Here is a 53,357-nt window from a genome sequence, read left to right as displayed (position 1 = left end):
AATACAGATTAGGAATCAATTAACATGGTAAAATGTAATTACTGATTCATACAAAGAAGAGCAGAATGTGAAATAAGATCAGACACAAACCTTGTCAGTAAGGGCTAATTTCCAAAATGATTCTCAAATTGTTACAGATTCCCACCTGAACCACTGAAGAACTCTGTTCAGCTCCAGTTTCTCTTCTATTCATCCCTATTCCCATTCAAAATACTGTCCTTGGACATTCCTCAATTGGGGCAGACAAGGAGGGTGAGGTAATATCTTTCATTGGATAAACTTCTGTTGGTGAGAGAGACAAACTTTTGAGCCACACAGAGACCTACAGGTGATTCCATTCTGTGTGGCTCAAAAGCTTATCTCTCTCACCAACTGAACTTGGCCCAAGAAAAGATATTAACTCACCCAGCTTGTTTCTCTAATTTCTTGGAACAGACATGCCTACAACTACTCTGGTATTCCCTCCCAGAGAGTCCGACATCCCAAAACCGCACTGTGACTCTTTCTACTTCAAAGGAGCCATATTCACCTCTGGATCCAGTGGGTGGGGAGTCACCCAACAGGAAGGAAAAGATTCGTTCTTGTACAAATGGGGACAGGGGAGCTGAGCACATTGAGCTTCCATGCTTTCCAGCAAACCAACACAGTGCCAGGAGATCCCACTGAGATAGCAGGATTCAGAGTCCTGACTGTTCACCGTGGGACCGGGTGGTGTAGCCCAGAGTGGAGACACCCTAGTACCTGTTCTAAGTGATCATGAAAAGTTTGGGGGTCAAACCTCCCAGGAATCCTGGACTGAGCCTTGTTGGGGTTACGAGGACTCTGCCACACACGAGAGTTAAAAGAGTCCTCGAGGTCAGGCAGGCCTCTGGGTAAGGGGGTGGGGACTCAGATCTGTTCACTAGCCAATTACCCTGGGGTCGGGTATAAGCCAGGGAAGTTTGCCACAATAGCCAGACCAGACCCCCCTTTACACTTGCACTCTGTACTCATTGTTTCTCTCTCTCCCACCCCCATATCTGGTGCTCTCCCTCTGGGCTTTCTCAACACCTGTCCCCACAGCACTTCCTGCCAGTCAGAGACTGTGCTTTCTAGGTCTGCTCCTGTGGATGTGGGCCTCTCTCCTGATTCCTAAGGACTAAGCAGGAGCAAGGGGCTTTTCCAGTAAATCACCACAGCTTCTAGGAATCCATGAGTGGCTCTGGACACCACCAGGAATTATTTGGCTCCTGGCACACAAGGCAACTTAAAAGCTAAGTGCCCGGACAGGGGCTCAAACCCTGGACCCTCAGATTAAGAGCCTGATGCTCTACCAACTGAGCTAGCCAGGCTTGGTGAGAGTATCTTCCCCTTTCACCACAAGAGCGAGCAGGCAGGCAAAAGAGAGGCAAAAAAAGTCCCAGGAACCCCTCCTCTATTTCTCCACAGCCACTGCCTTTCAGCAGGATTCCTCCTCCTCCTATCTCCTGTGCCTCAGTGCGACTAAGTCTCTGCACCTAGACAGCTGGCCCGCCTGATGCACCCCAATCCCCCAGGCCTAAGCCTCCCTGTCCATGTCCTGCACCTGGCTCCATAGAATTAAGTCTCACGTCATGCTGGGGACTCTACTTCTTTTGCCCAGAGAGTCTCTGCCCCCCTCAGTAGCTGACCCCAGAAACACAGTGTCCACCTTTTCCAAAGACGTGCTTGTAGCAGCTTTTCGCCTATGACCATGTGGCCTAATGGATAAGGCATCTGACTTTAATTCAGCTGATTGAGAGTTTGAGTCCCGTTGTGGTTGTGCAGTTTTCCCTTTGTGCTGAAAGTCCTGCTTTCTGCAGGGCTGGAAACTTTTCTTGGCTGCTCAGGAAGGAGTTGGGTTTGGGCATCACAAAGGCTAGGGTGTGAGCCCAGGTGCGTCCAGTCTAGCCTTTGCCATTCCTGACTTGCCAAAGTAAATGGGCAGCTGCCCGGGCTAGCGTGTAGAGCAGTTTCCCTCCTCCAAATGAGCGGCTGTCCCTGTGCTTGAGGGGGCTAAATAGCACCTTTGGAGCTGGGTGTTTCTCTGATTCTCGCCAGCTGGGGAAAAGCCTCTTGGGGTAAAATCTCCTGCCCCGCTGCAAAAGTGAGCACCTGGAGTGGGAATGGTCAGAGGCACGGGTGGTCCTGCTTTCCTACCATCTTCTGATGCTGGCCACTGAGCATTAGCAGCCACCACGCATGCTGGTTGACTGGTGGCCTTCAGTGGGTGTTTGGCATGGCAGGGAGCAGGCTGGCGGCCAGGTGTCATATGCCCGTCTGCTGGCCATGCATAGGCATGGTCCTCCCCTCCTCTTGCCCCACCATCAGTTGCTCTGTGGCTTATAAACCTTCCCTTGGAGCTGTCAGCACCAGCCGCCTCTGCTCTAGGTGCCCAGAGGAGGAGAGGTGTGCTGGGCTCCAGCCTGGGACTCTTCCTCCCTCCTGCCTAGCCCTGAATATTAAGCCTGGCCCTGCCACTCCTTTCTTCAAGGACCATGTGGGCAAGAGGAAGAGTGAGGCAGCTGCAGGAACCAAAGTTGTGGACATCAGGTGAAGCTGTGAGAAACACAACCATCAGGAATCTCTAGGCAGTCTGTTAAACTCTAGGACTCCAACCTATAGCAGCCATCCTATTGAACCAGCTGGACCAAAGACCTATCTCCAGTGGGCATCAGTCACCCAGCAGCAGGGAAAACACATCACTTTGGTTCCCCCAGAGACAAGATAGACAAGCACATTTTGCTCCAAGGGTTTACAGCAAACCAACATAGCCCCAGGAAGTCCCACTGACATTTGAACTCAGATAGCAGGACTCAGAGCCCTGAGTGCTGACCATTACACCATGGGACCTGCTGCTATTTCTTTTCCTGGACCCCTGTGACTCTCAGCTGGCTGGCTAGCACTCTGCACTTTTTGCTTCCCTCCACCGGCTTCCTCTTGCAGGACTCTCTTTCCTCCTCCATCGACTGAGGTCCTGCTCGGCTGGATCTGTGGGTCCTGCCCTGACTCCCCGCATCTCCCTGCTTTGTCTCTGTTCCCTGCAGGCTGCAAAAATGTTCGTGGAGGACACCCCTCCATTTGCTCGGAGGTCCTGCTCATATCGGCCCTCTGCAGACTTATCTCCTGGAACTCGGCCAGCTGAGACACAGGGGTAAGACTCTGTGGTGTCAGAGCTGGGAAGGAGGATACTAAAGAAGGAAACTGGAATCATGCTTTCTGGAAGTTCATCTCAATAAACATCGAATTGTTTGCACCTTTGGACTTCGGGTATTGTTGCTCTCTGTTCATGCGAGAAGGACCAGGGAAGGAAGTGGGTGAAGGAATAAGCCCCCTAACATCTTGGTGCCGGTGACTCACTCTGATGCATCGCATTGGATAGGTGAGTGGCAGCCTGTAAGTCCCCCTCCCCAACAGTCCGCCCAGCTGCTTGGAGGGGGTATCGTGAACTCTTGTGATGGTAGTTGCAGGTTCTGGCAAGCCAGGGTAAAGGATTTTTTTGATAAATGGATAAGGAAGAACCAGGGCCCGTACCAGGTGCAGGGGTCAACCTGGGATGAGATTAAAAAGGAAATGGAGGAAGTGTTAGGGGACCCAGAGGGATGGGGGGTGGCTGAGAAGCCCACCCTCCTTGGTATATGGGTAGTGGAAGAAGGTCCCTGCCCATGGGGACTGAATGCCTTCCAGGGAAAGGAGGCACTTCAGTCTGCTTGTGAGAGGTTTGAAGTAAGGGCAGCATTATGGGAAGTTGTCAGGAATCTTTCAAGTTTGGTGCTGCTTCAGCAAGGGCTGCTGAAGGGTTGTAAATTAGTTAGGGGTAGTGAAAGATGATTTGGCACAACAGGGTTTAAAGTCAAAAGCAGAGTTAACAGACTACCTTTAGAGACTGGAGCTGGGCCTTGGTCCTGGGGGAGTGGAGAGAAAGAAAAAAAAAAAAGTTTCAAAGTGCAACCTGCCTTTCCACACTCTTTTGTTTTTCTGAAGTTTTAATGGAGGGTACTTTGGATACTTATGTGAGATGTCAAGGAGGAAGTTTTTGTTTAATGATAAAACCCAGTTATATACATGTAACTGTATGTGCAACTCTGTGCAGCCACATTGGATGGAAACTTGGTAATTAAATTATCCAAGGGGGTCAGGTAGAGTGGCTACTACCACCACTATGCTTCTGTCCCCAGAAGCCTTTACAGCTATTCTGAGGGAAAATGGGCCCTTTTCCCACAGAAATGGTCTATAAGGGACTGCTGCAGGCAGCAGGCGGAGAGAGAATCGAGCAAAATTATTTGACTATTGGGTAATGTAATCAAAATCACTAAAGGATGTAAGGGGTTTCTATTGGAACTTAACTTGGCTGCTCCTGGTTGTGTCTAGTTGTACAAGATGGAAGTGTAATCGGGGTACAGTTGTGTAAAAGAGTAATCACAGTGCAAGGGATGTTAGGCAAAAGAGAATTTTGTGTGTGTGAATAGTGCTAAAATCTGAAGCTGTGTCTCAACTATTACCTGAGAATAAACTTAAAGCTTGGTACAGCAGAGAAACTATTGCAAACATGGTCTGTTGCACAAGAGGGGAAACTGAGGTACACCACCTCATGAATTTCATAAATGACCAGTGAGTGGGGTAATTCACTAGCCTGACTATAGAACAGCCTGACTATAGAACAAAATAAGTACAGCCTGGAGGTAATTTTTCTGTTTTTCCTGCAATTAGCAAGGAAATTTGTAAAAGAAAGTGGTATTATTATTAAGCAATAATCTGTCCCCACCAGGGGGGTGGAAATTGTTTCTTTTGTTTTTCAGACACTCTACAAGCAAGCTGGCGCCAGCAGAAGAATAACTCAGAATGCCATGGATCTATGTTTTGTGTTGTTTGTCTGTGGTGTTTGTCTTGTTGCTAACATTGTTGTGTTTTAATGAACAGAAAACCTGTTCATTAAAACACAACAATTCATGTTGTGTTGTTCATGTTGCAGTGGGGGAGGTTTAGGTTGGATATTAGGAAAATCTTTTCCACTAGGAGGGTGGTGAAACACTGGAATGCGTTGCCTAGGGAGGTGGTAGAATCTCCTTCCTTAGAAGTTTTTAAGGTCAGGCTTGACAAAGCCCTGGCTGGGATGATTTAATTGGGGATTGGTCCTGCTTTGAGCAGGGGGTTGGACTAGATGACCTCCTGAGATCCCTTCCAACCCTGATATTCTATGATTCTATGATGTGGGTGCAGGATGGCTTCAAAAGGCTGATCTTGCGGGGAAGATGTGTATGGGAATGCAAAATGCTCAACTAGGAGGCCAGCACCTGTGTAATAGCTACAGTGGTACCTGGAAATGGAATGGCAACTAAGGTGCCCTCCACAAGCCCTATGGAAATAATGAGAAGGGGAAGAGCTCACTGGGAATCAATGGAGGGGTGTGTAAAATAGTGTAAATCAACAGAAGATGTTTGGATGTGCCCTTATCCTATGACTATGGAGGAGCAGAATCAATGGCCTATGCAAGGGGTGGACAATTGGGTGTACTGTGTATAAGGTGTTTTGCTGGGAATGTACATATTACTGGGGGCACAATTACACCAGCCCATAACCAAACTACACACATCTACATGCTGCTATCTGGACTTTGGTGCACAAATGGATCTGTGAATCTTATTCCTGTGAATAATCAAACCAGGGCATACTGCCTGATTCCATACCAAGTGGTCAAGCTAATTTGGACAATATCCCATTTCTCTGTGAACATTCAATGACTTATGATATGGACAAAAACATGCAAAACTTGCAGGAGCAGCTTGTTGCAACTTCCAGCAACTGGACACATAAGATCGTGACCCCGTCGAAGGAGGAGAGGCAGCGTTTTGGGGGTGTCTCAGAAGTTGGACCATACTGTGGTGGTCAGGACTCGGTGTTGCTGTGGATTTTGTATTGTTAACTGTACTTGTGTTACGTTGCATATGGAGACAACCTATCAGTAATGTAATAAGCCCTCCAAATCCTACAGTATACTAGACAACCTGGACCCAACCTTCTCGGGCCCACTATAATGGGAAGTCTGAAACGCTAATTGGAATAGGTGTGGTATGCCCGTACGAGAGAAGGTGCAGGGCACTATACTACACAAGGGGCAGTGGGACAGATGGAGCATCGACACCTTCCACCTCGATGCCTGGCCCTATCAGGAAATGTGTCGCCATATGTCCTATGCTTTTCCAGGGATACCTCGGCAGGAGGATCCCAAAAGAAAAAGAAAAGAAAAAGGAGTGGAGTGTTAGGATATAGATATTCAGGCCTGTCTGTGAAGGCCTATACTCTAAGAATGTAGGTGTATTCTTATCACTTGGCTAGTTATAGAGGTATAAAAGAAAGAATCAAAATCACTGTCTGCCAGTGTAAGGGCCTTCTCTTACCATGACAGTTTGTGGCCCTGTTCTTAGGCTAAGGCCTTTGGCTAAGCAGCAGAGGCAGCCATAAGCTGGGAAGCGACCGGTCACCTCCTCACACCCAAAACTAGTCACATTGAAAGAAGGTGCTATTGGGCTGTTAGGATACAATCCTGTCCTGATAGTGCCTATCGCCTCCAGAGAAAGGGAAGTTCCTAGAAGATGTAAAAGGAAACTTTGTTTGATAGCATCCTGTCTGGCAAGAACTCACTTATCAATAGCTGGGATGTGAAATCCTCATATCTGTATTGTTTTGTCATTATAGTTCCCACTTTGCTATTGTTTGCCTTTATAATCTCTGTCTGGTTCTGTGATTGTTTCTGTCTGCTGTATAATTAATTTTGCTGGGTGTAAACTAATTAAGGTGGTGGGATAGAATTGGTTACATAATCATGTTACAATATGTTAGGATTGGTTAGTTAAATTTCAGGAAAATGATTGGTTAAGGTGTAGCTAAGCAGAACTCAAGTTTTACTATATAGTCTGCAGTCAATCAGGAAGTGGAGGTGTGTGTTTGTGGGGGAGATGGGAACAGGGAATGGGGGTGAGGAAATTGGAATCATGTTTTGCTAAGGGCAGGAATGGGAACAGGGACATAGGTGTAAGGCTCTGTGGTGTCAGAGCTGGGAAGGGGGACACTAAGGAAGGAAACTGGAATCATGCTTGCTGGAAGTTCACCCCAATAAACATCAAATTGTTTGCACCTTTGGACTTTGGGTATTGTTGCTCTCTGTTCATGCAAGAAGGACCAGGGAAGGAAGTGGGTGAAGGAATAAGCCCCCTAACAGTACAGTCACACGCTGACTGGCTCCCCTGCCTGGATGCTCTTGTGGAAATCCCACAGGACTTGGCACTGTTGGTTTCTTTAATGTTGTGGTGTTTACCTGATTGCCGGAACGAAGCTGCCAACTCCTCCCTCACCGACTCCCATCAATACCCCTGGTTGCCATAGAACCCTCTGATGCTTTCTGGTTCTGCCAACACCACCAGGCCTTGCTACCCCTCCCCTTTATCTTGCAAGCGCTGGATGTTCAGCTTCCAATATCCTCTGCCCTGGGTCAGGGAATTGCCCACATTGAGGCACATGGTGAGACATCTGTGATCCAAACAGTCCATTGGCACTACCCTGCATGGGGCTGTCGACGTGCTCTCTTTCACACAAATCTGGTCAATGCCACTCCTGGCCTGTCCCTACAGAAAGGTGTACCCCATCCGCATCTGGTGTGAGCTCAGATCAGAGGAATAGAAGGAATACCACCCGCCTTCCACTGGTTCCACTATGGAGAAACACATCTTCTAAGCCCAGCTTGCTACAGACCCTGCACCAGGTAGTGCTCATTGTAAAAATATTTCCGCTAAAGGTCAGAAAAATGGAATCAGCAGTCCTCAGGCCGGCTGACACAATTAAAATCCACCCCCAACATCAGAAACTGTGCAGTCCAGAGGAAGGGAGCCAGTTCCTTCCATTGATCTTTCCTTTCACACCTTCACTGGGGAACACAGTAATATAGTGGTAACCAGTGCCACGGAGCACAAAGTCCACCAGCAATACCCTACCTAGTCAGACCTCCACCACTTTCTGTACTCGCACCGCGAATGTGAAGAACAAGACTCCAACCCCATCATTCTTCCCTGGCCTGGAGGACCAGAGAGACAGGCCCTTCCTCCCATCACTCTCTGCCCATTGAGCTACCCTAAAGTCATTAATGTGCATTTCCTGAACGTCCACCATGTCCAAGTCCAGCTCCTCCAAGGCACTGAATATAAAGAGCCTCCTCTTGGGCCCCCAAATCCCTGCCACGTTCCAGGTAGCCACTTTCACAGATGCCTCTTCCCTGGTACTGCCCTCGCTCAGCTGCGTAGAGGAGCTTTCATCCCCAGTCCCTGCCCATCACTGCCCAGTCCCTGCCCCCTCTGGCACCATCTCCGAGGGCTGCTCTGCCTCACTCTCTTCCTCCCATATTGGGTTGACCAATAAGTCATGTGGGAAAAACAGCTCCCATCCCTCATTGTTAAAGGTCAGGTGGGCTAACTAGGGGCAGAAGCCCACACTCTGTTGTCCTGCTGGGGAGCTCAAAATCAGGGATTTGCCTTAGGTAAAGGTGTTGCTGCGCTCCCAGAAAACAAGCCTGCCCTGCACAAAGAGGGACGAAAGGATTTACTGAGGGATGTGGTGGAATCTCCGTCCTTAGAAGTTTTTAAGGTCAGGCTTGACAAAGCCCTGGCTGGGATGATTTAGTTGGGGATTGGTCCTGCTTTGAGCAGGGGGTTAGATTAGATGACCTCCTGAGGTCCCTTCCAACCTTGATATTCTATGATGTGCCGAAGCCCAGGGTTAAACCAAGGACCTTTAGATCTTCAGTTTAATGCTCTCTCAACTGAGCTACTGAGGGCTTTTTTTGGCTGCTGCTTCTCTGTCTGGGATGTTTTGTCAGCCTTGGCACACAAAAAAGGACATCATTGTGAGCTACCCATGAAGGCAAGATTCACTTTTGCCTGCCTTGCTCAGCTCCCTCACCCCGTTCCTGCCTTAGTTCCCGGGTTGACCTGGTGGTGGAAGGAGACTGGGGGCCAGTGGTGCGGTGAGGAAGTTGTGCTGGACCCTTAGCTACACTAGACCCTGGGGCAAGAGTCTGGCCACCACTTGCCACCCCACCCTGTTGTCCTGGCTTCCCCTACTGGACGTCATTTAGGGAGGGAAGTGGGGCTTCTGCCTCTTCTCCCCGATTTTCACACTGCAGAGGAGTGCGAACAGGAAAATGAACAGCTGCTCCACACCCCCACCAGAGGAACCCAACGCCCTTAGCTGTGGCTGAGTGAGAAGTGTCTGTTGGCTGGCAGGGCTGTCCCCAAGGAGCTGGAACAGCAGCTGCTGCCTCCCCCTCAGCTCCAGGCTGTGGGAAATGCTCATTGCCTGGCTGCATGGGCGGATGCTGCTCCGTGCTCTGGAGAGTGTCTGTATCAGTGTTTTCCCCAGGAATTGAAATGAGGGGGTGTGTTCGAACTTATGGGGTGGGGAATCAGGGCCGATGAGGGGTGAGATCATGAGAGTGAAGAGGGGCTGTATGGCACCATAGTAAACACTGAAAAATGTTTCATGACTATTTTATTAGACTTAACTCATCTTTTAAAATCATCACACAAATTAAAGTTGGCTACTCAAGCCTTCTGTGAAGCACTACGTCTACATCCTTCTTGGTTTTTTGTTATAATTTTGCACAACTCTGTTAATGAACTTCTTGAATGTAGTGCATTCATCTTTGGTGGCTTCTCCTGTGTCTGGTACTTCCATTCCTTCAGTTGATATGCTCATTAGTTCATTCCCATGATCAGGCAGAAGGCGACTTCTTTCAGAACACAAAATTCTATTCAATGATGAAAAAGAGTGCTCAACTATAGCTGTTGTGACTGGGAGTAGAAGGAGATGAATTCTTACTCCTTTCATCCCAGGAAACATCACACAAAGATTGGTTCGAGCCACCAGTGATGATAAAAAAAAGTTGAAGTCAAATCTTGATTCATTCGTCATGTGATATTCCACTCTGTTCAAATTCTCTATTCTGTCCTGAGCACATGGCAGCCCCGTTGCTGGCAGTGCCTCACTCCACTCAGCCGTTGGTGTTTTATAGGACAGGGATCTGTAAAAGCTACGTAGAGGTTGAGTAGAATCTAGAAGTCACTACTGTAGATTTTTAAGAATCAAGGCTCTTTACTTTTTCAGTTGTCTTAACAAACACTTCTTGTCCTTTACATTTAAGGATGCAATATAAATGCCTTCAGTAGTCAACTTCTGGACTGAAGTCTTTGCTTCTTTCAGTACTTTTTCAATGGATAGCTCTCTGATTGATCCAAATGTTGTTTCTATTGCTGGACAAAGATTTACTACTGTTGTAGCAGATGCCTGGATGACATTGTTTAATGACCCAAGTGGTTTCAGCAGTAGACTTACAAGAGAGAGAATGGAAACAGTCTTCTCTGAACATAGTAGCAAAAGTAATCCACCAGCCTCACTACTTAGATCCATCCCATCTTGGCAGATACTTTCCAAAGCCAGTAATAATGGCTGGAATAATTTTAAGACAACAGCTAAGGATCACTCATGAGAAAGCCAGAGGGTTTTCCCAGGTTGGACTAATTTGAACTTCAGTCCCAGTGTACCGTCTATATTTTCCAAGATATTCAGTCTTTTTGGACTCTTGCTGAAAAAAGAATATAATGAAGACGTTAAATGTACAGCTTTTTGAATGTCTTTTGACGAGTCGGCAGCTCGTACTAGCGCTAGTTGGCGTAGGTGGCCTCTGCAGTGTGTACAGGAGAGACTAGGGTTACACTTTTGTCTGAAGAAAGCTTGTACTCCACCATGTCTTCCAGAGAAGTTTGCAGCTCCATCAAATGCACAAGCAGCCATCTGTTTGGGCTCCAGTTGACAAGCATTTAACTCTTCTAAGACGTAGGTTGTCACAGATGCAGCCGATGAGTCTTCTGTAACTTGAACATCTAGAAATGCATCTCCTGGCCTACCCCTGACATCAAGATAATGTACACAGTGACTTACTGCTTGATGCCCATTTGCATCTGCGCATTCATCAGCCACGTCTGCAAATGTTTTGAATGTGGGGAGAGAGTTCTTCACTTTTCAACTGATGAGTCTTTCGCTGTTGCACCACACGCTTCGAGCCAGTCAGTGGAGTTTCTTGCAGAAACACAGTGAGTATTTGCTGGTCTTGTTCGGAGCCAGTGTCCAACTTCAGGATGAACAAGTGACAATGCACTTAACATTGGCCTCCAGTTTGTAGTCTGTGGTATCTCTTCTTAAATAGGAAGTACTGTATGATGCTTGTTTGTTCGCATGAACTGTGTTGTGTCTCCAGCATCCTTAACAGCCCCACTCACCGGTGTTGTCCTTGGTCAGTGGAGACTCGGGGTTCAGAGGTGCTTTCACGTGAGTTCACCTCCCAGGTGAGGGGCAAAAAGGCACCTTGCTCGTTCCTCCAGCTGCTCAGCGTTCACTCTGGCCACTGTTGTTCGTTGTGCCACCGTTCACTCCATCGCGCTGTAGCCCATGGCCCTGCGCCGTCACCTTCGGCTGCCACCTGCCACTGTGACCTCTGCGAGTGGGTCTCTTGAGGTTCCACCGGCTGTCAGTGATTTCAGCCAAGCTCTCAGTGCGGGAACCTCGCTGCTAGTGCAGACTGGGCCGTCTCTGCCACAGAAACACTGTCCCACAGCAGGTCTAAGCACTTAGACCTGATTCTCAGTGATTTCAGCTGTAGTGGTCACTTAACAGAACAAAGACTCTCTATGGAGCCTGATCAGCTCTGTCTTTAAACAGTGGAGGGGGCAGGTCAACTAGTACTTGTGACTCAGGCAGACCATCAAGCTAAACACCTGTCCCCAACCTCTCTCCTGATGCCCTCAGTCAGCACAGGCTAAGGACAGTTCTACTGCCCTTTACTCAGACAATAAGAACAACATTTCATTACCCCCCACAATCCCCCGCATCCAAGTGATTTGTAACCCAACCCCAGCCAAAATCTATCACTTGGGCAACGCAGCTCTGTTTGCTGGATACCTCGGTAGATTAGGTGTGAATGTAAATACAATCCGGTCCTGAAGCCTTTCCCCACAGCCCCCAGCTCATCACTAGCTGTCAGGGAGAGCTCATTTAGACTTTGCTTACAAATCATCATTTGAACTTATTAGGTTGGCCAACATCACCAACATGAATGCTCTGACATGGTCATAAAAAACAACAGCTCTATAAGGAAGCTAGCCTATGTTCATACTTTCCAAATCTATTATACTTTTTCAGATACACGTATTTTTTCATACACTTTATATGCTTTTAAAGTATGTAGTAATATTTCTATTTCAATTTCAATACAAACGTCCAAACAATCACTACATTGGCAATACTGTATGTAATGAGTTCACAAACCTGGATGGGGAGGGGTTGGGGAAATTCAGGAGAGATGTAGGGAAATCCTTGCCTGCACCCCTCTCCAACTGGGGAGCCTGAACCTCGCTATCCTCACCGCTTCCTTGAAGGGAAGCCAAGCTCTGGGTGAGCACCTAACGCTGACGGGGCAATTCTTTCTGGCTCTCCATGGAGCCCACATCACTCTGGTGTAGGAGGGAGCCCTCAATACAAGGCAAAAGCTCCAAATATTCCCCGCACCCTGTCTCAGACAGGCCAGCCATATCAGCACAGCCATGTGAAGGCTGAAACAAAGGCAAGGAGATAGAGCTTCCACCTCTACCATGTAAGATGGAACCAGCCATCTGGGAGGAACCTGCTATATGCCCAGAGGCCTTTATTCCTCCAGCCTGTGAAGACAGAGGGGATGTCAGGAAGTTTCCCCTTCAATCTCACACACAAAAGGCCCTTCTTAGGAAAGCAAAATTATGAAGAGAAAAAGAGAAAAAGACACCAAGAAGGACGCCAAAGAGAGAGACTTTTATGATCTTGGGGAATAGTTCAACAGCTGACCAGGGACTTGAACCCTCGACCCTCAGATTAAAAGTCTGAGGCTTTACCAACTGAGCTCGCCAGGCTTATGAAGAAAAAGAGCAAGTTCATACAGAGGAGAAACTAGTCAAGAAAAAGAGAGCAGGAAACAATAGAGGAAACCTGCTGCTCTCTCTCTATCTCTTCCCAGCCCTAGCCCTGGTCTCCTCCTCCCTCCAGCACCCTGAGGCATTTTGCCAGCACAATGCCCAAGTCAACTCCACCCTCCCCAAACTCTAGAAGGCCCAGCTCATCAACCTGGCCACTCTTACAGCCTCCTCTCCAGCCCTGACCAATAGGGAGGAGGATTGAGTCTCCCTCCCTCAGGCCCACCCTTCAGCATTCCTGGGTAAAGACCAACACCGCCAAAGTGACTTTGGGCCAGCAGGTCAACCAAGCGGGCTGCCTCCTAGGCCTTGCTGCAGCCCAGCTGCAGGACTCAGAGTAAATCCAGCTCACATCCCTCCCTCTCTCTTCTCCTCTCTCCCTCCCCTTGGCTTTCCCAACACCTGGCCCCACAGCAAAACAGAGACTGGTGCTTTCTGGGCCTGCTCCTGCAGACGTGGGCTTCTATCCTGCTTCTCAAGGACTCAGCAGGAGAAAGGGGTCTTTCCAGGAAATGGCCACAGCTTCTGGGAATCCCTGTCTGGCTCTGGACACCACAAGGAACCATTTGGCTCCTGGCACACAAGGCAACTTAAAAGCTGAGTGCCTGGACAGGGACTTGAATCCTGGACCCTCAGATTAAGAGCCTGATGCTCTACCACCTGAGCTATCCAGGCTTGCTGACAGGGTTGATCCCTTTCACCACAAGAAGTAAGCCAGCAGGCAAAAGAGAGGCAAAAAAAAGTCCCAGGAACCCCTCCTCTTTTTCTCCGCAGCCACTGCCTTTCAGCGGGATTCCTCCTCCTCCTCCCTCCTGTGCCTCAGTGCGACTAAATCTCTGCACCTAGACAGCCAGCCCATCCGCTGCATCCCAATCCCCCAGGCCTAAGCCTCCCTGTCCAAGTCCTGCACCTGGCTCCATAGAATTAAGTCTCACATCTCGCTGGGAACTTACTGACGGGAGTCTTGAAGTATCTGCACATGGCCCTGGTGCCTGTTAAGTACCGAGACCTGTGGTGCCGCATCGTTCATGGGAAACTGTCTGTCCATGCCAACGTGTACGGCCGGCATGTGCAGAGCAAAGGTTGCCCCCGGATGCTGTGTCAGTTTCTGGCACCACTTGAAACTATGGACCACTTTCTGGTGGCTTGTTTTTTTACCCAGGAGGTATGGGGACTTCTGGCTATGTGATGGCAGATGCCAGACTTGGTTGGACAGGATTATTTACAGTTCGCCTGAGGCTTGTTCCTGGATCAAGGAGGGCAAGCCACAGGGCACCAGCAGAACCAGTTGCAGCAAGAGCACCCTCAGCAGGGGCCGCCGTATAGTGGGCGGGTGTCATGGGACACACTGCACCTGATCGATGCCATAGCAATGTACCACCTTTGGCAGAGAAGCTGTCAGGAGCATCTTCAGCGATGAAGGCAGTTCCCTGCAGCAGTGGCTAACCAGGTTTATGTGGCTATTAACCGGCTGGCTGTGGGTGGAAAAAAAAGTGAGTGACTAGCAGAGTGGAGGCGGGTGTGGACTGGGCTCTGGGACCAGGACGAGCCTTGATTCTCTCCTGCTGGTCTTTCTCTCTAGGCAGGACGGGGCTTTCCAGCAGCAACTGGGAGCAGTTGAGTTTCATGTTCAGGCCCGGTATCAGTTCCTCCAGGTTTCTGCTAAGCACCCAGGGCCCTTAGTGGGTGCTCAGTGCACAGGACTGGCCCGGAAACCCTGCGTTACTCACGACTGCATTATTCCTTTTTTGGTATTTCCAATGGCTTTGTGTCGGTGATTCATTTTGCTTTGTATAACGGGGTTTTCTGCTGGATCCGATATTTTAATTAACAAAAAAGACAAAAGACACAGGCTCTCCTGTCACAGGAATTACAGCCGAGGCAACCTCCTTGCTAACGTATTTGCCTTTTCATCAGCTCCAGGCTGGTGATTTGATTCTTTCCAACTTTCCTCTGAAAAGAAGCCTTTTCCTTATCAAGTAATTTCTTGGATTGCTGACACAGGTCTCTTCCATTTCTTAGAAAGACATTGCAAACTCTGAGCAGAGGAGACAAAAGATATGCAGTAAGGCACCACTGGGAGTTGAACCCAGGATCTCCTGTTTACTAGACAGGTGCGTTAGCCAGCTTAGCCATGGTGCCTGCCACTGGAAGCAATAGGCAACTGCTCCACTTGATGCTCCAAGACAACACATCCAAATTCCAAATACTTTTCTGCAAGGCCTGCCGACATCAAGCTGCCTGGCTCTCTGCGCACAGAAAGCCACATCTGAGGGGAGAGAGGGTTTCTAAGGCACTCTTTTCCTGCTAGCAGCTGTGTTTGTATAGTGGTGAGTACACTGCATTGTGGTCGCAGCAACCTCGGCTTGACTCTGAGTGACAGTAACCTTTTCATCAGCTCCAGACTTGTCATTTGCTGCATTCCAAGACTTAGCCACAAGGAAGCCTCTCTCTGTCTTGAACAAGCATTTAAAGAATTGCCCAGGAAGGTCTTTTCTGGTTAGAAGAAAGAGATACCAAAAAGGGAGCCCGACAGATACAGTCGTCTCAGCAAGGAAAGTCTAACAGGTCAAGCCAGGAGTTCTTGGTTCCTAGAAAGGCTCTTCAGCGAGCTCTTCTGAAAGGTCACTCTCTGGAGGCCTTTCAAGAGCCACTGCCGATGCTCACTGAGAAAGAGATGCCAAACCAGAGTTCTCCACTGCCTCCAGACATGCAGCTAGTAGGAGCTCTGGGCACAGAGAAGCCCCTGCTAGCAGAAAAAGGCTTTGGCAGCATGTGATGCTCTGGACCTCAAAGTAGCACCCTGGACCCCCATATTCACAGCTGTGCTATGATTATGATATGCTTTGAACAAAGCATGCCTTGTTAGGTATGGTTTAAAAAGTCTTGGTCCATTGAACATCACTATCCTGTTGGATTATATGTGCTTCTACAGACACAATGTTCTGAAGATTCAGAGCAGGCTGCACAGCTGGGAAAGGAGGACAGTGAAGAAATTTGGCAGCATGTGACCTCCAGAAGAAGAAAGGAGAGCGTCCATGTACCAGCAACGCAGATACAGGTAAGTAGCCATTTTCATGTTCTCTCCACAGGTACTAATGCGGAGAGTGGACTAGATGATACATCTGAGGGAAGGGAGCAGAAGGAGACTGCGCTGATTGGAAGGCATGAGATGCACTGTCCTAGGGTTGGGGGTTCCACGACCACCACTCCCAAGAGAAGGAGGCGGGTGGTGGTGGTCGGAGACTCTCTCCTCAGGGGGACTGAGTCATCTATCTGCTGCCCCAACCGGGAAAACTGAGAAGTCTGCTTCTTGCCAAGAGCTAGGATTCATGATGTGACAGAGATACTGCCGAGACTCATCAAGCCCTCAGATTGCTACCCCTTCCTGCTTCTCCACTTGGGCACCAATGATACTGCCAAGAATGACCTTGAGCGGATCACTGCAGACTATGTGGCTCTGGGAAGAAGGATAAAGGAGTTTGAGGCGCAAGTGGTGTTTTCGTCCATCCTCCCCATGGAAAGAAAAGGCCTGGGTAGAGACCGTCGAATCGTGGAAGTCAACAAATGACTATGCAGGTGATGTCGGAGAGAAAGCTTTGGATTCCAGGGGTGTGTCTGTGCGGATTTGTTCTTGTGCTTTTTCAGGGAGTTTCTTGAGCAAATGGTGTTGTTTCTTTTGGTAACCCTCAGTGGAGTCAGAGGGTAATGGCTTGTAGAAAGTGGTGTTGGAGAGCTGCCTAGCAGCCTCTTGTTCATATTCCAACCTATTCATGATGACGACAGCACCTCCTTTGTCAGCCTTTTAGATTATGATGTCAGTGTTGTTTCTGAGGCTGTGGAAGGCATTGTGTTCTGCACGGCTGAGGTTATGGGGCAAGTGATGCTGCTTTTCCACAATTTCAGCCTGTGCACGTCGGCAGAAGTACTCTATGTAGAAGTCCAGTCTGTTGTTTCAACCTTCAGGAGGAGTCCACCCCGAATCCTTCTTTTTGTAGTGTTTGGTAGGAAGGTCTCTGTGAGTTAATATGTTGTTCAGTGGTGTGTTGGAAATATTCCTTGAGTCAGAGATGTCGAAAATAGGATTCTAGGTCACCACAGAACTGTATCATGTTCGTGGGGGTGAAGGGGCAGAAGGAGAGGCCCCGAGATAGGACAGATTTTTCTGCTGGGTTAAGAGTATAGTTGGATAGATTAAAAATATTGCTAGGTGGGTTGAGGGAACCATTGCTGTGGCCTCTTGTGGCATGTAGTAGTTTAGATAGTTTAGTGTCCTTTTTCTTTTGTAGAGAAGCAAAGTGTGCGTTGTAAATGGCTTGTCTAGTTTTAGTAAAATCCAGCCACGAGGAAGTTTGTGTGGAAGGTTGGTTTTTTATGAGAGTATCCAGTTTTGAGAGCTCATTCTTAATCTTTCCCTGTTTGCTGCAGAGGATGTTGATCAGGTGATTCCGCAGTTTCTTTGAGAGCGTGTGGCACAAGCTGTCAGCATAGTCTGTGTGGTATGTAGATTGTAATGGATTTTTTACCTTCAGTCCTTTTGGTACGATGTCCATCTGTTTGCATTTGGAAAGGAAGATGATGTCCGTCTATATCTGTATGAGTTTTTTCATGAAGTTGATAGATTTCCACTCTATACAGCTAAATTCAGTGCCTTGCATAATGACAGGTTTCAGAGTAACAGCTGTGTTAGTCTGTATTTGCAAAAAGAAAAGGAGGACTTGTGGCACCTTAGACGCTAACAAATTTATCACTCTCACAGATCTTGGGAGACAGGCCAGTCCTTGCTTACAGACAGCCCCCCAACCTGAAGCAAATACTCACCAGCAACCACACACCACACAACAGAACCACTAACCCAGGAACCTATCCTTGCAACAAAGCTTGTTGCCAATTGTGTCCACGTATCTATTCAGGGGACACCACCACAGGGCCTAATAACATCAGCCACACTCTCAGAGGCTCATTCACCTGCACATCTACCAATGTGATCTATGCCATCATGTGCCAGCAATGCCCCTCTGCCATGTACATTGGTCAAACTGGACAGTCTCTACGTAAAAGAATAAATGGACACAAATCAGACGTTAAGAATTATAACATTCAATAATCAGTTGGAGAACACTTCAATCTCTTTGGTCACTCAATTACAGACCTAAAAGTTGCAATTCTTCAACAAAAAAACTTCAAAAACAGACTGCAACGAGAGACTGCTGAATTGGAATTAATTTGCAAACTGGATACAATTTATTTAGGCTTGAATAGAGACTGGGAGTGGATGGGTCATTACACAAAGTAAAACTATTTCCCCATGTTTATTCCCCCCCCTCCACCCCCTCCACTGTTCCTCAGACGTTCTTGTCAACTACCGGAAATGGCCCACCTTGATTCTCACTACAAAAGGTTCCCCACCCCCCTGCAAGTAATAGCTCACCTTAAGGGATCACTCTCCTTACAGTGTGTATGGTAACACCCATTGTTTCATGTTCTCTATGTATATAAACCTCCCCACTGTATTTTCCACTGAATGCATCCGATGAAGTGAGCTGTAGCGCACGAAAGCTTATGCTCAAATAAATTGGTTAGTCTCTAAGGTGCCACACGTCCTCCTGTTCTTTTTGCAAATACAAAAGTTGCTACTCTGAAACCTGTATGAAGAGGTAATAGATACAGACGCACACCAGGCAGGGTTGTTTGGAGGCCGAAGACTTTACGCTTCCATCCCATGCCACTTCCAAGTTTTAGCAAATTAGGACAAGTCAGCAAATAAGAACAATGTCAGGAATCAGGTAGGGAATTCCTATAGGTAGCAGTTTCTGGCACTACTCCTGTGCAGCTCTGCTCCCCGGCTCTTCTTGGGCTCCTGCTCCCACCTTAGCTCGGCCCCACTCTGGCCCAGATAGTTCCAGCTCACATGGAGGATGGGACCCTCTGCCTGGTGACTCCCTCATTAGACTGCCTGGCCCGTCAGTCCCACTAACTTGGAGCTTTGGCCTCTCTGCATTGCCTCTGGTGACTGTCAGTCTCAGGGTCCTGATTTCCCATTGACCCTTCCCCCTTCTATTGGGACTGGGAACTAGCCAACCAAAAAAACATCACTAAGATTTAGTACGGGGCCAACAGCCCCCTTACACAAGCCAGCCCCATGAGGGTCACCGACCTCCAGCAAAAGCAGTATAAACTGGTCCCATGGTGTAATGGTCAGCACTCAGGACTCTGAATCCTAAAATCTGAGTTTAAATCTCAGTAGGACCTCATGTTGGCTTGGGGTAAAGCCCTGGAGCTCACAGTGCTCACCTTCTCTGTCTCCAGTTGTACAAGAGTGAGTTGTTTCCCTTCTGCTGGGTGACTCATGCCCACTTGGTCCAGGTCTTTGGTCAGGATGGCTGCAGTTGGTTGGGGATCTTGAAATGGCCACCAATTCCTGTGGTTTGATCTGGTAGTTGGGATTCTTGCTGCTTCAGCTGATGCCTACAAGTTTAGCCCTTGTGCTTGCTGCCACACATTTCCTCTTGCCCACATGGAGCTTGAAGAAAGGAGTGGCAGGGCCAGGCTTCATAGTCAGGGCTACGCAGGAAGGAGGAAAAGTCCCAGGCTGGAGCCCAGCACACCTTTCCTCCTCTGGGCACCTAGAGCAGAGGAGGCTGGTGCTGACAGCTCCAAGGGAAGGCTTAAAAGCCACAGAGGAACCGAAGGTGGGGCAAGAGGAGGGGAGGACCATGCCTATGTGTGGCCAGCAGACAGCCACAAAGACACTTGGCCGGTCTGCTCCCAGCCACCTGGCATGCCAAATACCCACTGAAGGCCACCCACAGACCAGCATGTGGGGCAGCTGCTGTCACTCGGCAGCCAGTATCAGAAGATGGTAGGAAAGCAGGGCCAGCCCCCATGGTGGGGCCTCTGACTGTTCCCACTCGAGGTGCTCAGTTTTGCAGTGGAGCAGGAGATTTTTCCCCAAGAGGCTTTTCCCCAGCTGGTGGTGTGGAGGAAAAACATGGTAGACCTAAGTAGGCCCAAAACTTTGGTCAAGCTAACTGTGTATATGAAGCCTAAGAAGACAGTAAGAAAAATTCCATTGTTGGACAATTGCAGCAGCACAGCTTAAGAAATGTAACCCTAACAGCTAGAAATTAGGAAAGACCGTTAATCGCAAAAGAACAACCTGTCAATAACAGGAAAAGCTTGTTTTGTTATATTCCAAATAAGGGAAAACTACTGTTAAGGCTTGCATTATATGCCAAATAAGCGAAAGCTCCATTGGTGGAAGTGCGCTTGACCAATTGTGGTTTTCAGCTATATAAACTCCTGTATTTTCTGTTTACGCCAGAGCAGCTCTGGCTGACTCTCCCTGTATGCACATGCTTGAATAAAGCTGGCCTCAGTCTTGTTCTGAACCAAACACAACGAGTGGTTAATTTTCCACCACAGTGAACAGAGAAAGCAGAGAAACACCCAGCTCCCCAAGCGCTATTTAGCCCCCTCAAGCACAGGGACAGCCGCACATTTGGAGGAGGGAAACTGCTCTACACGCTAGCCTGGGCAGCTGCCCATTTACTTTGGCAAGTCAGGAATGGCAAAGGCTAGACTGGACGCACCTGGGCTCACGCCCTAGCCTTTGTGATGCCCAAACCCAACTCCTTCCTGGGGGTATAGCTGAAGCCAGAGCTTGGCCTGAGCAGCCAAGAAGAGGTTCCATTCCTGAAGAAAGCAGGACTTTCAACCAAAGCAAGCACAGCCACGAGTGGACTAAAATCCTGAATCATCTGATGCACAGGGAGATGCCTTATCCATCTGATCACATGATGAGGGAGTCTAAGCACTTCTTTAGAAAAGGCGGACACTGTGTTTCTCGGGTCATCTAGGGAGGGGGCAGAGACTCTCTGGGCACAAGAAATGGAGTTCCCAGCCAGATGTGAGACTTAATTCTATGGAGGCAGGTGCAGGACTTGGACAGGGAGGCTTAGGCCTGGGGGATTGGGATGCAGCGGATGGGCTGGCTGTCTAGGTGCAGAGATTTAGTCGCACTGAGGCACAGGAGGGAGGAGGAGGAGGAATCCCGCTGAAAGGCAGTGGCTTCGGAGAAAAAGAGGAGGGGTTCCTGGGACTTTTTTTTGCCTCTCTTTTGCCTGCTGGCTTACTTCTTGTGGTGAAAGGGATCAACCCTGTCAGCAAGCCTGGATAGCTCAGGTGGTAGAGCATCAGGCTCTTAATCTGAGGGTCCAGGATTCAAGCCCCTGTCCAGGCACTCAGCTTTTAAGTTGCCTTGTGTGCCAGGAGCCAAATGGTTCCTTGTGGTGTCCAGAGCCAGACAGGGATTCCCAGAAGCTGTGGCCATTTCCTGGAAAGACCCCTTTCTCCTGCTGAGTCCTTGAGAAGCAGGATAGAAGCCCACGTCTGCAGGAGCAGGCCCAGAAAGCACCAGTCTCTGTTTTGCTGTGGGGCCAGGTGTTGGGAAAGCCAAGGGGAGGGAGAGAGGAGAAGAGAGAGGGAGGGATGTGAGCTGGATTTACTCTGAGTCCTGCAGCTGGGCTGCAGCAAGGCCTAGGAGGCAGCCTGCTTGGTTGACCTGCTGGCCCAAAGTCACTTTGGCGGTGTTGGTCTTTACCCAGGAATGCTGAAGGGTGGGCCTGAGGGAGGGAGACTCAATCGTCCTCCCTATTGATCAGGGCTGGAGAGGAGGCTGTAAGAGTGGCCAGGTTGATGAGCTGGGCCTTCTAGAGTTTGGGGAGGGTGGAGTTGACTTGGGCATTGTGCTGGCAAAATGCCTCAGGGTGCTGGAGGGAGGAGGAGACCAGGGCTAGGGCTGGGAAGAGATAGAGAGAGAGCAGCAGGTTTCCTCTATTGTTTCCTGCTCTCTTTTTCTTGACTAGTTCCTCCTCTGTATGAACTTGCTCTTTTTCTTCATAAGCCTGGCGAGCTCAGTTGGTAAAGCCTCAGACTTTTAATCTGAGGGTCGAGGGTTCAAGTCCCTGGTCAGCTGTTGAACTATTCTCCAAGATCATAAAAGTCTCTCTCTTTGGTGTCCTTCTTGATGTTTTTTTTCTCTTCATAATTTTGCTTTCCTAAGAAGGGCCTTTTGTGTGTGAGATTGAAGGGGAAACTTCCTGACATCCCCTCTGTCTTCACAGGCTGGAGGAATAAAGGCCTCTGGGCATATAGCAGGTTCCTCCCAGATGGCTGGTTCCATCTTACATGGTGGAGGTGGAAGCTCTATCTCCTTGCCTCTGTTTCTGCCTCCATGTGTCTGTGCTTATCTGGCTGGGGGTGTGGGGAATGTTTGGAGCTTTTGCTTGATATTGAGGGCTCCTTCCTACACCAGAGTGATGTGGGCTCCGTGGAGAGCCAGAAAGAATTGCCCCGTCAGCGTTTGGTGCTCACCCAGAGCTTGGCTTCCCTTCAAGGAAGTGGTGAGGATGGCGAGGTTCAGGCTCCCCAGTTGGAGAGGGGTGCAGGCAAGGATTTCCCTACACCTCTCCTGAATTTCCCCAACTTCTTCCCATCCAGGTTTGTGAACTCATTACATACAGTATTGCCAATGTAGTGATTGTTTGGACTTTTGTATTGAAATTGAAATAGAAATATTACTACATACTTTAAAAGCATATAAAGTGTATGAAAAAATACGTGTATCTGAAAAAGTATAATAGATTTGGAAAGTATGAACATAGACTAGCTTCCTTATAGAGCTGTTGTTTTTTATGACCATGTCAGAGCATTCATGTTGGTGATGTTGGCCAACCTAATAAGTTCAAATGATGATTTGTAAGCAAAGTCTAAATGAGCTCTCCCTGACAGCTAGTGATGAGCTGGGGGCTGTGGGGAAAGGCTTCAGGACCGGATTGTATTTACATTCACACCTAATCTACCAAGGTATCCAGCAAAGAGAGCTGCGTTGCCCAAGTGATAGATTTTGGCTGGGGTTGGGTTACAAATCACTTGGATGCGTGGGGTTGTGGGGGGTAATGAAATGTTGTTCTTATTGTCTGAGTAAAGGGCAGTAGAACTGTCCTTAGCTTGTGCTGACTGAGGGCATCAGGAGAGAGGGTGGGGACAGGTGTTTAGCTTGATGGTCTGCCTGAGTCACAAGTACTAGTTGACCTGCCCCTCTCCACTGATTAAAGACAGAGCTGATTAGACTCCATAGAGAGTCTTTGTTCTGTTAAGATTTTGGCTGGGGTTGGGTTACAAACCACTTGAATGCGGGGTGGGGGGGGCAGGGGGTAATGAAATGTTGTTGTTATTACTGTATGAGTAAAGGGCAGTAGAACAGTAGACCATTAGGCTGTGCTGATGTTATACAGACAACACTACACAGGATCATTTCAGGGAACAAGAAAAGTTGTCACGTTTATTATAACACAATTTGATTTATGACCTGTCAGGGTTCCTTCCCCACTCTGAACTCTAGGGTACAGATCATAGAACCATAGAATATCAGGGTTGGAAGGGACCTCAGTAGGTCATCTAGTCCAACCCCTTGCTCAAAAGCAGGACCCATCCCCAATTAAATCATCCCAGCCAGGGCTTTGTCAAGCCTGACCTTAAAAACTTCTAAGGAAGGAGATTCCACCACCTCCCTAGGCAACGCATTCCAGTGTTTCACCACCCTCCTAGTGAAAAAGTTTTTCCTAATATCCAACCTAAACCTCCCTCATTGCAACTTGATGTGTGGACCTGAAAACCTCCTAAGCTTACTTTTACCAGCTTAGGTTAAAACTTCCCCAAGGTACAAATTAATTTTACCTTTGCCCTTGGAATTTCCACTGCCACCACCAAAATTTAACTGGGTTTACTGGGAAACGTAATTGGACACGTCTTTCCCCCCCCAAATCCACCCAACCCTTGCACCCCACTTCCTGGGGAAGGTTTGATAAAAATCCTCACCAATTTGAATAGGTAACAACACACCCAAACCCTTGGATCTTAGAACAATGAAAAAGCATTCAGTTTTCTTACAAGAAGACTTTTAATAGAAGCAAAGGAATCACCTCTGTAAAATCAGGATAGTAGATACCTTACAGGGTAATTAGATTCAAAACATAGAGAATCCCTAGAGGGAAAACCTTAAGTTACCAAAAAGACACACAGACAGGAATAGTCATTCTATTCAGCACAGCTCTTCTCTCAGCCATTTAAAGAAATCATAATCTAACACATAGCTAGCTAGATTACTTACTAAGTTCGAAGACTCCATTCCTGTTCTGTCCCCAGCAAAAGCATTATACAGACAGACCCAGACCCTTTGTTTTTCTCCCTCCTCCCAGCTTTAGAATGTCTCTTGTCTCCTCATTGGTCATTTTGGTCAGGTGTCAGCGAGGTTACCTTTAGCTTCTTAACCCTTTACAGGCGAGAGGATTTTTCCTCTGGCCAGGAGGGATTTTGAAGGGGTTTACCCTTCCCTTTATATTTATGACACCCTATAACTAGCTAAGTGATGAAAACACACAGTAAAAATACACTGTGATAAAAAATAGACTGTACTCTCAAAGTGTAGGCTTTACAGGCAGGCCTGAATATCTCTATTCTAACAAGGATAGTTTGGGAAATTAGCCTTTGCTGACAAGGTTTGTCTCTGTTCCTATTTCACCTTCCGATGTCAAGTGGAGTGCCCCAGGGGTCGGTCCTGGGGCCGGTTTTGTTCAATATCTTCATAAATGATCTGGAGGATGGTGTGGATTGCACTCTCAGCAAATTTGCGGATGATACTAAACTGGGAGGAGTGGTAGATACGCTGGACGGCAGGGATAGGATACAGAAGGACCTAGACAAATTGGAGGATTGGGCCAAAAGAAATCTGATGAGGTTCAATAAGGATAAGTGCAGGGTCCTGCACTTAGGACGGAAGAACCCAATGCACCGCTACAGACTAGGGGCCGAATGGCTAGGCAGCAGTTCTGCGGAAAAGGACCTAGGGATGACAGTGGATGAGAAGCTGGATATGAGTCAGCAGTGTGCCCTTGTTGCCAAGAAGGCCAATGGCATTTTGGGATGTATAAGTAGGGGCATAGCGAGCAGATCGAGGGACGTGATCGTTCCCCTCTATTCGACATTGGTGAGGCCTCATCTGGAGTACTGTGTCCAGTTTTGGGCCCCACACTACAAGAAGGATGTGGAAAAATTGGAAGGAGTCCAGCGGAGGGCAACAAAACTGATTAGGGGACTGGAACACATGACTTATGAGGAGAGGCTGAGGGAGCTGGGATTGTTTAGCCTGCAGAAGAGAAGAATGAGGGGGGATTTGACAGCTGCTTTCAACTACCTGAAAGGGGGTTCCAAAGAGGATGGCTCTAGACTGTTCTCAGCGGTAGCTGATGACAGAACGAGGAGTAATGGTCTCAAGTTGCAGTGAGGGAGGTTTAGATTGGATATTAGGAAAAACTTTTTCACTAGGAGGGTGGTGAAACACTGGAATGCGTTACCTAGGGAGGTGGTAGAATCTCCTTCCTTAGAGGTTTTTAAGGTCGGGCTTGACAAAGCCCTGGCTGGGATGATTTAACTGGGAATTGGTCCTGCTTCAAGCAGGGGGTTGGACTAGATGACCTTCTGGGGTCCCTTCCAACCCTGATATTCTATGTTTCTATGTTATGCAGAGGGATCTTTGGCATATTTTTGCTAGCTTAATAACTATCTCCGAAACTTTATTTACTCAAACTTCAAAACTGGTATCACCTGATTTTTGCATAGCCCTGCGAAAAAACAATGGACACGTGGGGCTTTCTACAGGGTGTCATGATGCTAAAGTTGAGGAATTCAATTGCTGTACTCGTGTGGGGGGGGTTGCTTCTTTACAGCTGACTCAGAGCTTCCAGCCTCGGGCTGCCCCTGCCTCACTGCCAGGCACACTGGGCTGTTAGCTACACCCACTGTCCTTGCCTGGGTCCCTGCTGAACCTGCAGGTGACTCTGCAGGTGGAGAAGGTGCTGTGTAGCAATGTAGAGCAGGTGCAGAAAGGAGCCGGGGTCACTATTCAAATTCTGAATTGCACAATTTTCAAAAGTTGGGAGTGTCCAAAACCAATTCTAATGGGAAGGCGAATGCAGAGCAGTTACACTGGAGGGGCCCAGACCTCCAATGGGGGTGGCGTGGAAATTAATAAAGGGAAGATCATTACTGAAATTAGTCGTCACTGACAAAATTTGTCTCTGTTCTTATCTCATGTTATGGTGTTATTTAGAGGAATCGGTACATATTTTTACTATGTTAATTAAACCCATAAGTTTATGTAATCAAGCCAAAAACTTTGTGTCACTTATTTTTTCTCTGTCCTAGCAGGAATGAATTGAATTTTGTGACGTTCTGGAAAGTGCAGAGAGATTAACTGTGGGGAATTCAGTGTCTGTGTTTGTGAGCTGATGTTTTCCTCTCACAGTTCAGTGCCTGCCTGGAAATCCTAAGAGGGATCTAAGGGCTCGTGTATAGTGGTCACTTAACTGGCAGAGCTATGTCTCTCAAGGTGTGAAAAATCCACACCCCCAAACCAATATAGTTAAGCTGACCTAAGCCCTGGTTAGATAGAGCTAAATAGAAGGAAGAATTGTCCTGTCAATGTAACTATTACAGCGATGGGAAAACCCCTCCACTCGCTGTAGCAACTGTCTACTCCAAAGTGCTATCGCAGTGTCACAGCAGCGTATTAAGTGTAGACAACCTCAGAGTGAGACCAGATCTTGCTCCAGTTCGCATGCTGCGGCACTAAGATTGCAATAATCATAACACTTTTGTCCTTCCGTAGTTGGCAGGATTTGAACCTGCGCGGGGCGACCCCAATGGATTTCAAGTCCATCGCCTTAACCACTCGGCCACAACTACATGATGTATGGCTATTTCACTACACTATGATTCAGTTCTCACAGAATTGTCACTTCAAATTGCTCAGATCCACTTCCCCTGCAGACATTGCTGTAGATCATTGTTCATTCCCCACACTGACAATTCAGACAGTCCCTTTCCTAGTCAAATCTCCAGCACGTCATTCCAATAGCAGGGGTCAGGATTTCTCTGGGGCATGGACATTTTTCAGGGGGTTGGTGCATGAACTCAGCCTTGCATTCCATCCTTGATGTTTCATGGACTAACAAGAGCAGCATAAAGAAAGAGCCAAGCCAATATCTCCCTGTCAGGGATGCAGGTGGCCACATCCCCTCTGTCTGACCATTGCCATTGCAGGAGAGAAGGGTTCACTGGAGTTGAATGCCCTGTCTCAGACAGGACACATAGGGAAGTTTTGCTGTTCATGGATCTGTGCAAAGGAAATTGTGTCTCTGTCTTTTCCCCAGTGACTCCTACATCCCACCCCCAACATCTTCTGGTTGAACGAGGATGGGTCATTCAGAAAGTCATTGTGTTTGGATGTAAAGGTGTGAAATGATGGTAAAATTGACCGTTCTTCCTAGTTTAAATTCTGTAACTTCTACATTGGACAATAATACTCAGCTCTTCACTGGCTACGAATGAAAACCAGGTCTGCCGTATGAGAGACAATAATTCTACCGGAAACCACAAATGTTCAAACTATAAAAAAGTGACCTCTCCATTGTAGGCCACACTCACTGCTGGGGACCGACACCGAGATAGGGCTGACACTCAGAGGAGCTCTGCGCTTCTGGTCTCCATGGAATTATTTGGACATTAAACCTATCGGGATGAAGAGGTTCGAGTTACCTGTGCCCTGTTCCTTTAAGGCATTGGAGCAATGCTGGGGAGATTGAAGGGCACGGAGCTGGGGAGCAGTGTGCGCTCCAAGGAAAGTTGTTGTGCTCTGGTGACACAGAGTAGGTGTGGGGGTTTTTTAAGCCGTGGGGTTTGTATACAGATAAAGTTTACTAACCCACAGGTTCAAAGCTGTTCCTGCTCTGGACTACACAGGGCAGTCTTTGCTGAGAGTGTAGCTCATTAGGTGAATATTTGCCTGGAGGGCAATGGGTTCCTAGTTCAAATCCAAATGACTCTCTTTAAAAACTTTTTCAAGTGAAAATCGATTTCCAGACCCATCTCCAGTGTGTTCAGGAGTCCGCTGAATGGGGATGCTTGAAATGAATGAAAACACTCAGCAGTTCCCCTTGCGAATGTAGAAAACCCAGCAGAGCTGTCCAGCAGCTGAAATCCGCTCCAGTCCTCTCGTCTCCAAGAGGGACACTCTGTATTTGGGGCATGTGTGACACCTCTAGGACGATGACAGGTGAAAAATGCTGGATTCAATGATAGCTGAGACCACAGGAGGGGAAGGTGAATGGCAGAACCGCACAGGGTCATAACACTCAGACCCGGGGCTTCACTGTCACTACCCCTGTGTTTGCCCTCATTTATATCCTAAGAAACACACCCTTCCCTCTCTCCCACACACTGTCACACCCAACCTTTTCCCCTGGAGCCCACCCCAACCCTACCCTACCCTTCTCCCACACACACATGGCATGGGACACAGCCTCTCCGTGACTCACCCAGGTCGGGAGTTTCCTCTGCATCACCCCAACAGGGGAGCAGAGAGCCTGAAGGGCCACAGGAGACAGCTGGAGATCGGCCGGAATAGAAAATTCTTCCCTTCACTTCTTCAGAGTCTCATTAACCTCACCCAGGAGAAGTTCCAGCACCGGGTGGCTCAAAGCACCAACCTTCCCCTCAGCAGCGGAAGGTGGGAACCAGCTCGATCACACGGAAGGAGGCTCCCCACCTCTGTTGCTGCCGTCCTGCAGCATTTAATATGGATTTGTTTTAGCTAATGCAACCCCCTCATCCATACATACATCCATGGAACAAGGAGACAAGCCCCTAACTAGGGGTTCCACTGGTGCAATGGGTTAGCACATAGTAGTTATAGAGCAGTCCTGTCTGGAATAGTGCTGAGGTTGTGAATTCAAACCTCACCTGGAGCACTGGTTTTCTTTAAGCAAATGGCTTCTGCCAATCATTTTGCCCTGTGGAAAATACAATCCCAGCTCAAAAGACACAGAGGTCCCTCCCTTTACCGAGTGCAGGGTAGATTTCACACATCTACAAGGCTCTGCTCTTCATCAGCCTCCTGAGTTGGGAGGGGTCAAGCCGAGCCCAGAGCTCTGCCCATCCTGTGATTCTTCATCTCCTGACTCCTGCTCAATCTTTGATCCCCAAACCACCTTTGTGCACAGCCTCCTGGCTGTTGGGGCTCTAGAGCTTGCCACTCTGGCTACTGATGCCTGTGGTTTGACCTGAAGTTTGGGCTTCTCACTGCTTCACCTGATGCCCACAAGTTTGGCCCTTGTGCTTGCTGTCAAACTTTTCCTCTTGCCCACATGGTGCATGAGAAAAGGAGTGCCAGGGCCAGGCTTCATAGTCAAGGCCAGGCAGGAGGGAGGAAGAGACCCAGGATGGAGCCCAGAACACCTCTCCTCCTCTGGGCAGCTAGAGCAGAGGTGGCTGGAGTTGACAGCTCCAAGGGAAGGTTTACAAGCCACAGAGCAACTGAGGGTAGGGCAAGAGGAGGGGAAGACCATGTCTATGTGTGCCAGCAGACGGGCATAAAGACACCTGGCCAGCCTGTTCCCTGCCATGCCAAACACCCACTGAAGGCCACCAGGCAACCAGCATGCGGGGCGGCTGCTGATGCTCAGTGGCCAACATCAGAAGATGATAGGAAAGCAGGGCCAGCCCCGCCAGTGGGGCCTTTGACCGTTCCCACTCCAGGTGCTCACTGTTGCAGCGGGGCAGGAGATTTTACCCCAAGAGGCTTTTCCCCAGCTGGTGAGAAGCAGAGAAACACCCAGCTCCCAAGGCGCAATTTAGCCCCCTCAAACACAGGGACAACCGCACATTTGGAGGAGGGAAACTGCTCTACACACTAGCCCGGGCATCTGCCCATTTACTTTGGCAAGTCAGGAATGGCAAAGGCTAGTGTCATAAATATACATAAAAGGGAAGGGTAACCACCTTTCTGAATACAGTGCTGGAAAATCCCTCCTGGCCAGAGGCAACATCCTGTTACCTGTCAAGGGTTAAGAAGCTCAGATAACCTGGCTGGCACCTGACTCAAAGGACCAATAAGGGGACAAGATACTTTCAAATCTTGTGTGTGTGGGGAGGGGGAGGCTTTTGTTTTGTGCTTTTTGTTTAGGTGTTGTTCTCTCTTGGGACTGAGAGAGGCCAGACACAAAGCCACCTTCTCCAACCCATCCTAATCCAAGTCTCCAATATTGCAACCAGCAAAGGTAAGCCAGGCAAGGCGGATTGGTTTATCTTTTGTTTTATGTGAATTTTCCCTGTGTTAAGAGGGAGGTTTACTTCTGTTTTCTGTAACTTTAAGGTTTTGCCCAGAGGGGGATCCTCTGTGTTTTGAATCTGAATACCCTGTAAAGTATTTTCCAACTTGATTTTACAGAGATGATTTTTACCTTCCTTTTTTTTCATAAAATCCTTCTTTTAAGAATCTGACTGGTTTTCCCATTGTTCCAAGATGCAGGGGTTTGGCTATTTCATGATTTTGTAACCAATTGGTGAGGATATTATTCTCAAGCCTCCCCAGGAAAGGGGGTGTGTAAGGCTTAGGGGGATAGTTTGGGGGAATATGTCTCCAAGTGGGCTATTTCCCTAGTCTTTGTTTAAAATGCTTGGTGGTGGCAGCATACTGTTCAAGGACAAGGCAAAGTTTGTACCTTGGGGAAGTTTTTAACCTAAGCTCATAAGAATAAGCTTAGGGGGTCTTTCATGTGGGTCCCCACGTCTGTACCCTAGAGTTCAGAGTGGGGTAGGAACCCTGAGAGCTAGACTGGATGCACCTGGAGCTCACTTCCTAGCCTTTATGATGCCCAACCCCCAACTCATTCCCAGGGTTCTAGCTGAAGCCAGAGCATTGCCCTGAGAGGCCAAGAATAGGTTTCAGTCCTGAAGAAAGCAGGACTTTCAGCACAAAGGGAAAACTGCACAAGCCCAACTGCAAAGGGACTTGAGCCCTCAATTGCCTGATCAGAAGTCAGACACCTTATCCATTAGGCCACATGAGAAAAGCCTTTCCAAGCACTTCTTTGGAAAAGGTGGATACTGTGTTTCTCTGGTCAGCTACTGAGGGGGGCAGAGACTCTCTGGGCACAAGAAGTCGAGTTCCCAGTGAGACGTGAGACTTAATTCTATGGAGCCAGGTGCAGGACTTTGGCAGGAAGGCTTAGGCATGGGGGATTGGGGTACAGCAGGCGGGCCAGCTGTCTAGGTGCAGAGATTTATTGACCCTGAGGTGCAGGAGGGAGGAAGAGGAGGAGGAATCGGCAGTGGGCATGGAGAAAAAGAGGATGGGGAGAGGATCTCAGCAAGCCTGGCCAGCTCAGTCCACAGAACATCAGGCTTTTAATGGGCGGGACCAGGGTTCAAGCCCCTGTCCAGGTAACTCAGCTCTTGCGTGCCAGGAGCCAAATCATTCCTGGTGGTGTCCAGAGCCATGTGTGGGAAAGGGAGGCTGAGACTTGTGCACCCTGCTCTGTGGCAGGGATCCTGGTAGCTCAGACTCAGGTGTTGGATCATATTAAAGAAGTTCTGTATTAAAATCACAAATGAGTTTGATTCCCCATAGTTTAAATTCCAGGGTATTGCTGATTAAGAGGTCTCTTGGTTTTTGGAACTGTTTCTCTCCCTCTCTGTGTGAAAGTTGCAAGCTGCTAATTGTGTGAGTACATTCTAAGACAGAGTCTATTCTCAAAGCAATTCTTTGTAACAACATATACTCACACAGAGAGAGAGACTCAAAGCAATACTCTGTAAGAACAGAAACAGCACCCAGAGACTCCCCGCCCTTTTGTTGTATTCATCTCGCTTTGTCAACAATTGTGATTAAAATAGAGATAGAGGATGTATGTGGATGGATGCTTGGTGTGGATAATAACTGAATGATCAGGGAGGTGCCAGTCTAAGAATCCAGCGTCCATCGGCTGAAGAAGGCGTCAAGTGGAAACAACCGGAGGACCCCTGGAGGGCAGACTGGAATCCACCCAACAGCCTCAAGGATGGGAGAACCAAAGAACAAGATAACATCTGGCAGCACAGAGCCGTCAGGAATGTACCATATGCTGATTGATTCAGCAACAGCATGATGAAGCAATTCCCATAGACTGGCATAGGAAGAAATTCCTATAAAAATGGACTCTACAAAGTGAGAACTTTGGGGTCTGATTCTACAAACGAACTTCCAGGAGCATCAGATGAGCATCTGACAAGCCCTGCTCCCTCCTCATGTTCAGGCCACCTGGCCAGTGGCTTGGCATGAGCAACTCTAAGGCTGGTAACTATAATAACAACCTTGCAGAACCTGTGTGTGTGTGTGTGTTTGTATGAATGAATGTGAGAATAAATATAAAATTGAATGGAATGTTATAACTATAACTAACTGCTTACTATGATTCTTTCTGTATTCACAATAAATGTGGCATTTTGCCTTTTCCCCTTTAATAAGATCCTGCTGGTTTTTATTTTACTGGTATAACACAGGGGAGGCTTCTGTACTCAGAGGTGCTGACTTTGAGAGTTCCTGGGGTTTGCTTGACCCCTGCTCCATCTCAGGCCCTGCTCCCCACCCCTGTCCAGTATTTTGCCATGCCGCCCTATTTCTTCCTCTCCCCCCTCCTCCCACACACCTGATCACTGGCAGGTGGGAGGAGCTGAAGGAGAAGAGGAGGAGGTTGTGGGTCAGGCCAGCTAGCAAGTGGGGGGTGCGGGCAGGAGCTGGCTGCCAGTGGGCGCTGAGCACCTAAAACAGTAGCCTGCTAATCTTTTGTCATCCTTGTGGGCTGGAGCTGTGGAAGTCCCCTAAAAGTGTGGGGGCCACAGGCACGCAAACTGTGGCCCCCCCATCCCCCTGAGCCCCCCCCATGCCCTCAAGATCCCAACCCTGCATTGCCCCATCTCCCCAAGACCCCAGCCCCCGCTTGCTCCTCTCCATCCTCTCCTGCAATCCCTTGTCCTTAGGGCCGGTAAAGAGTTGGAGGGCATAGTCTCCCCAACCTTTAACAGTTGGGAGCCAGGACCCACTCCCTCCCCCGCATTCCAGCACCTCTGCTTCTGGGACTATTTTATTCTTCAGCCATCTCTCTCAATTAACCATTTCCCTCCTTCAGCTCAGTGACAGTCCCACACTCTTTGCTTCCTACACAGAAAGATTCACACACAGACCTTGCAAGGAAAACCTCCCCAAGGAGTCAGAAGCACCTGAAGTGCTGGAAATTCGAGGAGAACTGACAGTGGGACCCAGAGAGGTTCCCCAGCAGATGAAGGGGATCCCCTGCTGCCCAGGATCACCAATTGTAGGGAAGAACCAATTGGGTTTGCTTTTGGGAAGCTGCCAGGAATCAGATATAAAATCATAGAATCATAGAATATCAGGGTTGGAAGGGACCTCAGGAGGTCATCTAGTCCAACCCCCTGCTCAAAGCAGGACCAGTCCCCAACTAAATCATCCCAGCCAGGGCTTTGTCAAGCCTGACCTTAAAAACTTTGAAAGAAGGAGATTTCACCACCTCCCTAAGTAACGCGTTCCAGTGTTTCACCACCCTCCTAGTGAAAAAGTTTTTCCTAATATCCAACCTAAACCTCCCCCACTGCCACTTGAGACCACTACTCCTTGTTCTGTCAACAGCTACCACTGAGAACAGTCTATATCTATCCTCTATGGAACCCCCTTTCAGGTAGTTGAAAGCAGCTATCAAATCCCCCCTCATTCTTCTCTTCCGCAGACTAAACAATCCCAGTTCCCTCAGCCTCTCCTCATAAGTCATGTGTTCCAGTCCCCTAATCAGTTTTGTTGCCCTCCGCTGGACTCCTTCCAATTTTTCCACATCCTTCTTGTAGTGTGGGGCCCAAAACTGGACACAGTACTCCAGATGAGGCCTCACCAATGTCGAATAGAGGGGAACGATCACGTCCCTCGATCTGCTCGCTATGCCCCTACTTATACATCCCAAAATGCCATTGGCCTTCTTGGCAACAAGGGCACACTGTTGACTCACATCCAGCTTCTCGTCCACTGTCAACCCTAGGTCCTTTTCTGCAGAACTGCTGCCTAGCCATTCGGTCCCCAGTCTGTAGCGGTGCATTGGGTTCTTCCGTCCTAAGTGCAGGACTCTGCACTTGTCCTTGTTGAACCTCATCAAATTTCTTTTGGCCCAATCCTCTAATTTGTCTAGGGCCCTCTGTATCCTATCCCTAACCTCCAGCATATCTACCTCTCCTCCCAGTTTAGTGTCATCTGCAAATTTGCTGAGGGTGCAATCCACACCATCCTCCAGATCATTTATGAAGATATTGAACAAAACCGGCCCCAGGACTGACCCTTGGGGTACTCCACTTGATACTGGCTGCCAAGCTAGACATGGAGCCATTGATCACTACCCGTTGAGCCCAACAATCTAGTCAACTTTCTATCCACCTTATAGTCCATTCATCCAGCCCATACTTCTTTCACTTGCTGGCAAGTATACTGTGGGAGACCGTGTCAAAAGCTTTGCTAAAGTCAAGGAACAACACGTCCACTGCTTTCCCCTCATCCACAGAGCCAGTTATCTCATCATAGAAGGTAATTAGATTAGTCAGGCATGACTTGCCCTTGGTGAATCCATGCTGACTGTTCCTGATCACTTTCCTCTCCTCTAAGTGCTTCAGAATTGATTCCTTGAGGAGCTGCTCCATGATTTTTCCAGGGACTTAGGTGAGGCTGACTGGCCTGTAGTTCCCAGGATCCTCCTTCTTCCCTTTTTTAGAGATGGGCACTACATTCGCCATTTTCTAGTTGTCTGGGACCTCCCCCTGTTCACCATGAGTTTTCAAAGATAATGGCCAATGGCTCTGCAATCACATCCACCAACTCCTTTAGCACTCTTGGAGGCAGCGCATCCGGCCCCATGGACTTGTGCTCGTCCGGCTTTTCTAAATAGTCCCAAACCACTTCTTTCTCCACAGCGGGCTGGTCACCTCCTCCCCATGCTCTGCTGCCCAGTGCAGTAGTCTGGGAACTGACCTTGTTTGTGAAGACAGTGGCAAAAAAAGCATTGAGTACATTAGCTTTTTCCACATCCTCTGTCACTAGGTTGCCTCCCTCATTCAGTAAGGGGCCCACACTTTCCTTGACTTTCTTCTTGTTGCTAACATGCCTGAAGAAACCCTTCTTGTTACTCTTAACATCTCTTGCTAGCTGCAACTCCAGGTGTGATTTGGCCTTCCTGATTTCACGAGCAATATTTTTATACTCTTCCTTGGTCATTTGTCCAATCTTCCACTTCTTGTAAGCTTCTTTTTTGTGTTCAAGATCAGTAAGAATTTCACTGTGAAGCCAAGCTGGTCGCCTGCCATATTTACTATTCTTTCTACACATTGGGATGGTTTGTCCCTGTAACCTCAATAAGGATTCTTTAAAATACAGCCAACTCTCCTTGACTCCTTTCTCCCTCACGTTATTCTCCCAGTGGATCCTGCCCATCAGTTCCCGGAGGGAGTCAAAGTCTGCTTTTCTGAAGTCCAGGGTCCGTATTCTGCTGCTCTCCTTTCTTCCCTGTGTCAGGATCCTGAACTCTACCATCTCATGGTCACTGCCTCCCGGATTCCCATCCTCTTTAGCTTCCCCTACTAATTCCTCCTGGTTTGTGAGCAGCAGGTCAAGAAGAGCTCTGCCCCTAGTTGGTTCCTCCAGCACTTGCATCAGGAAATTGTCCCCTACCCTTTCCAAAAACTTCCTGGATTGTCTGTGCACCGCTGCATTGCTCTCCCAGCAGATATCAGGGTGATTGAAGTCTCCATGAGAACCAGGGCCTGCGATTCAGTAACTTCCATGAGTTGCCGGAAGAAAGCCTCATCCACTTCATCCCCCTGGTCCGGTGGTCTATAGCAGACTCCCACCATGACATCATCCTTGTTGCTCACACTTCTAAATCATTAGAAAATCATTATTCAGTCTGAGATACGGTTACAGCACCCAGAACCCACTGTCACAACTCTTGAAATCGCTTGAACCTTATATTTTACCAGCCACAGAACTAAAGGGATTTGAAATAAACCCCTGTTCACAGTCAATGAGGAGTGAGGGATCTTGGGGCTTTTTATTTCTTAGCCTCTGACACCATTGTGTGGCCATTTCAGTTTACTTTTTGGGGTGGAGGGATAGCTCAGTGGTTTGATCATTGGCCTGCTAAACCCAGGGTTGTGAGTTCAATCCTTGAGGGGGCCATTTAGGGATCTGGGCCAAAAATTGGGGATTGGTCCTGCTTTGCACAGGAGGTTAGACTAGATGACCTCCTGAGGTCCCTTCCAACCCTGATATTCTTATAACAGTGTTCACCACCCGTCAATTGCGTTTGACTGGTTGATCCTGGAGCCTCGGCCAGTCGATCCCGATCTCTGGGCTGCTAAAAGTCCAGCAGCACAGTGGGGCTCAGAGGCTGCGTGTCTGCCCTGGCCCTGGGCCCCTTCCAGACCCGGCTGGCTGCTAGCACATCTCTGGTCCCTGCAGGGAAAGTGGGGGTGAGGCAGCTCCACGCACTGCCCCCACCCCCAGAACTGTCCCCGCAGCTCCCATTGGCTTGGAACTGGCCAATGGCAGCTGTAGGGGTGGCGCTTGCAGGTGTGGTCAGCGCACGGAGACCCGCTGCCCCCCTCCCTCCCCCTCTCGCACAGATGTGCCAGCAGCCAGCTCCTGACTGGGAGTCACCTGTGGTAAGCACCTCCCAGCTGGAGCCTGCACCCCAAACCACAGCCTGGGGCTCCCTCCCAACACTGTGCCCAGCACGGAACCCCTCCTGCATCCAAATTCCCCCCCAGATCCTACACCCCACAGCTCCTCCTACACCCCAACACCCTGCCCAGTCTGGAGCCCCCTCCTGCACCAAGCTCCCTCCCAGGGCCTGCACCCCTCACTGCCTCCCGCACCCCAACACTCTGCCCCACACACGCAGGCTGCTAGGCAGCAACTTTGGTAACAGCACATCAGTCTCTAGGTGTCTCTGTGGCGCAAGGGGTCAGCGCATTCGGCTGTTAACCGAAAGGCTGGTGGTTTGAGCCCACCCAGGAACGGTGGTAACCCTGTGCTACTTCTTTGCTCCTCAAGACCTGCTGGGAGCCTCAAAGTTTCCCTTTTGCCACCTGAAAACTGCCCCTCTTGGCCTCAGCGGTTTCAGCTGGTGGCCCTCAGAGTGTGCTGGATGTGACTCAGAAACCCATCTCCCAACAGCCACGCCAGGGGCTTGGGCTCAATCCTCATGGCAGAGTGCAAAACCTTGAACCTGGCATGTTTCGCTCCCTTCCCGCCTCCACTCAAGCGGCAAGGGAGAAACGGACAAGACGTGCCGGCTCCAAGACGCCCCCCTCCCACTTCCCTGTTGGCTGCGCAAAGCCCTTGGCCCGCCTCATGCCTCGTCAGGGAAGCACGGCCATGCTGCCCCAGCCTGAGTCCCGGCCGCAGCCTGGCCCGCCCCGGCTGACGGAGCGCAGAGCCCCACAAGTCAATGGCAGGTCGAGTCGGGAGCCTCGGCTTTTTCCCCTGACAGCCACACAGAGCTGTGTAGTGTCCCGAGAGCCTCCCTCCTGTTCTACGCAGCAGCCACCTGCTGGTGCCGGTGGGAGAAGGGGACGAGGAAGCACGGCTGTCTCAGGCTGGGACAGTAGCCCTCACCACATGCAGGCCTCTTGCCTTCAGCCCAGGCAGCCAGAGGTGCCAGGGAGCTCCCTGGCAGGCCCAGCCTCAGCCACCTCTGGCCTAGGCTCTTGGCGCTCTGCTGGTCGCTGCCTCGCGTGAAGGCCCAGAGCAAAAAGAAACAAGTGCATCCCTAGCAGAGGATGGTTTCGATCCACCGACCTCTGGGTTATGGGCCCAGCACGCTGCCGCTGCGCCACTCTGCTGTGCCTTCAACCATGGCCCCCAGCATCTGGATTTAGGGGGAAATTAACCTTTTGTGGGCCCTGGTGCCAAACATATTTGTGGGCCCCATGTCGTCATTGTGGGCTCCGAGCATGGGTCTGGTGTGGCAGGGCAATTGGTGCCCTAGTGTCCCCGGTCCTGAATCTCAGAGACATTTTTCATTTTGATCACACACCTCTACATGACTAGCTGCATTGCCATACACAGCTCCCTCAGCCCCCAGTTCTTCTCATTGCGCTCTACCCATGTGGGTTTACCAGTGTCCACAGTGAGCAGAACTTTCAGAGTCATCAGGGAAGCTCCCCACAGATTTATCTCCTTCCTCATTCAGACCTTCTATAGCCACGTCTCCAGTGCCACCCCATGTCACCAGTCACTGTGTGTGGTCCCACTCTCAGCTCAAAGATCCAAAGCCAGCAGATACCTGGTCAGTTCTGACAAATCCCCTCCCCAGCGCCCATCCTCTCATTTGAGCAAGCCCCTTGCAAACAGCATTTCCCCAAAGTGAAGACTTAGCCCTTGGGAATCTGAAGACACCAGCCTTTCTCCCTCTGCTCCCATCTACAGGCTAGTCTACTGCCTGGTCCCCACCACCTCTCCCCATGCTTGTTTCCTTTCTACTTTGGAGATGCTCCCCAACCAGCTGGGACTATTCTCCCACTGCAAGCCTCACCTGCTTCCTCTTTCCCTGCTCCCCTTGACATTCCTTTCCTATGGGTGACCTCTGTTCCTTGAGGTTAATTCCACTTTCTTTATCCGCTCCTAGCTTAATGGCCCCAGTAGTCAAAGAGCCACCTGCAGCTTCTCTGACTATAGCCATGGGGCCAATTGTCAGAGGCCAGCCTGAGATAGCTGCAGCTACTAGTCAAGGGAGGGGTGGCAATTCCAAGGCTGAGCATGCTTGAACCTAGCAACGGCGGCACTAGGGCCTCTAAATCCTCAGCACTGGCCCTAGGCAGCTTCAGACTCTAAAGTTAAGTGCTTCCCTCCTCTAGGCCATGGCTTTAAGTAGCTGAGATGCCCATCACCTGCAGCAGAGGCCACCAATTCCCACGCACCCCTCAGCTAGCACGTAGTTGTGCAGAAAGTGCAGCCTGGATGATGTTGGAGGCTGGGGTACCAGGAGGTTCCCATCCCTGAGCAGCAGCTCTGCAACAAGCTCACATGTCCCCCCTCTGCAGTGGGCTCAGGACCCTGGGAAGACAGTGGAGTTACCCTGTGTATAACCAGTTCTGTCCAAAGCTTGTTGAAGTGAGTGGGAGTCTTTCCATTATCCTTAATGGGCTGCGTATAGAATCAAAGGACCCCATTCTCGACTCTGGGAGCAAAGCGCATTCTGTGCTGCACTGGTTTACTATGGTAACAGGAAGGTCTCACATTCCCCAGTGAATAAGCAACACCTCCTACAACACCTAAATTTTTCTGAGAGGCCTCCTGCCCAATTAAGAAATGTAAACGTGCTTCGCTTACAAGGGCTGAAAATATCTGGTAGTGTGGTCACAAAAGCAAGCTCCCTGGCTCTCTAGGCAGGGAGCTGGCCAAGGAACTACAGCTCCCAGGGCCCCGTGGGCTCTCCGCTCCCAGGCTGGATCCCTGCTGCTCCGAGGCTCCACTTCGGCAGCTGCGAGAGGGGAGGAAGCGAGTGTTATGGGCCTCATCTGAGCTTGGGCCTGGCACGGTGGAGCCATTGGTGCCACGGTGAATCCGGTCCTGTCCAGACTAGCCCCTTCTGAATTCAGGAGGAATTTTGGATGTGCACAGAACACAGACGGGACTGGTCCCTGCACGGTTACAGAACTGCGGTAAAGTGGAACAATTTTCAGCTTGTGTGATTGGAGGATATCTGGATCCATATCGTAAGACTGTCCTACATAAATGAGGAAAAGGTGAGGTGCTTTTGTTATTCTTTTGCTCCACTCTTTGTTTCTGTGGGGAATTTGCCAGGGCAATATTACTGTCTTCCCTTTCAACAATCAACACTAAAAGAAATGACAATGGCTGTTGAAAATAGCAATTCCAGTCCGAGTTAGCACGGGGGAGATGCCAGCATTTGTTGCTCAATTTTATCCTACTTTTTCCACAGCACGTTTCAGTAGATCAGCATATTTGATTGGGGAGAAATGAAGTAACAAGCAGCCCAAATTGAGCTTGAGCACTCCTGAGTTTTGAGAATGTTCAAATGTGGAAGGCAGGTGCTCGATTCCCTTTCTGAATATTGGATAAATCAAGAAAGGAAAAGCCAATTTCTGCTTCCCTGGCTCAGAATGGAAATCCTCCTACGGGCCTGGTACTGTATCTACAGCTGCCCAGGTCCTCGAGTAGAGCCTCCCCTCCCCTACTTTTCATTTTAACTTCTTGTGGGATCCACAGTGCTCCCTTGCTAGGCTTCAGACAGAGAGGGGCACTGTCCATTCAGTCCACCCAGTTCCTCCTTTGGGGGCTGCCAGGCGAGGTCACACCAGCATCCCTCGTCCAGCCTGGGGAAGTCTTTGAGGGTGACATCCGGACCAAAGCCTTCTACTCCTTGGGCACACTTGTTCCCCATTCACAGCGCCACCCCCTTCGAGCAGCCAGCTCCCCATTCACAGCAAGCTGCAGCGCATGGGGTCTCAGCTTCCCCACTCCCCCCACTCCCTTTCCTGTGGATAGTGGCCAAGGGAATGCTGGGAAATGTAGTTCCTTCCCTGCTCCAGGGCTGGCTCTCTCGGCAGGGAGCTGGCCAAGGAACTACAGCTCCCAGGGCCCCGTGGGCTCTCGGCTCCCAGGCTGGATCCCTGCTGCTCTGAGGCTCCACTTCGGCAGCGCTGCGAGAGGGGAGGAAGCGAGTGTTATGGGCCCGTCTGAGCTTGGGCCTGGCACGGTGGAGCCATTGGTGCCACGGTGAATCCGGTCCTGTCCGGACTAGCGCCTTGCAAGCTCTAGCGTGGGCAGGAGATCTGCAGGCTGCACAGCCTTGGTAACAGCAGCCAGGTCTCTAGGTGTCTCTGTGGCGCAATGGGTCAGCGCGTTCGGCTGTTAACCGAGAGGATGGTGGTTCGAGCCCACCCAGGGACGCTGGTAACCTCCTGCTATTTCCTTGCTCCTCAAGATGTGCTGGGAGCCTCAAAGGCCCCTTTTTGCCACCTCAAACCAGACTCTCTTGGCCTCAGGGGGTTCAACTGGTGGCCTGCAGAGTGCGCTGGATGCGAGTCAGAAACCCATCTCCCAGCAGCCATGCCGGGGGCTCGGGCTTAATCCTCAAGGCCAAATGCAAAACCTTCAGCTGGGCACATTTCCTTTCCCTTCCCTTCCCTTCCTGCCCCCACCCCCACGCTGCAAGAGACTGACACACACAGAATCTCTCCTTAACCTGACTGCAAACCCTTGGCACGCGTTTCCCAAGCTGGGCAACCTGCTCCCAGCTGAAGGTGACCACACACCCTGCCAGGGGCAGGCTCTGCTCAGCCTGGCTCCGCACCGCCTGCACTAGACAGGTGGGTCCCAGCCCCAAAACTTACTCACATTTCACCCCAATGGCCCCAAACTGCCGCTTTTAATATGCAAATAAGGAACAGCCACACTCAGGCCTCTCCCCAGCTCTCCAGGGCAGCCTGCAGGCAGAGAACAAGGTGAGATTTAAATTAGCCAGGACGAAAAGGAGGACTTGTGGCACCTTAGAGACTAACCAATTTATTTGAGCATAAGCTTTCGTGAGCTACAGCTCACTTCATCAGATGCATTTAGTGGAAAATACAGATTTATATACATAGAGAACATGAAACAATGGGTGCTACCATACACTCAGTAAGCAGAGTGATCACTGTGAGCTCACAGGTGAGCTATTACCAGCAGGAGAGCGGGGGGGGGGGGGGGGGGCAGTCGGGGAGAGGGGAAACCCTTTGTAGTGATAATCAAGATGGGCTATTTCCAGCAATTGACAAAAACGTCTGCAGGAGGGAGGGGATAAACATGGGGAAATAGTTTTACTTTGTGTAATGACCCATCCACTCCCAGCCTCTATTCAAGCCTAAGTTAATTATATCCAGTTTGCAAATTAATTCCAATTCAGCAGTCTCTCATTGGAGTCTGTTTCTGAAGTTTTTTGTTGAAGAATTGCAACTTTCACGTCTGTAATCGAGTGACCAAAGAGATTGAAGTGTTCTCCACCTGGTTATTGAATGTTATAATTCTTGACGTCTGATTTGTGTCCATTTATTCTTTTACGTAGAGACTGTCCAGTTTGACAAATGTACATGGCAGAGGGGCATTGCTGGCACATGATGGCATATATCACATTGGTAGATGTGCAGGTGAACGAGCCTCTGATAGTGTGGCTGATGTGATTAGGCCCTATGATGGTGTCCCCTGAATAGATATGTGGACACAGTTGGCAATGGGCTTTGTTGCAAGGATAGGTTCCTGGGTTAGTGGTTCTGTTGTGTGGTGTGTGGTTGCTAGTGAGTATTTGCTTCAGGTTGGGGGGCTGTCTGTAAGCAAGAACTGGCCTGTCTCCCAAGATCTGTGAGAGTGATGGGTCGTCCTTCAGGATAGGTTGTTGATCCTTGACGATGCGTTGGAGAGGTTTTAGGTTTCCAGTATAGGGTGGTGTTTATGTGACCATTGCTTATTAGCAAAAAGAAAAGGAGTACTTGTGGCACCTTAGAGACTAACCAATTTATTTGAGCATGAGCTTTCGTGAGCTACAGCTCACTTCATCGGATGCATACCGTGGAAACTGCAGCAGACTTTATATACACACAGAGATCATGAAACAATACCTCCTCCCACCCCACTCTCCTGCTGGTAATAGCTGATCTAAAGTGATCATCAAGTTGGGCCATTTCCAGCACAAATCCAGGTTTTCTCACCCTCCACCCCCCCCACACAAACTCACTCTCCTGCTGGTAATAGCCCATCCAAAGTGACAACTCTCTACACAATGTGCATGATAATCAAGGTGGGCCATTTCCTGCACAAATCCAGGTTCTCTCACCCCCTCAGGAGAGTGAGTTTGTGTGTGGGGGAGTGGAGGGTGAGAAAACCTGGATTTGTGCTGGAAATGGCCCAACTTGATGATCACTTTAGATAAGCTATTACCAGCAGGACAGTGGGGTGGGAGGAGGTATTGTTTCATGATCTCTGTGTGTATATAAAGTCTGCTGCAGTTTCCACGGTATGCATCCGATGAAGTGAGCTGTAGCTCACGAAAGCTCATGCTCAAATAAATGTGTTAGTCTCTAAGGTGCCACAAGTACTCCTTTTCTTTTTGTGAATACAGACTAACACGGCTGTTACTCTGAAACCATCACTTATTAGTACCGTAGTGTCCAGGAAGTGGATCTCTTGTGTGGACTGGTCCAGGCTGAGGTTGATGGTGGGAAGGAAATTGTTGAAATCATGGTGGAATTCCTCAAGGGCTTCTTTTCCATGAGTCCATCTGATGAAGATGTCATCAATGTAGCGCAAGCAGAGTGGCGGCATTAGGGGATGAGAGCTGAGGAAGCGTTGTTCTAAGTCAGCCATAAACATGTTGGCATACTGTGGGGCCATGCGGGTACCCATAGCAGTGCCACTGTTTTGAAGGTATACATTGTCCCCAAATGTAAAATAGTTATGGGTGAGGACAAAGTCACAAAGTTCAGGAAACAGGTTTGCCAGGATGTCGCTCACTCAATTCCCTCTGCTCTCCAGCAGGTGGCACTGGAGAGCTCTGCGCTCGCTCACTTCCCTTTCTCGCGTCGGCTCAGACCCGGGTTCAAGGCACCAGCCAGGCGGGATTCCAGCCGTAGAGGGTCCCTTCTCCCCGGGTTCAGGGAGTGCGGAGCATGGGGCAGCTCTGTGGGGACGGACTTGCCCACTTGGGAAGTTAGCGAAAAACATTCCTTCTTGGCTGAGTAAAGGGCAGAGATCTGAACTTAGCCTGCCCGGAGTGCAGGGTCCCCCAAACCGACCCTTACTCGCTAGGCAGGCATCACCCTTTTGCTGGGGGAAAAGGCCACATGTCCCCACTCCCCAGCTGTGCGGGGGCGGAGAGCCAATGAGACCTTCTAGTAACAGGGAAAGAGAATCAAGCCTGTGTTTGGGAAAACCACATGATCACATTCAGGGCTGTCCCGAGCCATTTGAGTGCCCTACGCAGCCCACCCTCTGGTTTGCACAGACCAGCTCCCCCAGCACACTCACTGCTGTGCCATTGCGCACCTGTGTCCAGGCTGAAGAGCGAGAATTCCTGCCCATTTCCCACCTGGCTGGAGGAAGATGAGAGTGTGTTTTTGTTAATGCCATTGCTGTAGACTGTTCATTTCCAACTTTGACCATGCACACAGTCCCTTTCCCATTCAAATCTCAGCCACTCAGGGATTCCAATAGCAGGGGTCATGTTTTCTCTGGGGCACTGAAATGTCTCAGGGCGCTGGTGCGTGAACTCAGCCTTGCGTTCCAGCCTTATTGTTTCACGGACTAACAGCAGCAGCAGGAAGAAAGAGCCGAGCATTCCTGCTCCATACAGAGGAGTTTGATTTTGCTGCTTTCAATCCTTGGGCTCCGCTGGGAGAAGGAACAATTCAGGTGTCACTGAACTGAAGGTGGGAGATCATTTTTTGACCGGGAGAGGGACACCTTCTCTGAAAGGTGTTTGTCTGGCTGGCAGCCCTGGTTCCCAGGTCTCTCCTGAGGGAAGAAAGTTTCTATGAAAAATGCCAAAACTTTTAAGGGAGAGGAGGGAAAGGTGATGGCCACACGATGGGGCCAGCAAGAACCACAATGTGGTGCTTTCATGTGGGACGACTCTGAACATTGACTGATCTTCGCTCCCTGGGATTTGAAGAGATGTTTACTTTTGGACTTGGTGAACTGCAAGGCTGAAGCAATTATATCTGGGATCTCAAACTCCCAGCCTCCGGGTCATTTGCGGGCCGTGAGCCTCCCCAATGTGGCCCGCAGGGCTCCAGCAGTTTTGGAGCTGGGTTTCACCCTTGGCCCCACCTGCCGCCCCGAGACGTTCCCCCCGCCCCACTCCAAGGGTCCCAGCACTGCAGCGGAGCTGAGCGGCATCGTCCTGCTTGCTCCAGTGGCTACCGGCCCCTCCCTGTGGCCCCGGGGTGGGAGGGGGGCCTGTGCCTCCACATGCTGCCCCCCCCGAGTGCTCCTGCGGCCAATGGGACGCTGTGGGGGTGGTGCATCGGGGCAACAGGGGGCGGAGGCAACCCCCTGCCTTTGAGCCCGAGGTAAGCGCCGCACCTCTGACCCCCTCCCAGAGCCTGCTTCCCCACCCCACATACCCCCCTCCCACCCCCAACTCCCTCCAGAGCCTGCACCACATCCCCCCAGACCCCAAACTCCCTCCCAGAGTGTGCACCCCCTCCCCCTCCACACATACTCCTTCCCTCCGTCCCTCCCCCAAGGCACTACCAGAGCCCGCATCCCCTTCCTCTGCACCCCTCAGACCCCAAACCCCCTCCCATAGCCTACACATCCTCCCCACATACCCCCTCCCACCGCCAAACTCCCTCCCAGAGCTTGAAAACTCACCCCCTGCCCCAGTCCAGAGCCTGCACCCAGGATCCGAACTGCATCTGTCAAGGTTCCTTCCCCAATCTGAACTCTAGGGTACAGATGTGGGGACCTGCATGAAAACCTCCTAAGCTTACTTCTCCCGCTTAGGTTAAAACTTCCCCAAGGTACAAATTAATTTTACCCTCTGCCCTTGGAATTTCCACTGCCACCACCAAACTAACTGGGTTTACTGGGAAAACGTAGTTTGGACATGTCTTTCCCCCCAAAATCCTCCCAACCCTTGCACCGCACTTCCTGGGGAAGGTTTGGTAAAAATCCTCACCAATTTGCATAGGTGACCACACACCCAAACCCTTGGAACTTTGAACAATGGAAAAGCATTCAGTTTTCTTACAAGAAGACTTTTAATAGAAGTAAAGGAATCACCTCTGTAAAATCAGGATGGTAGATACCTTCCAGGGTAATTGGATTCAAAACATAGAGAAGCCCTCTAGGCAAAACCTTAAGTTACAAAAAAGACACACAGACAGGAATTCAGCACAGTTCTTTTCTCAGCCATTTAAAGAAATCATAATCTAACACATACCTAGCTAGATTACTTACTAAAAGTTCTAAGACTCCATTCCTGTTTTGTCCCTGGCAAAAGCAGCATACAGACAGACACAGACCCTTTGTTTCTCTCCCTCCTCCCAGCTTTTGAAAGTCTCTTGTCTCCTCATTGGTCATTTTGGTCAGGTGCCAGCGAGGTTACCTTTAGCTTCTTAACCCTTTACAGGTGAGAGGATTTTTCCTCTGGCCAGGAGGGATTTTAAAGGGGTTTACCCTTCCCTTTATATTTATGACACGCCCCCCAAATCTCAGCTAGTGTGAAACGCTGGCTGGGATTTCTTCCTGGAGCTCTAGGAAAAACAGAGTTAATAAGACACATGCACCTCTAAATATACTACCAAGTACATAAAGACTATCAATCTTTTCCACATCTCAAGGACGATTTTAACCAGTTGATTCTGGGAAACTTTCACAGGAGAGTGCATCAGCCACTTTGTTAGAAGCTCCTGAGATGTGTTGGATGCCAAAATCAAAATCTTGGAGAGCTGAACTCCACTGATAAGTTTTTTGTAATTTCTCGTGGCGGTATGAAGCCACTGTAGTGCAGCATGGTCGGTTTGCAGGTGGAAACGCCGTCCCCAAACATATGGGCATAGCTTTTCCAGGGCATAGACAAAGGTGTAACATTCTTTTTCACTGACTGACCAGTTGCTTTCCCTCTCAGACAGTTTTTTGCTGAGAAACACTACAGGGTGGAATTCTTGATCCGGTCCTTTCTGCATTAAAACTGCTCCCACAGCACGCTCGGATGCATCTGTGGTTAGAATCATAGAATCATAGAATCATAGAATCATAGAATATCAGGGTTGGAAGGGACCCCAGAAGGTCATCTAGTCCAACCCCCTGCTCAAAGCAGGACCAATTCCCAGTTAAATCATCCCAGCCAGGGCTTTGTCAAGCCTGACCTTAAAAACCTCTAAGGAAGGAGATTCTACCACCTCCCTAGGTAACGCATTCCAGTGTTTCACCACCCTCTTAGTGAAAAAGTTTTTCCTAATATCCAATCTAAACCTCCCCCACTGCAACTTGAGACCATTACTCCTCGTTCTGTCATCTGCTACCATTGAGAACAGTCTAGAGCCATCCTCTTTGGAACCCCCTTTCAGGTAGTTGAAAGCAGCTATCAAATCCCCCCTCATTCTTCTCTTCTGCAGGCTAAACAATCCCAGCTCCCTCAGCCTCTCCTCATAACTCATGTGTTCCAGTCCCCTAATCATTTTTGTTGCCCTTCGCTGGACTCTCTCCAATTTATCCACATCCTTCTTGAAGTGTGGGGCCCAAAACTGGACACAGTACTCCAGATGAGGCCTCACCAATGTCGAATAGAGGGGAACGATCACGTCCCTCGATCTGCTCGCTATGCCCCTACTTATACATCCCAAAATGCCATTGGCCTTCTTGGCAACAAGGGCACACTGCTGACTCATATCCAGCTTCTCGTCCACTGTCACCCCTAGGTCCTTTTCCGCAGAACTGCTGCCTAGCCATTCGGTCCCTAGTCTGTAGCTGTGCATTGGGTTCTTCCGTCCTAAGTGCAGGACCCTGCACTTATCCTTATTGAACCTCATCAGATTCCTTTTGACCCAATCTTCCAATTGGTCTAGGTCCTTCTGTAGCCTATCCCTCCCCTCCAGCGTATCTACCACTCCTCCCAGTTTAGTATCATCCGCAAATTTGCTGAGAGTGCAATCCACACCATTCTCCAGATCATTTATGAAGATATTGAATAAAACCGGCCCCAGGACCGACCCTTGGGGCACTCCACTTGATACCGGCTGCCAACTAGACATGGAGCCATTGATCACTACCCGTTGAGCCCGACAATCTAGCCAGCTTTCTACCCACCTTATAGTGCATTCATCCAGCCCATACTTCCTTAACTTGCTGACAAGAATACTATGGGAGACCGTGTCAAAAGCTTTGCTAAAGTCAAGAAACAATACATCCACTGCTTTCCCTTCATCCACAGAACCAGTAATCTCATCGTAAAAGGCGATTAGATTAGGTTACTAGGAACGGTTTGTCAAAGCCTGGGGCCCTTAGTACAGGGTCAGACATGAGTGTCGCTTTAAGGTGGTTAAAGGCCTTCTGACACTTTTCGGTCCACTGAACGGCATTTGGCTGTTTCTTTTTGGTTAGGTCTGTCAGTGGGGCAGCGATTTGTCTGTATTGCGGTACAAATAATCTGTAATAACCGGACAAGCCGAAGAAGGATTGAACCTATTTCTTTGACTTTGGGACAGGCCACTTTTGGATAGCATCCACTTTGGCCTGTAGGGGGCTGATAGTTCCTTGACCCACCTGGTGTCCAAAGTAAGTCACTCTGTTTAGGCCTATTTGACACTTCTTAGCCTTAACAGTTAGTCCTGCCTCCCTTATGCGCTCAAGGACTTTTTGTAGATGTTCCAGGTGTTCTGCCCAGGAATCCGAAAATATGGCCACATCGTCAAGGTAGGCAACTGCATATTCTCCTAATTCCGCTAGGAGACCATCTACAAGTCTTTGGAAGGTGGCGGGTGCATTTCGCAGCCCGAAAGGGAGGACATTAAATTCATACAGCCCGAGATGTGTGGTGAAGGCTGACCTTTCCTTGGCGGATTGATCTAGCGGTACCTGCCAGTACCCCTTGGTTAAGTCCAAGGTAGAGATGAACTGGGCCCGTCCCAGGTTCTCTAATAGTTCATCTGTAGATGGCATTGGATAGTTGTCTGGGTGAGATACAGCATTTAGCTTACAGTAGTCCATGCAAAAATGTATCCCCCCATCTGGTTTGGGAACTAGAACCACTGGAGATGCCCATGCACTTCCAGAGGGGTGGATTACACCCATCTGTAACATATCCTGGATCTCCCATTCTATAGCAGTTTTAGCTTGAGGAGACACCCGGTAAGTTTGGATTTTAATTGGGTGAGCATTACCTGTGTCAATGGAGTGGTATGTCCGTTCAGTCAGTCCTGGGGTGGCTGAGAACGTTGGCGCATAGCTAGTGCACAGCTCCTTGATCTGCTGTCACTGCATGCACCCAATGGTCATGGAGAGGTTCACCTCTTCCACACCACCAGCACTTTTTCCTTCGTAGTAGACACCTTCAGGCCACTCAGCATCGTCTCCTCCCTGGGCTGTAAACTGACAAACCTTTAATTCTCTGGAATAAAAGGGCTTTAGGGTATTAATATGGTACACCTTAGGCTTTCGATTGGAAGTGGGGAATGCTATCAGATAATTAATGGCTCCTAGGCGCTCCTGGACCGTGAATGGCCCTTCCCACGATGCTTCCATTTTATTGGCCTGGAGCACCTTTAAGACCATGACCTGGTCCCCTACTTTGAAGGAACGCTCTCTGGCATGTTTATCATACCAGACTTTTTGCTCTTTTTGAGCATCCTGTAAGTTTTCTTTAGCAAGGGCTAGAGAGGTTCGGAGGGTGTTTTGTAGGTTGGTTAGAAAGTCCAGAATGTTAGTTCTTGGAGAAGGTGTAAATCCCTCCCGTTGCTGCTTCACGAACTGTAATGACCTCTTAACCTCACGGCCATATACAAGTTTAAATGGGGAAAACCCTAAACTGGGACGTGGTACAGCTCTGTAGGCAAAGAGCAAGTGCTGCAACACTAGGTCTCAATCATTGGAGTGCTCATTTACGAATTTACGTATCATGGCCCCCCAAGTTCCATTAAACTTCTCCACCATGCCATTTGTTTGATGGTGGTAAGGAGTGGCAACTAAGTGATTTACCCCATGAGCTTCCCGACGGTTTTCCATAGTTCCCGCCAGGAAATTAGTCCCTGCATCTGTGAGGATGTCGGAGGGCCAACCTACCCTGGCAAAAATGTCTGCTAGTGCCTGGCACACACTTAGCCCTGGTGTTGCTTAGAGCCACTGCTTCTGGCCATCAGGTGGCAAAATCCATGAAAGTCAGTATGTACTGCTTTCCTCTGGGTGTCTTTTTTCGGAAAGGACCCAGAATATCCACAGCTACTTGCTGAAATGGAACTTCAATGATGGGAAGTGCCTGGAGAGGGGCTTTGACCTGGTCTTGGGGTTTTCCCACTCTTTGACATACTTCACAATATAGGACATAGGTAGAAACATCCTTGCCCATTCCCTCCCAGTGGAATGACCCCCCAAAACGGTCTTTGGTCCTGTTCACCCCAGCATGGCGACGAGGGTGAGCATGGGCTAAGCTCAAGAGCTTGTCCCAGTATTTAGTTGGAACTGCCAACTGTCTCTGAGGATGCCAGTCTTCCTGGTGTCCACCAGAAAGAGTTTCCTTGTATAAAAGTCCTTTTTCTACAACAAACTTGGATCAATTAGAAGAGCTGAGAGGTGGTGGGTTGGTCTGTGCCACCGTCCAAGCTCTCTGGAGCCTTTCATCTGCTTTCTGTTCGGTCTGGAACTGTTCCCTTGATGCTGGAGACATCGGTTCCTCATCGGATTGTGGACCTATACTTGGTCCCTTTGGAAGCGATGTAGTGGATGGGGCTGTTTCCGTTGACTATGAACAGCTCTCCGCTGGGACACTATGTTGGGGTTCAAGCTCCGGCTGAGCCTCTTGTGTAGGTCTGCTGCTGGTTCAGGTTCGGTGGAGGCCTCTGGTGTTGAGGTTGCAAGTACTGGATTCCGTGCTGGCAATGGGTCTGGTACTGGTTGTTCTCTGGTTCCGGATCTGGCACTGGTTCCGTCTGGGTCTCTGGTACTGGATCCACTACTGCTGTTGCAGGCATTGGCCTGGGGTTTGGGTCCATCACCTCTGACAGGGTTCTGATAGAAATTTCCGGAACAGAGCTAGGCACGACAGCTTATCATAGAATCATAGAATATCAGGGTTGGGAGGGACCTCAGGAGGTCATCTAGTCCAACTCCCTGCTCAAAGCAGGACCAATCCCCAATTAAATCATCCCAGCCAGGGCTTTGTCAAGCCTGACCTTAAAAACTTCTAAGGAAGGAGATTCTACCTCCTCCCTAGGTAACGCATTCCAGTGTTTCACCACCCTCCTAGTGAAAAAGTTTTTCCTAATATCCAACCTAAACCTCCCCCACTGCAACTTGAGACCATTACTCCTTGTCCTGTCCTCTTCTACCACTGAGAATAGTCTAGAACCATCCTCTCTGGAACCACCTCTCAGGTAGTTGAAAGCAGCTATCAAATCCCCCCTCATTCTTCTCTTCTGCAGACAAAACAATCCCAGTTCCCTCAGCCTCTCCTCAGAAGTCATGTGTTCCAGACCCCTAATCATTTTTGTTGCCCTTCGCTGGACTCTCTCCAATTTATCCACATCCTTCTTGTAGTGTGGGGCCCAAAACTGGACACAGTACTCCAGATGAGGCCTCACCAATGTCGAATAGAGGGGAACGATCACGTCCCTCGATCTGCTCGCTATGCCCCTACTTATACATCCCAAAATGCCATTGGCCTTCTTGGCAACAAGGGCACACTGTTGACTCATATCCAGCTTCTTGTCCACTGTCACCCCTAGGTCCTTTTCCGCAGAACTGCTGCCTAGCCATTCGGTCCCTAGTCTGTAGCGGTGCATTGGGTTCTTCTGTCCTAAGTGCAGGACCCTGCACTTATCCTTACTGAACCTCATCAGATTTCTTTTGGCCCAATCCTCCAATTTGTCTAGGTCCCTCTGTATCCTATCCCTGCCCTCCAGCGTATCTACCACTCCTCCCAGTTTAGTATCATCCGCAAATTTGCTGAGAGTGCAGTCCACACCATTCTCCAGATCATTTATGAAGATATAGAACAAAACCGGCCCCAGAGCCGACCCCTGGGGCACTCCACTTGACACCGGCTTCTAACTAGACATGGAGCCATTGATCACTACCCGTTGAGCCCGACAATCTAGCCAACTTTCTACCCACCTTATAGTGCATTCATCCAGCCCATACTTCTTTAACTTGCTGACAAGAATACTGTGGGAGACCGTGTCAAAAGCTTTGCTAAAATCAAGAAACAATACATCCGCTGCTTTCCCTTCATCCACAGAACCAGTAATCTCATCATAGAAGGCGATTAGATTAGTCAGGCATGACCTTCCCTTGGGGAATCTATGCTGACTGTTCCTGATCACTTTCCTCTCATGTAAGTGCTTCAGGATTGATTCTTTGAGGACCTGCTCCATGATTTTTCCGGGGACTGAGGTGAGGCTGACTGGCCTGTAGTTCCCAGGATCCTCCTTTCTTCCCTTTTTTAAGGCTTGTTTAGCCTGGCTGCGGTTGACCATTCCCACCCTCTTTGCCCGCTTCACATGGTTGGCCAAGTCTTCCCCCAACATCATGGGGATGGGATAATGATCATAGACTGCAAAAGTCCACGTTCCTGACCAGTCCTTGTACTGGACAGGCAACTTGGCTGTAGGGAAATTGAAAGAGTTGGACTTGAAGGGTTGAATCGTCGCTTAAATCTCTGGATTGATTAAATAGGGGTCCATTAAGGAAGCATGGATAGTTGACACTTGTGCTCCGGTGTCCCTCCACGTGGTGACCTTCTTCCCGTCCACACTCACAGTTTCCCTCTGCTCCAAGGGTATCTGGGAGGTATCTGGGCCTGTGGATCTCTGGTGTGATTCTTGTGCAATGAACTGTAATCTGTTGGGGTTCTTGGGCAGTTGGCCTTTACATGCCCCAGCTCGTTACATTTAAAACATCGTCCAGCTGTCGGGTCACTGGGGCGAGGCGGGTTGCTGGAGAACAGGGTGGTGGGATGATAAGGTGTCTGGAGGGTTCTTTGGGAGGTAGGTGGGGCCTTGTGTGGCTCCCGGTAATCGGGTGTGGTCTGGGGTTGTCCCTTCTGGTCTCCGCTCCAACTGCAACCAGTTTTCTTCTTCTCTGCCACCTCCACCCATCTGGCTCCAATCTCTGCTGCCTCGATTACAGTTTTGGCTTTCCATCTAGGATGTATCTTTCTATTTCCTCAGGAAGACCCTCTCACAATTGTTCCATTTGGATTAGGAAGGGCAAATTTACTGGAGATTCAACACTTGCTCCTGATATCCAGGCACCCCAATGTTTCACAATATGGTAGACATGTCGGGTAAATGACACCTCTGGTTTCCACCTTAGGGCTCTGAACCTCTGACGAGACTGCTCGGGTGTTATCCCCGTTCTGACTCTCGCCTTGGATTTAAACAGTTCATACTTGTTCATGTGTTCTTTAGGCATTTCAGCCGCCACCTCGGCTGAGGGTCCACTGAGCTGCGGCCACAGCTCTACCATGTATTGGTCGGTAGAGATGCTGTACCCAAGGCAGGCCCTTTCGAAATTTTCTAAGAAGGTCTCCGTATCTAAGAAGGCCTCCAGGCATTGCCTGCCTTGTAGGTGGGGAACTTTCTGGGATGGGAAGTGGTACTTGGAGAAGGATT

At 49.4% G+C, this 53,357-nt stretch overlaps 8 non-coding genes across 8 annotated transcripts; 3 read left to right on the top strand and 5 right to left on the bottom strand.

Moving 5' to 3' along the window:
* Window positions 1–1,258: 1,258 nt before the first annotated feature.
* On the bottom strand, window positions 1,259–1,331 carry TRNAK-CUU (transfer RNA lysine (anticodon CUU)). Its single transcript has one exon. It is a non-coding gene; the product is annotated as a tRNA-Lys (tRNA).
* A 12,314-nt stretch (window positions 1,332–13,645) lies between these two features.
* TRNAK-CUU (transfer RNA lysine (anticodon CUU)) lies at window positions 13,646–13,718 on the bottom strand. Its single transcript has one exon. It is a non-coding gene; the product is annotated as a tRNA-Lys (tRNA).
* Window positions 13,719–15,111: 1,393 nt separating this feature from the next.
* On the bottom strand, window positions 15,112–15,185 carry TRNAT-AGU (transfer RNA threonine (anticodon AGU)). The gene has a single exon. It is a non-coding gene; the product is annotated as a tRNA-Thr (tRNA).
* Window positions 15,186–21,212: 6,027 nt separating this feature from the next.
* Window positions 21,213–21,285, top strand: TRNAK-CUU (transfer RNA lysine (anticodon CUU)). Its single transcript has one exon. It is a non-coding gene; the product is annotated as a tRNA-Lys (tRNA).
* Window positions 21,286–26,767: 5,482 nt separating this feature from the next.
* TRNAS-UGA (transfer RNA serine (anticodon UGA)) lies at window positions 26,768–26,849 on the bottom strand. Its single transcript has one exon. It is a non-coding gene; the product is annotated as a tRNA-Ser (tRNA).
* Window positions 26,850–36,975: 10,126 nt separating this feature from the next.
* On the top strand, window positions 36,976–37,049 carry TRNAN-GUU (transfer RNA asparagine (anticodon GUU)). The gene has a single exon. It is a non-coding gene; the product is annotated as a tRNA-Asn (tRNA).
* Window positions 37,050–37,802: 753 nt separating this feature from the next.
* Window positions 37,803–37,874, bottom strand: TRNAM-CAU (transfer RNA methionine (anticodon CAU)). The gene has a single exon. It is a non-coding gene; the product is annotated as a tRNA-Met (tRNA).
* Window positions 37,875–40,873: 2,999 nt separating this feature from the next.
* TRNAN-GUU (transfer RNA asparagine (anticodon GUU)) lies at window positions 40,874–40,947 on the top strand. Its single transcript has one exon. It is a non-coding gene; the product is annotated as a tRNA-Asn (tRNA).
* Window positions 40,948–53,357: the final 12,410 nt, after the last annotated feature.

Source organism: Lepidochelys kempii, chromosome 22 (assembly GCF_965140285.1).
Source record: "Lepidochelys kempii isolate rLepKem1 chromosome 22, rLepKem1.hap1, whole genome shotgun sequence".
In the NCBI taxonomy this organism is placed as follows: domain Eukaryota; kingdom Metazoa; phylum Chordata; order Testudines; family Cheloniidae; genus Lepidochelys; species Lepidochelys kempii.
The sequence above is the reverse complement of the archived record's forward strand: the minus strand, read 5'-3'. Positions and strand labels throughout refer to the sequence as shown.